Source organism: Punica granatum, chromosome 8, assembly GCF_007655135.1.
Source record: "Punica granatum isolate Tunisia-2019 chromosome 8, ASM765513v2, whole genome shotgun sequence".
NCBI classification, from domain to species: Eukaryota; Viridiplantae; Streptophyta; class Magnoliopsida; order Myrtales; family Lythraceae; genus Punica; species Punica granatum.
The window spans coordinates 12,118,551-12,190,639 of record NC_045134.1 but is presented as its reverse complement, the minus strand read 5'-3'; the positions used below and the strand labels follow the sequence as shown (position 1 = coordinate 12,190,639).

The 72,089-nt window shown below is 38.2% G+C and overlaps 4 protein-coding genes and 1 long non-coding RNA gene across 11 annotated transcripts; 1 reads left to right on the top strand and 4 right to left on the bottom strand.

The window, feature by feature from the left end:
• Nucleotides 1-13,653: 13,653 nt before the first annotated feature.
• LOC116189183 (bidirectional sugar transporter SWEET1-like) lies at nt 13,654-16,709 on the bottom strand. The gene is made up of 6 exons (XM_031518734.1): nt 16,601-16,709; nt 16,436-16,472; nt 16,149-16,244; nt 15,645-15,924; nt 14,485-14,604; nt 13,654-14,005 (listed from the first exon to the last, which is right to left on the bottom strand). The coding sequence occupies exons 1-6, from the start codon at nt 16,632-16,634 to the stop codon at nt 13,841-13,843; spliced, it is 732 nt and encodes a 243-aa protein (XP_031374594.1). The 5' UTR covers nt 16,635-16,709; the 3' UTR covers nt 13,654-13,840.
• A 23,080-nt stretch (nt 16,710-39,789) lies between these two features.
• LOC116187609 lies at nt 39,790-47,441 on the bottom strand. 6 transcript variants are annotated; one of them, XM_031516439.1, is made up of 6 exons: nt 47,122-47,441; nt 46,347-46,732; nt 45,853-45,995; nt 43,833-45,382; nt 41,770-42,209; nt 39,790-41,610 (listed from the first exon to the last, which is right to left on the bottom strand). In XM_031516439.1, the coding sequence occupies exons 4-6, from the start codon at nt 45,249-45,251 to the stop codon at nt 40,116-40,118; spliced, it is 3,354 nt and encodes a 1,117-aa protein (XP_031372299.1). In that variant the 5' UTR covers nt 45,252-45,382; nt 45,853-45,995; nt 46,347-46,732; nt 47,122-47,441; the 3' UTR covers nt 39,790-40,115. The 6 variants fall into 6 exon arrangements, with proteins under 6 accessions (XP_031372299.1, XP_031372298.1, XP_031372300.1 ...); XM_031516438.1 differs by lacking the exon at nt 45,853-45,995; XM_031516440.1 differs by lacking the exon at nt 45,853-45,995 and having other exon boundaries at nt 46,347-46,727.
• A 2,559-nt stretch (nt 47,442-50,000) lies between these two features.
• Nucleotides 50,001-52,420, top strand: LOC116187197. Its single transcript, XR_004152005.1, has 2 exons — nt 50,001-51,066; nt 51,866-52,420. It is a non-coding gene; the product is annotated as an uncharacterized LOC116187197 (long non-coding RNA).
• A 681-nt stretch (nt 52,421-53,101) lies between these two features.
• LOC116189276 (probable glucuronosyltransferase GUT1) lies at nt 53,102-56,843 on the bottom strand. Its single transcript, XM_031518868.1, has 8 exons — nt 56,415-56,843; nt 55,884-56,030; nt 55,727-55,791; nt 55,250-55,319; nt 54,794-55,012; nt 54,159-54,302; nt 53,931-54,066; nt 53,102-53,683 (listed from the first exon to the last, which is right to left on the bottom strand). The coding sequence occupies exons 1-8, from the start codon at nt 56,772-56,774 to the stop codon at nt 53,454-53,456; spliced, it is 1,371 nt and encodes a 456-aa protein (XP_031374728.1). The 5' UTR covers nt 56,775-56,843; the 3' UTR covers nt 53,102-53,453.
• A 6,125-nt stretch (nt 56,844-62,968) lies between these two features.
• Nucleotides 62,969-64,885, bottom strand: LOC116187173 (peroxidase 43-like). Of its 2 annotated transcripts, XM_031515782.1 has the most exons (4): nt 64,449-64,883; nt 64,007-64,189; nt 63,755-63,917; nt 62,969-63,594 (listed from the first exon to the last, which is right to left on the bottom strand). In XM_031515782.1, the coding sequence occupies exons 1-4, from the start codon at nt 64,686-64,688 to the stop codon at nt 63,173-63,175; spliced, it is 1,008 nt and encodes a 335-aa protein (XP_031371642.1). In that variant the 5' UTR covers nt 64,689-64,883; the 3' UTR covers nt 62,969-63,172. The 2 variants fall into 2 exon arrangements, with proteins under 2 accessions (XP_031371642.1, XP_031371644.1); XM_031515784.1 differs by lacking the exon at nt 64,007-64,189 and having other exon boundaries at nt 64,449-64,885.
• Between the last annotated feature and the right edge of the window lie 7,204 nt (nt 64,886-72,089).

The following is a 72,089-nucleotide window of genomic DNA, read 5'->3' as shown; positions in this document are numbered from 1 at the left end:
TTTGTCCAACTTGTTTTCTCATGTTTTGATTATGCCGGGTTCGAAGTTAGTCAGTTTTTGTATTTTACTTGATATAAGCACAAACTTAGAAGGTGGGGACGCGAAACACCACGAGGGTGCCAAGATCTCTACTCATATCTTATGAAAGGCCAAACAATCTTTCATGGGTTGTCTCTATTCCATGTTCCTAAGTGTCTAAATCTATGCTAGGACAACAGAAACACTCCAGTAGAGTAAAGAAGGCTATGCAGATAAGACCTGCACCTGCACGGGCTACCAGTTTTTACTCGTGGCTCGAAGTGTTTCGGCCGCTCTAATCCTAGGGTTGTTGGTAAGTCATGAATGGATAATCGTGTCCTTAAGTCAAAAAATATATATTTGTCTGATGATAAATCGAGAATGCGCGATACGAACCGTCGAGGTTGGCAGCCAGTATCAACCAATCCTTAGGATCTTCCAAGGTCATGTGGACCTTGGGGAGTCGAGAGATCGGTCGCTCCGCCCGAAAGTAGTATGGGGAAGACTCTCGCGTGTCGACTCGAGCCACCTAAAATCAAGCCCAGACTTGAGTCAAAACGCGCGAGTCCTACTTAGATATCCATGATACGCATGTCACCGTCTCGGTGCTTTGATAAAATGTGGGTTTTGAAAAGGGCACGAATATCGGTTCATAATTTATCGACTCGGTTACAAATTATTAGCCGATTCGTGCTATTTATTAAAAGGTCAAGTAAATTAATTAATCGAGTAAGTCGTCCCGATTTACTACTCGTGTGTGGTTGATTAAATTAAGTGATTTATCGAATGCTTTTGGATTTGTGGGTTTCGAATCATCAGATCGATCATGGGTTGATCGCCTGAATGGACCCTAATTCCCGATCGTTTTATTTATCGAAGAGCGATTTGTGACACGAGGATTAGGGCAATTCCTCGAAGGCCAAGATGGCCCGGTCAATGATGACCGAAACTCTCTTGAACCCCGTGGGCTCGCAACTGTCCTTGATACCCGAATCCATATAAATTGCTTTTATACTAGTGTGTTTAATGTACGGCTAATAGTCGAATTAGTGTTGGTACGGGAAACGAAATTATGTAAAATCCGGGAAATAGGACCTAATTGGGAAGGGGAAGCCACGCATTACCCAAGATAGGCCATGAGGCTCTCGGCCACACCTCCAAGGGGGTATGGCTGAGAGGCCCCTTGGCCCAACTAGGGTCAAGAACAGTCTCATCGTCCCAATTCAAACCACTTCCCGCATCCATCAATCACCTAGCATGGTATCAAACAAACATGCATAAAGCCAGTATTGCCATGATAACGAGGCACGCAACACAAAATTGAAAGGAAATCGATAAAAAGGGTATCGACACGGAAAACAAGATAACGTGAAAACTGAAAAACGACGTTGAACCGAAGAAAGGAGGCTGCCACGCGACTTGTAAGAGGCCAAGGGGCTCTCGACCACACCCTCAAGGGTATGGCCAAGAGGCCTTTTGGCCCTTTATGGGTCAAGTTCGGCCTCCTCGCTTCGGCTTAGATCATTTCCTACATGCATAGTCTATTATACACGATATTAAACAAATATACATTAAGTCGGGATTGGCACGCAAAATGAGAAATAGTAAAGACATGAAATAAAGTCGGATCGATCACCTTATGCCCTACAAGTGCACGAAAGTAAAAATCTTAACTCCTCTAAGTGTAAAGGATGTATACCTACGCTCGGAAAAGCCTCGAGGAGGTCGTGGATACTCATAAATGGGGAGAGCCATGAGGAAGGAGGAAGGCACAGGTGTGTTCAGGAGTCGAAACCTACAAAACAAAGGAAAAGGGAAGAGGGGCGCTACTACGATGTCTCGAGTGGGAGGACCCAAGAGGAATGAGCACCATCGGGAAAGATCGGGCTCTCGACCGTGACCCTCCTAGCCACGGGGAAAGTGGGAACCACGGGTGTGGGAACGACTCACCAAGAGTCGAGAGGAGGAAAACTCGTCGAAAAAAGAGGACAAACGAAGGGGGCCGAGGCTGGAGGTGGCTAGTACGAGCTGCTAAGGACTTCAAATGGCGAAAATAACTGCACCAATGTACTTGGAAGGTTGAAAACTTATGAGATATGTAGTTTGTTTCGAATTTGGGTCGGGAGGCGGTTACCCAAAAAATGGGGTGGTTTTCCAACAAAATGAGGTGGTTTTGGCCTTGGGAATAGGCTGGCCGAATTCTTAGAGAATGAGGGAGTTAGAGAAAGTTGAGAGAGTTATGAGAGAGTTGAGAGAGAGAAGTTGATAGTTGAAGATTTGATGAAAAGAGAGAAATGATGAGTTGATGAGTTTGGTGATGGGTTGATGAGAGAGCAGTTGAAAATGGTGATGAGTTGATGATGGTGATGAGTTGATGAGTTTGGTGATGGGTTGACGAGAGAGCAATTGAAGATAGTGATGAGTTGATGAGTTTGGTGATGGGTTGATGAGAGAGAAGTTGATAGTGGAAGAAGTGAATAGTTGAATGGTAGATAGTGAGTACATTAGAGAAGATGATGCATAGAAGATGGTGAGCTGTTGGATGGGGATTGGAGGAGAGGAGATTGTATATGGATGGGAAGATAAAATGTATATGTATGTAAAGGTGTATGAGAGTGGATATAAAAAGAATATGAGTGGATGAGAGATGTGTATGTGTATGTATGTATGGGGGTGGGTAAAAGGACGATAAGGTGAATGGTGATTTAGAAGAGGATTTTGATGAGTTCTGATTAGATGAGAATGGATTGGAAAATGATAGGATGTTGGGGATGGATGGATGGTAAGAGTACATGTATATGTGATGGATGTATATGTTAGTTTCACGGGGTCTACAGAAAGGTAAAAGAATGAGAAATTCAAAATTTCCTACCTGTGAAACTAGATTCCAAGATCTACTAGTAGAATGAAAGCAGATAAAGTGTACCTAGTTAATATCGATTCGTCGACTGAGCATCCCACACGTGACTCCTCTACCGGTATCCACACAGACTTCATCGACGGATCTTCGAGGTTGGCGATGCGAACGGCCAACGCTCAAAGGAAACACCGGTGCAACACTCGGAATTTATTAGACTAATGGACCAAACTAAATTGGATTCGCAATCCAATTCTTCATACACATATTCGTTTATGCATACAACAAACACACATTATCTTGAGCTCTATATATCTATATATGTAAGCTTGGGAAGCCTTTTTCATGGCCGTAGCCGATGTGGGATTGCCCAAATTTGGGCTCCCAAACTGCCATGTGGCAAGCTACATGGCTCCATGCATGTGGCTTTGGGTGTCCATGCATTCGGCCTCTTACGTGGCCGACCATGCAAAGGCCAAATGGCACTACTTCATGCCCTAGTGTGTCTCTATTTCGTGTGTAAATCGGGTCTAATTAATCAGTAAATTTAATCTCATTAAATATCCAATTAATCGGTTGCACCTTAACTCGTATAATCTCCATTAGATAGTTTCGGTGTTTTAAAATCATCTCATCGATTTGGTCGTAGTGTGTGACTTTGTAGGTTCTCTATTATGTTGACAGTAATATCGAAATCTTTATTTCAATATTACAAATAGTAATCGGCATCTAACAATGCAACACTACTACTCAAGTAATCAGAAAGTCAATTTCTCGGTGAACCTTGTGACCTATCTTACCGTGTAGTATAATCTATTTGTTCTCTATATCTTTATTGAGCCCAAGACATGGTCACTGTCATCATTGTATGGTTCAATCTCTCTTTCTTGATTTACCGAGTAAGTCTATCAGAACAAATGAGCTCGATATCTCTATATCAACTCATTTGGGTATGCAAACACTTTTAGACTCTACCCACCAAGTGACCTTGAGATATCGCTCCCGTTACGTAGGAGAGACAAATCATATCTTTGTCACTCACATTCCTTTCCATGCTCTGTGGCATACCCAATAAATGTCTTTTATAACCAGCATGTTACAGTGACATTTGACAGTATCAAAATATATAACATTACATGTCGGAATCCATGGTGAGCACAAGTCAAACGACCACTACACCATAGTCACTATGAGACCTGCTAATAACAGTCACGTAACGACCCATGTAACAGTTTCATGGCGGGTCAGTCCAGTACACATTACTCCTAATGTATACCTGCTGTATGACTCGATGTCTCCACATCCATGACCTATGAGACTTTGTCATCAATCAACACCCGCACTAGTCTAACTGCATTATCGTTGTCCTAATTAACGATAATACTTTGACTAGGGACATTTAGGAATAGTGTTCATCATTGATAAGATCTCATAATCAAGTCACACTCGATGCCTATCGAACCTAGCAATCCATGGACGTTATTGTGTAAAATTAATATTTAGCGCAACCCAACAATAACAAAATGCCTCATATTAAAATAAAATACATGTCATATTACATAATCGATGACCGATTGCCTCAAGAGCATACACCAATTCCCAATAGTATATAGGTGTATAAGAGTGGATCGAAGAAAAGAGAAGAAAGGGTGTGATGGATGGATGGGAGATATGTGTAGGACCCATTGAATGGAAGAAAGGGAGTCGAGATGTTCGGGTCTCTATCGAGGACACGTTCAGAATTCGTGACCCAAATGGATGACATATTGTCGATCATGGCGGGGAGAAGATTCCAACGAGCCCAATATTGACATGTTCCGCTTAGGCCGATGACCTGAGTGACGCGAGGCTCGGGAGTCGATTTTGCGATATGGGTGATCTGAGCAAAGTTGATTGTTTCTGTCGACTGTCTGCGTGTCTGCATTCTGTGCCAGTAGTTATGGTATGCTCTATCGTTAGGGCGGAACAATTGACTCTGCAGCCTTCGCCACAAACAGGGAACCGGAGACGTTCCGAGAATCTGTAGTCGGACTTTTCTAATTGTTTCCTGAGTGGCTTGAGTTGGCCAGAAACCATTGTGTTCTCCGTTTATCGAAAACGGATCCCGAGGGTTTGCCGAGCAGCGTTTGAGACCCTTATGGAACTAATCGGGAAGCCTAAGTGGTTTGTACAGTCCGATCCGAAATGACCTCCCTGGCCCTTGGGGTCCTTGGGATTGGTCGAGCCAAACCTCCAATGTTAACATTTCGCCGAAGAAGTTCCCGATTCGAGATTCTCGTTGACAGGGACCTATTTTTCCGACTCGGTAGACCTGAATGACCTGTGCAGTTCAGTCTGACATGACCACCCTACTCCTTGGGTTCATGGAATTGGCCTGGCCTTATCTCGGAAGTCAACATTTTGCCAAAAGGTCTCCGGTTTGAGATTCCTATTGAAATGGGCCCTTTCTTCTACTGGGGAGTCACTTGGGAGACCTGAATGACTTTCGAAATGTAATCTGAAGTGAGCCCCATGATCTTGAGAACCCTTGGCCTGACTGGACTTGACCTCGGGCACCTCTAATTCGCCTAACGAGTCAGTGTACTGGGGAGCCTCGTAGGAAACCGTCTGTGATTACTCGAGAGGCCCCCAACTTAAGCATATTATTTTCGAAATGTGATCGGGGGTGGTTTTCATCAGTTTGGCATCATGAGGGATATTTAGAACTCAATATTGGATACCTTTTGATGGCTTGGTAAGCTGGTTGTGAATAGTACTATAGGTGCCGGTTTCTGTCGACCCGAGATCAGGCGTTGTTTGAACTCTCTAGTTGCTCCTTGTGATCTGTAAGGAACCTTGAGGTCTTCTTTGGTGTCATGCCTTGGGGTTGTCTGGCTGACCCTGTTAATTCAACTCTGAATTATGACCTGGCAGTTTGTTAGGTCAGCTTTTGTTAAAGTCCCTGGATTTGTAGTTATAAGCGCTATTGACATTCTCTCCTAGAGCCGTGGACTAAAAGGGGGTGCTGATAGGATGAAATTGAATCAACGTAAGGACCAACTAGTATTTCTCCCTTTGGTTTTTCAGGAAAATAACAAAGAAGGCCATGAAACAATGAACATAAGCATGACCCAACATGAAGCTACTAATTGGAGGATAGCATAGAAGACGAGATTTAGGTTGTGTTTGTTTGGACTTAATTTTAATTGCTGAAAATTAAATGTTAAAAGTGTAAGATTTAAATAGAATAAGTGCTTAATTGATTAAGTGAAAAGTGTTTGGTTGGATAAAGGTTATAATGGCTGAAATTATATTTAGATAAATGCTCAATACTTTGATTTCTTTTCACTTTTGCCAACATTCTATTTTAACTTTTAAAATTTAGAAACTTAAAAAATTGAAAATTGCTAAAAGAAAGGATCTAGGGTTTTCGATCGGAGAGAAAGGGTCGCCAACGATCTCGTTTGGGCAGTGGTGACCGAAATCTGGAGCCACCACCGCTTAGGATCAAGCTTTCTCTCTCTTCGATCGAAGACAGAGCTACCTTGATCCCCGCGGTAGTGGCCCCCGATTAGGGTACCAGTGGCCAAGATCGGGGGACCACCACTGCCCTCCTTACCCATCTGGCCGTTGCGCCACCCCCCCTCACCTTCTTTACTTCATACTTTAGTGGATTGATCTGCAAATAATGTAAAAGTTGAGGGACTTCGCTGCAAATATGGTATGCCCCTAGTTGAGGGAGTCAGTGAAAAGCAAAAGTAGGTCCCCACTTATTTACTCATTGAGCATTTTTTGATTAAATCATTAAGTTAAGTCAATTTTTCTTTCGTATTATTAAATATGTTAAGTTCAAATAAGTGTTGAAAACTTAATTTTAACATTTAATTTGAGTTATCGAATACATGCTTAGAAATATATGTATCCCCTTCATTTGTTTGTTCTTCATTGTACAATGGGTGATGCCCGACCACATTATGGGGATGGGTATCTGCACCTTTTCATATGTCTATTCTCTTTTTCGATTGAAAAATATTTTGAAAAATATTACTCTCGCAATATTGAAAAATTAGTCATTAGAAATTATTCCTTTTTTAACAGTGTATTTTCATACTCGAATGTGTATTTTTCTTCTAACGGGAATTGAACATACTTACCACTCAATTATATTTGTTATTTTATTTTTATTTTTTGCTTTTCTTTTCTCAAAAGAAAATCAGTGAAAGCAAGTTCAGGTTGTGATATGGCCCTATAACTTTTTCCTTTATTGGTAAAAAGAAAAGAGGTTCAATTGCCAAAAAAATAAGAAAATGCATGTTCTTCCTAAGGGAAAAACAATTCAGAAGAAAGTACAAGACAAGATGTTCCATTTAATAAGGTTCTTTATGCTCCACTTCCCAGGTTGGTAGGGTCAGCACAAGCACTTTTTCATGCAGATACCAGGTATTATTCCCCATATCATAAGGAACCGACCATTTGTAAAAAATCGTTTCAGGATTGTGTCGTAGCACTCTACATTCTCCTCAGTCATGAAATTCTATATTCGATTTTCATTCTCGTATTACTTTTCTTATTTTCTAGTCGATCTTTCGTACGGTCACCATCTTTCGTACTTTATATATAGCCCTTCTTGTATTAAGAGGGATAATAACCATCCAATGGCCGTTGGGGCGTTGCCTCTAAGTGGGAATCCTACTCACCATACCTCAGCCGCCAGTTCACGCCAAGGCTGCTTCAACCACCAAACTAGTAAGGGTTGCAGTGTTGCCCCTCGCATCTCATTGACGTGTTTAAACGAGTCATGTCTAAATGGATTCAAATGAAAAATCTAATATATATAATTATTAGTTGCATTTGATTCTTCAGATACGTGCACATGCTCGTTATAGTAAAATTAACACAGATAAGGCACGACTAGCCATTTTATTTAGTGAGTCTACATAAGTTTGCAATTGCACACCAACACTACATGACACAATGTACTAAAATAACTATATCAGTAAATGATACTTATTATTATTATTATAAGATTTTAAAAGGAAAAAAGAAAAAAAAGCGACCCTTTAAAGCAACTAATATCATGTATATAGCCTCTTTTTTTTCGCTGAGCATATCATGTAACTATTTTAAGGGCATCTAATTCAGTACTCTATAAATTGAATATCTATCGATATATTCTTATAAAGGAAGAAAAGGATTTGGTTTCACTTTTTGCTTTTTATATTGTCCATAGCAGATATGCCTCAATTCTTAACGACCATTAATTTGGAGTTAGGATGCTAAAACTATTCGTAAAAAACACTAACCAATCTTTCCACTTTGACCTACTTTCTCCTCTCGCTAGTCTCCTATCTAATTTAATTGGTTGTCACTTTCTTCATAGAAAAAAAATCTAAATCTACTTTTTTTTAATTTAATAATGATTTTACTATTTTGATTATGCCCTAATTAACATTATTTATTATTATTAGATAAGATCACATAGCCTTATATTATATTATTGAATTGAAAGTTACATATTGATTTTGTCTATTATTCCGCAGGCTGTGCGGGCATATCTCTAGTAAAGAATTTATAGAGAACACAATCACATGACCCCACTAACTCAGAACCTAATAAAAGTGATTTTATTTGGTCCTTTTGTTGATCAAACTGGTTAACATTGCTGAAGTGTCAAATAATTTCGTGACACATGTAGGTTTTTGCGTAAAGGCAATTTTAGAATATATTCATATTTAATTTCAAATAAATAAGAAAGAATATAAAAAAAATTAAAAATAAAACCACCACAAGGGAATAGGAGGTGGCGGTGGTTGGTTGCCGGTCAATAATTCATACATTTCACTGTAAATAATATTAAAATGTATAAATAATATACATTTCATTATAAAATTTATCTTGCCCTTTCCCTGAAATGGTGTTTATGACATATTTTCAAATTTCATTTTTTATTTTATTATTAACTTAAGTTCATAGCACCGTTTCATAATTTTTTTTTCCTTTTATAGTATCATAGTTCTTGTGAAAACCCTATATCTGATCAATTAATTTTTTTTACAGTTTTTCTATCATTTATGTTGTATATGATCGTTTTAATCTTTTTTATAATAATTATTATGATTTTCGAACAACATATTTTCTTCTAACGACAATAAAATAATTCCAATAATTAATTTCAAGTTTCATATAATATCAATGAATAAAATTAGACTAATTTTGAATAGTTCAATAAATATTTTACAACTAACGTCTCAATAAGTGCTTGTTATTTATTTATTTGGTCATTCATACATTTGACATATTTTTAGATATTCACACAAACTTTATTAATTTTTTACAAATATAAAGTTATATGATATCCTTATTTATGATATTGAGTTTTTTTCATATTACCGTAAATTCATGCATTATAATGATTAATCTTAAGATAATAAATTATGTCAACATCTAATTAAATTCTTATATTTGTTAGTATAGTTAATTTTCTTAATTGAATAAGAAAATAATCGGTTTTCATAAAAATAATAATTTATGTTACAATGGAAAGTGCTTCAACGCAATTAATACATATATTAGTTAGTATACCTATTTTTTGTAATTGGACTTTCATAAATGGGTTTCACATGATTAAATCAAATCTTTTAATTTTTTTAAATAATTTTAATAGATTATTTATTACTATAGGAGCCAATTTTACTTATATACAACTTTCTATCCCATGTGCTGCACGGGTTGTTTCAAATAATAGTTAAAATGAGATATTATCAAAATCAATTATTAAATGTTATCAAATTAAAGGATAGTGATAAGATTCTCAAATTTTCATAGTTTATACAATCATATATCTTTATAAGTAGCATTATTTTCTTTGAAATTAAAAAATACATATAGTAATTTTTCTAAAACTTGAGTAATTGAAGGACCTCTATTTCGTTTTTTGTGGTTCATATTTTACTTTAGAATTTTCAATTCCCATGCAATCCATTATAGATCTGATTTTCTTTATAGTTAATTTTCAAGTATATTCCATAACTTGTTTTTGAAAATTATATTTTTATTCATGAGTTTAAAACATTTATATATCTTTTTTATAACAATTATTTTGAATTTTAGAAAAAAATATTAGTTACTGAATAAAATAAAATAATAATAATTGATTTTACAGTTTCATACGGATAATAAAATTAGATTAATTTGCATGATTCAATGTATATTTTACAATAAACAGTTCTAACTAGTAAGTATCATATTATATATTTATTGACACCCTTATGATAAGTACATATATATTTACTTCGTTACCCTTTTTTTAGATATGTAAATTTTCTGATGTTTAATTTGTTATATTATCATAAGTTTATAAATAATAATGATAATTTTAATCTTCTAATAATAATTACATTAATATCCAATTAAATAAAGGAAAAATTGCACCATATATTCTAATGTTTACATGTTGTCTTAGTTTTATCCCAACGTTGATTTTTTTTAGGTATCCTGACGTTAATGGTTTGGTTTCAAATTTTTCCAGCCATAAAAGTTCCGTTTATTTTTTATGAAAATGCCAATGTGGCGTGTTAATTGCTTAACGAAACTGACGTGGAGAGTGCGTGGATCCCCATATAAGGGAATGCATCCCAACCTTTTTGTTGTTTCTCAATTTTATCCTAACCTTTTGATGCTTTCTCAATTTTATCCCAACATTTTGATACTTTCTCAGTTTTATCCCAATCGTTTACTATTTTCTCAGTATTATCCCAACAGGTTGGGATAAATTTGAGGAATTATGAAAAGATTGGGATAAAGTTGAGAAAAAATAAAAAGGTTGGGATAAAATTGAGAAAATATTAAAAGGTTATGATACATAGTGTTATTTTGTTTCTTGTATTGGGACCCACACACTCTCCACGTCAGTGCCGTTAAGCAATTAACATGTCATGTCTATATTTTCGTAAAAAAAAAATGGTTGGAATGTTTATGGCGGGATAGATTTGACACCAAACCATTAATGTTAGGATACCTCATAAAAAAATCGACGTTATGATAAAACTAAGATAACACGTAAAGATTTGGATAGATGACGTTATTTTATAATTAAATAAATGAAATTCACATGACTAAATCAACTCCCTATTTTTTAAATTGTGTTCACTAATGAGAGATCATTTATTCATATAGGAGCTATATGATTATAAGTTCGTAAAATTAGTGATTTATTATTTGTTTGGAAACTTTTCTATGATAAACTAATAATTTTCATATCGCTTTTAAAGAATCATAAAAATATCAAAATACACTTTAAAATCCCACACATTAATCTCTAAATAATAACTTTCGATGAAATTGGACTAATTATCTTATTCAACATTTTTTTTGAAGTTCTCTTATGAATTTGATTTACATTTTCAATTTCATAAATTTTAATTTTTTTCACATGAAAATAGTTTATGGTTTAGTCCTATGTATGATCAATTAATTGCTTTTCAATATCATTAAATTATATAGTTCATTGTTATATAATTATGAATTGACGATTTCCATCATACTAACTATGACCCTATTTAACGCAAAGTGGAGTCAATTTTACTATGTATATGGATGGATATACTAGATATGACCCGCGCATATTGGCGCTTATAATACAAAATTAATTTATAAAAAACCATCGTCATATTAGATTTTGCAAAAACAATCTCATAAAAAAAAATTTCTCTGAACTTTAATTAAAGATCCATAACTCTCCCTCAAAAAAGAATAAAAAAAAAGAATTTATCAAATGGAAAAGTTAATTAAAAAAATATAAAATTAACAAAAATGCTGATGTTTTTTTAGCCACAAAAAAGATCATTTTACACCATTGCTCTTTTGAGAGAGAAAGAAAGAGAAAAAGAGGGAGAAAGGGAGAAAAAGATGGATTTTTCCCTCTACCCGATGGTGATTACAGAATAAATATATTGCTATATATGGATTAAATTGGAAATGAAAAATGAGACAAACTACCTCCTTCTCCATTTATAATATTAGAGATATTGAAAGTATTTTTATTTTTTGGTGTGCATTTTGGAATCTAGAAGCTTAGTAAACTTGAAATTAGTCTTTAATATTATATATTTTTAAATTGCATTAATTGAAACACGTTTGTTGTTATTGGAAGTCGATCTATATAAATATAATGACCCTTTGGAGCTTAGTGAAGCCACTGACTTGATCCGAATCAATAATAATTGAATTTGATCATCACTAATGAATTTAGTTGTGCCTTCTTTATCTCTTTTTTTCTATTCATACTTTAGGGCCCAATATATTTAAAAAAAGATCTTGTCATTTATAATAATAATATCATCACCAGTTCGGTACATATGTTCCGTGTCCAAGTTTCCATGGGATTATTAACAATGGGTATGGAGATTTTTAAGGAGTAAGTGTGAACCCACACCACCTCGTAAACCGGCCCCAATATCATGTTAAGTTTTTGGTGACCATTTAAGGAGTTGTTTGATCATAAGTTTAAAATTATTAGATAAACATTCCTCTTATAAAACCCATGAAATTTTTCTTAAACTTCTATGTGAAAATTGTAAACTCCCATCTCCGTGCACATCATGAAAAGGCAAAATTAAAGTATAAGTTATTTATAACGTGATTGATTTGTCAGCGTTTGAGGTAAGAGAGCCCATTAATTAGATACTAATATATAAAGTTGGGGATGAGGCATTCCGTCCCACTTTTATCTTCCTCATTTTACCCTTAATATATAATTTCTATTTATTAATGACCCTTAGATTGGGTTCGTGACAGTAAATTCACATCATAAAAAGCTACTACTCTTCACCTTTTTCTCTCTCCCTCCCTTCTTCCACTCTCTCTCTCTCTCCCACCCGTGCCTTTCCTCTCTCCCATGTCTCCCTCTCTCTCTCACATACACATCCTCACATATACATACAAAAAACCATGCATAAAATCGTAAATAAATATTACTCAAAAAAATCGCAGATAGATATCTGTGTAGGTACAAATAATTTATGTTACAATTATTTTTTTAATTGATCTTTTTTAGTGACATTACGTAAAACCAATTTTTTTGCAGTAATGGAGAGTGGCACCTTAGCGGCCGCAACTCTCCCGTGATTTAGTCCTGGAGATACATTTCTATCCGCGGGGTAATTTGAGGCGAGTTGACCACCCTGAGCCCAGTTCAACTTCCGCAGGATAACAGTGACAAGTGATGAAAAATGGGCCCAGCCCGATAGCCTAACATGGCCCAATAAGAGGGCACTTCCATTCTTTTTCTCACTATCCCAATTTGAGGGGATTTGGTTGGACGTTCTCTCTTTTTGTATAATAAGGGTGTTCGAGTTTTGTGGGACTAGTTCCACTGTCCATGTGAATACCTTACAAACTCATAGGACAAGTTAATTCGGTCATCAGCGTGCAGGTGACACGATAGGGTCACCTCAGTTTAATAAATTTCAATATTTTATTACAATTATCTATCAATATCCGGACGAGCTTGCTTACATAATTTTGTACATCTCTTTCTTGGTCTGTTCTCCACATGCTCCCATATCAAAATTAGTTCTCCTTATATATATATATATATATTGTAATAAAATGATGCAAAATTTGCTTCAATTAACGCACACAAATACATATATAATTAGTATAACAAAGTAGACATCATATTTTGTAATTCATGCAAAAAGATTTGAAATTACAATAAAAGATTTTAGGGTTTTAGGATTTTTTTTTAAGGTTTCAGGATTTTAGAGTTCTAGGGTTTACCCATTAATTAATTAAGAACTATACAAAATGATAAATCACATGGAAATATAAAATAGACAACAGCAATTGTTATACTCGCACAATAAAAATGATGCTGCATATTGAAATACTTCTAGAAAAACTAACATCTATGATGGAAAATTAGTTATGAAAAGCTTAATTCGAAAGCCAGTTTGGTAGAGCCCAACTGCATTTTCCTAGCTAATATTAAGTTGAGTCCTGTTGCTTCTTCTGGTTGGGATTTTCAGGGTCGATGTCCATAGATGAACCTGCATCTTCTACGGTCTTCTTGGACTTCATATCTTTCTCGCGGTAAATGGCGTACAAGACCAGTTGCATCATCCCCAGCACGCTCCCTAGCCCATTAGGCACCTGCAACGTTTAAATAGAATACATCAATCCTTTCTGATGAAAAACAGCATTATATGTTGATTTCTTAAAATCAACATTATTCATGTAAAATTAAATCTTAACCATTGTATAATTTATTGCCATCCATCAACTGACAACCTCGGTAGCAAGGCTTCCTATATGTATACACCACATTTGTAATGGATCATCCACGTAAAGCAATCTATATGTGCCACCAGACTAACAAGATAATGTTTAAGATATCTTTCCGTGATCTGACTACTTGAACTTATTCGAATTTTTATAATTTAATTTGCCACAAGATGACCTCATGTTTTAGTTCTCGCCGTACTTTTCGAAATCATATTTCATGATATAAAGAATCTCGTACACTGCCTCTATTTCATGATGCTACTGCATTACATACATTCATCGTCGCTTATATTATAATCTGCACCCGTTCGAAGTTTGGCGATGTTGGGAAGAGAGTTTCGACTTACGAAAACAAAAGGGTCAGCTCCCAGCAAGCCATAGATGAACCACGAAGTACCGGACAGGAATACGAATAGCGATAGGCAAAACGGCATGTATTCCACGCTCTTCGTCTTTATGACCAGTCTCTGCACAACATTGTCATCGAATTAATTAAGGAACCCATTTCATCCCCACTGATCATTTTCATGCATGCCACTCTGATAAATTGTACGAAAAGAAAGTACGAGTATGCATATAATTAATAGAAAGAACCAGTTTGTTAATTAGTAATGGTGATGCCACGGCACTCTTCCACTCAGTTCTGATCTCCAATAAATTAGCACTAGACTTTCGTATGCACTCTTAGCTCAGGTACGGGTTCACTTTTCTGGACCAAATCCCTGATAGATCTTGATTAGGGGCTCCGAGGCATCAACAGCTCTTCGCCCATCCAAGAGACTACGCATTCCAAAATCACGTTTTGGTTAATCTGATTGGTTGAATATTTTCTCCAATAGGTTAGTATGTATTTGTGAAAACTATTTCTCCTTATTCTTTATATTAAGAGCATTGACCTTGATTTTATCAGTTTCAAATCATTATCTCTCGAATATTTTTAATTTTTTAAACTCAGAACTTATTTTTCAGGTATTATATTTTCAAAAATTTTACATCAAAAACAACACTCTTGGACTAGGCCAAGTCCTGTTGAACTCATTTTTATTATAAAATAATAATAATAACAAAGCAGTGTAATTGAATTTATTTTTTAGTTCTTTCTGATAAAAAAGAAAAGAAAATTTGAGAGATATTCTCCTTACAATTTTCAGAACTTTTTCTTTTAAACTTTCTTTGTGATCATATGTCTCAAAGTCGTAAGTGGTCCACGTGGACATGCTTCCTCCTTTGTGAGCCCTCTTTTGGTCAGTTAAATGACATCAAAGATCATAAAAAAGTTCATCGGTGCTTTTGTTGATTCTGCTAGTTGTTCTTATGGCCTCGGCATATGCAGTCCACCTTGTACGATGAGGGAGTCAAAGACAAACCATGCTTGGCATGCATCATGACTCACCTTTCTTTAGCTATGGCTTCATACGGTTATATGCATTAATATGTATACGTACGTATTTATGTAATTATGTGTGTATGTAGCAAAAAGAAGAGAGTATCAATATGAGAGGCTTACCATGACAGATAAAGGTGAAGCATACATGACAATGCAGAATATGGCAGCAACAAGACCGCATAGGAGCTTCCTGCATTTCACAGGCACGCCAAACATGGACACCAGGGCAACGGATGTGATCACAGATAGCACGAACACGAGGACGCCCAAAATCCTTGCCTTCTCCTTCTTGGGTGCATATATGATGAAGACCAACACATATATAAACTCGAGCATCGCGCCCGTCCCATTGACGGTGCTTATCAGAAGATTATTCTGTGTTACAAATGGGAGCCCGTACCTGCATGCAGGAAAGTATAATACACCAATGAGATTGAGTTTATTACAAGTGACTAAGAAGGCCGACTTTTTGCTCGTGCATTTGAGTTTATTAATCAATGCAGTTTTAGACGACCACAAAAAAATTTCGAGCATTGATCAGACGTTGTAGTATTATAAAGGGCAACATTAATTTCTGTAAGTTGGTAAAGGTATGCCAGGGAGATCGTCATTGTCGACGATTACCAAGTGTAGAGGAGGCAGTTCAGCACGGTCATTGCGTATGGCATACATGAGAACTGCTCCACGCTCTTGCTCTTGATGATCCTCTTGACTGTGAACCTACAAAAATATTATAATATCCATGCATGTCGATGGAACGTACTCCATAATTAGATCGTCATATAGAGGAAAATGCGGTTAAAGAGTCATTAAGGACTTTGAATTTTATCAATGGAGGTATCTGAAAACAAGATTTTTTTACTTATAAGTTTACCACATAAGTAACTAAAAACACTGAAGATCAAACTTACGATGGAGCCAAGAACAAGAACATAGACGTAAGGTTCCCTGAGATCAAATGCGAAGGAAATGTTAAGACCGTTATAGAGCTGATATATAATCAGAACAACATAAGACATACGTTGAACGGAGATATATATGGCCAAGGAAGATCATTATAAGGATAGAGGTCACACCAAAAACGCCCATCAAGAGACGCAGAGTAACCATTTTGTCCACGAGGATCAATCTTCGATCAAGTTAATCACTCGAAGAAGAAATGCCGGAGCTTTATATATATATATATATAGGTAGCAATAAGAGAGCTGAGAAGAGCTAGGCTATGGGCAACGAGCTTATATAGGATAGCTGAAAGTGAGAAAGAGCAGACATACGGTGCCCAGATCTTTCAAAAGACGATTCCCATTTTAATTAATTACTATTGCTTACACAGAGGAAGTTTCTCGAATCAGCAAGGGCGGCCAATCATGGCATAAATTATATCCCAAGTAGGTAAAAATTAGACCCTTTATAGTAAATATGTCTATGCTACTACTAGATGTGATATGAGAAAGACAAAGATAATTATGTAACTCGTTCGTGACCTAAAACGAAGAAATTTTGTGTTTGATTGGTGTTACTTGTGATTTTCATACTCTTGACTTCTCTTATTCTATTTCTTACTAAACTAATGGGCCTCCCTTATATTGGAACGAAAAATAAAAATGTAATGATGGAGGCGGTAGTATTTAAAAGTTCTCATGTGCTATCGGGTCTATCACTCGAGAAAGTGAATTATGCATCCACAGGCATAATGCTAATGAGTAATATATCTATTCATTCTAGGATACAAGAGGAGGTCTATGAACTTAGTCGGTTGACATGAAAATAGAACCTAAAACCTCTTGATTGAGATATAACTAATAAAAGTGCACGAGATAATCCCACTAAATATTAAACCCGTAACCTCTTGGTTATTAGTCAAAACATTTGTCGCTGTACTACACTCCCTTTTGATACTCTCAATTAATCTTTAATAAATATCTTTCTCTCATCTTCATTGATTACACCACTATTGCCTTGTTAATTTCCTAAATTCCATTATTTCATCTCGATTAACCCAACTTGTTTCTCAGTCACTCATAATACTTCAATACTTTTTTCTTTTTTGCTTGAATATAATACTTCAATACTCTCCCGATCAACTGACAACAAATCATAATTCTTTTGGTTAATTGAATAGTCATGTAAAGCTAGTTAATAAAAAACTAATAAAATCTAATCTAAGATTATATAGCCAGTTTGATTTTACAATTCTTTTTTAACTCTACTTTACTTAACTCCACTTATCTTCAATTCAACAACACAATTATTGTTTTTTCTCATTTTTTTCAATTTTTTTAACCATTTAATTCAAGTTTTAATACTAAATTCTCTCAACTATTCATTACTTTTTTCATTTTTTTTCAATTTTTTTAACCATTTAATTCAAGTTTTAATACTAAATTATCTCAACTATTCATTACTTTTTTCACAATTCAACAACATAATCATTACTTTCTCTCAAATATTTATTACTTTTTTCATAATTCAACAATACAATCATTACTTTTTCTTAACTATTCATTATTTTTTCATACTTTTTCTCATAATTCAAAAACACAATCATTACAAACCAATTAAAACCAAAACTCAACTCAACTTACTCTAAAACTAAACATTACAGTAGTGTCTCAAAATAGATTGAATGAATTAACTTTATTATTGATTATTTACACCTCAAAAAAAAAAAAAAAAAAGATATTTTCTGTTGGGCCGTCCCTGCCTCTTTCCCATCGCCTCTACTTGGCAATCAAGGTTCCGGCCTGACTCAATGAGTTCTTTAAGACTCTGCTACGAGCTCAAAGCTCTTTAAATTTTAGAGATCCAAAGAGCAGCTTGAAGCTCGAAGCTCCAGTGAAGCTTGAGTGCCAATGATGGAAGAGACGTCATAAGCCGGAGCATCGGCGAAGGGAGAGATGTGGAGGTGGAGATGAGCATGAGGGAAGTTGGGTGAAAGGTCCCGTTTGGTAGACGAGAATGGATTAAATGGAATGAAATGCTCATTTCTCCATTGCACTTCATTATATATATATCGTCACTTCACTTATATTAGTTGGAAAGGGCATTCTCTTATTATTGCATTTTTCCTTCATTTTGATGAAATGAACATTCCCTTAAAAAGAAAGGGAATGGTCATTCCCTTACTTCATGCTATTTGTTCTAAAGTATCATTCTTTTAATTTATATCTCTAAAAATTATATATAACATGACATATTGATAAATAAGTTTAATATTATAATTATATTCATTCATTTTATAATGGTTATTAAAGAAAATCATAAATTTTTATTTAATATCATTACATTTCCATACATAAAATCCATTCCCTTTCATTCCATGTACCAGCAAAGAGGAGAAAGCGTGGATTGGGATCAATTTCTAAGGGATGAAAACTATGGGTTCTTCTGAAATATTATGTGGGTCCACTTTCACGCGTGTTAGTCGTGTAGTGGCTTGGTTCATAGATGATATCGTTAACTAAAGTCACGCAATAATTTGTCAATTGAGAAATCTATAGCTAGACGTAGGTAATTTCCTCGTGAGTTAAGTCTTTGACACGGCATTCACCAGCCTATATATGTATGTACCGCAGTCCCTTTCCATCTTGGGTGCTTTTCTACTCTATATGAACTAGTAGGAGACCATTATACGGTTAATATTTTCAAGCATATATTTTTTTAGATGCTTGAATCCAAATGATTCCCTTTCACGTTATATTCTTGTTAGAGGGCAGTATGAATGTTCTATCTTGTCTTAGTTAGTAATGACTAAATAAAGTACCAATTTTTAATGGACAGCTAGCGATCAATATCTTTTAGGTTCAGTCCGTTGGATTCGACCTCAACCAGACTCCAAATGATTTTGCATTCGGTATTCATCAACTAGATTTCCTATACTCTTTTTCTCTTCCTATACCTTTTTTTCTCACCAAATGCATATCTACTATCCCAGACAATCGTTGAACTTATGTTAAGCAATAATGGAATGAATTCGAGAATCTCTTGGAACTGATCATAATGTTTATATATATTCACGAACGCCATGGAGATTATTAGGGCAAAGTAATTCAAGCACTTCTCGTATTAAAATGCAATAAGATGAATGCTATTGAGAAATTGTTCCCAAAAGATCCTAGATGTATTATATGTTTGGGTTCACCATCTTATCAGCTCAAGCATTTAGTATGAACATGAGCTACCCTACTCTTTTTCTTTTTTTTTTGGCTGGAAAGCCCACTCACCTATAGCCTAGTGAATATTTAACATGGTATCATAGATGGAGCTATACGTTCATATGGACTCACCACATAAGCTTTAGTTTCTATTTGTCTAGGGCAACCAATAAGTGCGCATGTCTACAGCTTCAAGAGCGAAGAATAAGTCTGCCTCATAGTTGATTATCCCGTCGCCTGAATATGAAAGAGGAAGCCCACCTCTTTAATATAAGTCCAACCACGGAGGTGGAGTCAAGAGTTGCCCCGCATCAAAAAAAAAAAAAAGTTGCCGAATATATAAGATGCTTGTATTTACCATCCTACCAACGCATTTTGAATGAGTGCAATCTCAGTCACTTATATACCGGACGAAAATTCAACAAAAAGCCCTGAAAGAATTTACCATCACTTAAAAGTTCTAATTTCAGTTGCCTAATAATTTCAATCGTGGGATTAATTTCTTTTGAAAGAGAATGAATTCAATTCCTTCCGTTTACTTTTAACTTTCTAACCAATCAAACCACCGAGGTGATAATCCAATTGGTAACGGACTTCGTCTTTCAAAGGGGAGGTCAATGGGTCGAAACTAGAATTAAATACGAAAGCGTCTACATTAGTAGATTCATGTCCTCTACCCTATAGGAATTGTTCTGGTTCACTGTGCGATTTGGTGGGGTCATGGTGACCTAAGTGGGTTATTTCTAACCGAGCCATTTCCCCATTCGGGCAAATTGAACATTTCATGGCGGTTGTGGAACCCCTCTGGTCTCCAGAGGGGGTTGCTACGCTGGTCTCCCCCTCCCAATCTTTTTACTCAGCAAAATAAACTTTCTAACCAATCAATATTTTTGTGAGAACATGTTCCAGCAAGTGTTGGAGACTCAGTGAGCCAACTACAGTTTGAACTCGCTAAACTTTAAAACCATGACATCTTCAATGTAAAATCCATATAAAAGGTGTTGATTCTTGATTATTATAATACTAGATAACATCGCGCCTTGTTGGGGTAAAAATATTTTCTTCATACAGAAAAATTATAAGTATATAAATTGATTTATATAAGTTCAAATTCTTTTGTAAAATTAATTTTCGAAAAAATAATGAAATAGGTTGTTCGCCTTCATATAAATATATTAGATATGAGCCAATTTTGTTCTCACAAATCTATATATTATATTATATTATATTATATTATAGGTCCAATCTATTAAATAATAATATTGAATTGTACGCTACCCGCATTAATCATTCCTTTTTATGTAGGGTTATATTCCAATACATCTAATTATGTCTAGAATAGAAAAGTTGCTCTCTATTTCTGTTTTGTACGCAATATATAATTTCCAGGTGATATATATATATATATAACTTATATCATACTTCATATCATTCAAACTGAATACATAAAAGTTGTCTTGATATAGAATATTAGGTGTATATTTACTAATTTGAAATGTTGGCAAAAAATTAACATATTAATATAATAAATTAGAATGAATATAACATAATAGCGCTACTGAGAACACAAATAAATTAAAAATATCTATATATTCTTCTCTCATTTATAAGAGAGATAGGACATAATTTATTTATTTTTGGATAAAAAGGACATAGTATTTCTTTTAGAGAAAGTTGGTGTTCTTGAAATTGTTAGGACATAATGAAGAATAAGGAGAAGGAAGAAATAAAGAGTATAATTGAAATAACGATTGATTATAAAACCTAGGAATGAAGAAAGATAAAAAACTCTAGCAAAATTTCAGAATGAAGAGGAAATGAAGAAAACTAAGAAACAATCGCAAAAAGGTTAAAACTTGGAACATCCTTGGGCACACAGATCAAATTTCATGTTCGTGGTAATTTAACTAATCTATAGAAATTTAATTAATTTATCTGATAAAACTAATTAAAACATTTCGCGTGGATAAGCAAAAGGAAAAATACAAAGAAAAGAAATAGAAAAACAGCAATGAAGAGTTGACACGTGGCTAATGATGTGCAAGAGTAGAAGTAGTTTTAAATTATATCTAATATATCTGCATTAAAGAGTCAGTTAATGCCACATCGGTGAATCTTCAACCACTAAAGAGTTCAGTTATTACCAACACAACTTTTAACAAAGAAAATGACAGACTAAAAAGGAATAACCCAGTGCGGTCGTATTTGCTACCGGGTAATCGGTTTTGAGTACTCTGTATTTTTCACGATACCCGGATCCTATCATGTAAGGGACATGTTCCAAGATTTTAGAACCGAACCATACCCTGTTGAATCATGGAACCATAACTTGTATTATACTCCGGGTATCTTGTTGAAACCTATAAATTTTTTCTCTGGCTAAATAAAATCGAAAATATCACGTACATAATCAATAATTACGCCAAATAGAATATCAACAAAGATTTAGATTAATCCACAGCAACAAAAAATTAATATGTCTCATCAATCCATTGACAAAATTAAATATTCATAGTACGATTCCACACAATAAAGTGTCTCTGTTCTGATTCATTAAAAGAGATATTAATTTTACTCTTTTCACTTTTTTCTTTTTTCTTAATAAATAACTGGTTCCGAATACTCTGTAAGCAGGAATCGGAACCGGAACCAATTTTCACCAGTTCCTGATTTTAATATCCGGAACCTATCTTATTTTCAATACGAGTTACCCAAACCCTACCCTAATGAGTAGGTTTCGACCGGTTCCGAGTATACCCGGTGCCCGTGCACACTCCTAGTATTTGCTCTCAACTCAAAATTAAACACATAAGTTCGCCCGTAGTGCCATATATATGAAAATTAACAGAATATAATTATTTGGCACTTATAGAAATATCATTTAATTTTTAGGAATAGTTTGTATATGTTTATAAAACTTTTAATATCTATTCGCAAATTAAAATAGCTTTTTAACAATATTCACAATTTTCAACATGACAATTCATAATTTTACTAAAATTTGAAAATAATTTAAAAATCAAAAGAATTTACGTCCCTTCGTGGAACAATTAACTGACTGATGAATGATATTATAATTCCATAATTGTCAGCACCCCATTTCGGTCCATTGGTTCCAGGGGGGCAAAATAGTCATTTTTCCAATTTATTACCTTTTCTAAAAAAATGATTAATTAATTTAAATTAAATTAAATTATATATATATGTATATAAAAAAAAATAGAGATTCGGGCAGGCCGGGCAGCGCTCGCCGGCTGCCCGCAATCCCCGCCAGCCCAGAAAGCCCCAAATCGCGATTTTCGCGATTTCCGCCAAATCGGCCGAAATCTTAACGGAAAGGGGATGAAATTGCAATTAAATGGAACAAAAATGCGATTCAGGGGGGACAAACATGACCCAGCAAGAATAAACGAAAAATTGGCCCTCGTTCCGGAGAATTTTGAGATCGGAGATTTCGGAAACCCTCGCCGGAAAACGCGACTTTTCCCCTCGATTCCGGCCCTGTCGACTCCCGTGACGTCGATCCCGAGCACGGTGTAGTCCAGGCGGTGTTTGCTGCCGTCTCTTGAGTCCTCTTGCGCCGTCGCCACGACACCCAGAAGCGGGAGCCGCCGTCCAAGGCGACCGAAATCCTCCCCTCCGCCCATCTTCATCTTCTCCGTTCATCCCCTCTCTCACGAGCTCGGCCCATTTTCCTTCGGTTTGCGCAGGTCCAGCCCGTTCGGCCCAGTTCAAGTCCATCTGAGATGACCCGACCCAGTTTGTCGCCTGACCCGTTCGATCTCACTCGGAAATCGGCCTGGAACAGCGGATCCAGACGCACGGCCCAGTCGTTCTCTTTCGCGGCCCAACGCTCCATTCCGCGGCCCAGTCCCCGCGCATTCGGCCCAGCTCTCCGGCGCCTGGCCCAGCTTGCCGGCCCAATGCCCTTCTAGCTGGTCTGAACTGTGCAGACCGCCTCCTGCCGGTTCGACCGCCATATTTCCGGTTTGAACTGGGACTAGGTAAATTCCCGACTTAGTGGCATGATTAGGGCTCCCTTCCTGAATAAGATGAGTGTTCTTGGGTCGCGTGGGTGATCGGATTTGTCCCGAACTCGATTTTATGAACTCGATTTCAGTCCAGAGGATGCATTTTATTTTTTTCAGATCTGCCCCGAACCCTCAAAATTATTTTCAATCAAGTCCCGATCATTTTACTATTTTCCAATCGGTCCTTGGATTTTTCATAATTTTTCAAGCATCCCAAAGAACTTTCCAAGTTGTTTCAGTTTAGTCCCGGGGCCATTTTTCACCTTTTTCAGATCTCCCCCGAATTTCAAAATCTCTTTTCAATCAAGTGCCAGTCATTTTACTATTTTCCAATCAGTCCTGGAATTCCTAGAATTTTTCAAACATCCCAAGGAACTTTCCAAGCTGTTTCAGTTTAGTTCTGGGGCCATTTGTTTTCGTTTCCAGATTAGTCCAGATTTCCAATTTCGTTCCAAACAAGTCCTGGGACATTTTCAGTAATTTTACATAGTCCCCAATTTTTTCAGAATTTTCAAATCGGTCCCCGGAATTTCATCCGAATTTTCAAATCAGTCCCTGCTCTTTTAAAATCGTTCAATTCAGTCCCCTGGACATTTCCTAAAAATAACCGACCCTTTTCTACTCGGATCACCCACCGACAATGTATGTGCCCCATTTAAATATTTCATTTTTGTAATTATATATAATGTGACCATGTCGGAAATTAGAGTTTATCGGGCGGTCAACTAATGGCTATCTCGACGGCTTGAAATCCGCAGACTAAAGCATTCGGCAAGATTATAATTAATCTAAAATTCTACATACGGGATAATCCGGACGTTAAATTTGGCTAAATTAAATCACTTAATTTCTTAAAATGGATTGCACGAATTGATTAATAATTTGTAATCACGTCGACAGTTCAAAAAACCTGTTAGTCATGCCCTTTTCAAAATTCATAATTTCAAAAGCACCGAGATACGTACAACGTAATCTTGATTTTCATGCACACACATATTTACCGATTCAAGGGCATGATTACCGGCTCTTGTCCTGCCGTGATCCTAGCGTAGGTTTGTGCATAGAATTGGTCAAAACATGGGAAAACAAATTAATCACAAACTCGGCTTAAATCAAACATGGGCAATAGTCAATTAGAGGGTTAGGTTTTTTGGGTTTTTAGGTGAAAATACTTTTAATCTGTAAAAGCCATATTGTCGCGATACAGAATAATCTAAAAATAACCCACTCATTCGAGACTTGACTATGGACATCATGTCTGTCGGGTCCGTTAAATGATGCCGAATGCTACATACCCTATCCATCATCCTATTTGTTTGTTTTAGGGTAGGATTTGTATGCCAAGATACCCCGGATAATAATTGATTAACTCACGTAAATTCGACAATAACAAAATCTCATTGTTTGTTTATTTGCGCTTACTTGTTACATTTTTACACTTATTTGTTATGCGGGTCGAGCCCAATCCTTTAGGATACGATTCACTGGGTCCAATGCCCATAACCTTCGATCGCGGGGTCCAATGCCCCCATATACCGAGTACGCATTTAATTTAATTTTCGGTCTTTTCCAAAATCATACGATGAGCATGAGTGAAATAACGGCCGAACGCGAACCGACCGGGATTCAGTCATTGTAATTTATCTTTTATTTGAGAGAACAATGTAAGGGTTTTATGATGCATATTTATTCATGTAATAATCCCGGTCGGAGAGTGGACGGTTCAAGTGTCTATTCGAATTTACGGTGTCAAAACGCGTAAGATGAGCGGAACTTAATTAAGCGGTAATTAAATAAAAAATGGCAAGCCTAGACAAGCTAGAGTACTGATAGGGCATGCGAGATATAGGCTCGCATGTAACAGAACCCCCGAATTCGGAACCACGGGTTTCGCAGACCATATGCCTTAGCAATTAGGTGTACCCTGTACCCTTAGACCCGGGCAACTCACCGGCCCTCGACCTTCGGGTCATAAACAGGTAGTGGCGACTCCTTCTCACGTGTGTTCGTCGCGCGCCCCCGAGAAGGTGGACACTCCCAAGCCGCGTTGCATTTAGGCGCGCCCATACGTGCCCCGACGAGACGAAATTCGGGTGCGCACAGCTTGGCGACTCCACTGGGGACACTTAGAGGGTTCGGGCTAGTTCCCGCTTGCTTTGTTTGCTTGTTTATTTATCGCTTTCGCAATTTCCCGTTTATCTACTTTACGCACTTTTATTTCTCGCACACACATTGCATATCATACTAGCTTCAAGTACCTACGGGTCGCGTCCCACGATCGATTTTAGGAAACACAGGTTAGATAGGGGTTCCGAGTAAGGGTACGTCGCACGGTTGGACCGTCGATTAGGCCCCCAAAGATCCCCGCTCGATTTCTAAGAATTGATACCCTTGAGTTTGGAGCCCCCATCCTTACGTAGCACGGTCCCTGTAGTACTAAAACCATGCATTCTGCAGGAGCTCCACGCCATTCTCCAACCCGACTCCAACAACAGTCCTTGAGTCGGCCTGCGCGCCAATTTGAATTTTTTCTGTTCTTGAGAGAGATGTGCGATGTATACTATTCATTAAGCCGTAGGCATTTTTATTTTCTACATGCATGCATCATCCAATTCAAAATTATGGTGTCATTTGTATTGACTAGTCTTAAGTCGATTTTCCTTTCATCTTGGTAAGGGATGTCATGCCCGGTCTCCTGCCCGCGCCTCGACAGAGTCACACCACCGCTTGAGGAGATTACCCTTATATGGGGAGCATTACGCCCAGTCGACCGCCGTTACATCTCTGCGTTCATAGGGGATATCCCTTTGCTGGCTACTCGGCAAGTTGATCGGAATTTCATTGAAGCCGCCATCGCATTCTGGAACCCAAGTCGTGCCGTCTTCGACATACAGGGTACCGAGCTCACGCTAACCATTGAGGAGTACCGGACACTCATCGGTCGAACCGCAGTTGTCCACGGCATTGTAGAACCCAACTTCCAAACCGCCCGACCAACCCTAGTCTCACGCCTACTCGGGGTTCCCACGACTCGTTTGAATGCTGAACTCGCATACTCCGACAGCACGGAGATTGCAATCGAGAAACTCCTATTTTTTATTGAGTCACGAGCGCATAGGGTCCAGGGGGATTTTCTTCGAAAGGATTTATGTCATGCTGTTCTATTGCTAATCTTTGGGACCCTCTTATTCCCTCGCTCGCATAGTCTCATCGATGCTGCCTTGGCCAGCGTTGTCCTCCAAGTGGTCGGAGGGCGTGGTTATGAGGTAGCCCTCGTGGCTGAGACCATCCGGTCCCTCGACCGCGTCTTGAGAACATGCGACCGAAGGATAAGAGGATCCCCTATGCTTTTACAAATTTGGCTCCAAATTCACGCAAACCTTCTGCGTCTGATGCGCTCGATTATGTATTTTAATGGTCCAGAGTCAATTATTTCTCGATTGCTACCCCTCCTGCATGTGGAAGAACGCAAGGTCTCTGAGTGGATGAAAATTTTTCGTGAAATAGCACCTAGGGGCTTCAAGTGGCGTGCCGCGTGGATGCCACCCAGACCCATGGCCCTTAGGTGTTCTGATTTTTATGGAGTCCCACTCATGAGTCATGCGGGGTCCACCACTTATTTTCCAGCGCGAGTAGTGAGGCAGCTCGGTGGCTTACAGACTGTCCCCGAGGATACGGCGCGAACTAGATTTGAACATACTTAGCGGGAGGATCAACACCCGCAGATCGCCAAAGTAACGTCGAACAGATCCTGGATGCGTGGCGAACTGTGATTACCAAGCTTCCATACTTCCCCGAGCATCCGACCTTTGATGAGCGGGATTTCCAGGCTATAGAAGAATACATCCTTCGCTTCTACCGATGGGGTCCAGCAACACACGAGGATCTCGTCAACTCTCCGCGAGTCGGAGATGGCGGGTCACCCGACGCAACTCCCACTCCGAATATGGCCATCCAAGCCGAGCTCACTCATCTCAGAGCCGAAAGAGACCGTCTTCGTCGAGAAGTCGCAGAGAGGGACGAGCAGCTTGTTTATCAGCGCCAACTACAGAGAGAGCTCGCCCAAACCCGTGTCGAGCTACAGAGCGCGATCAGGAATTGGCACGAGCAAACGCCGCTTTGGAGAGGTCTAGGAAAAGGGCCCGCGGGGGTCCATATACACACTAGGATAGACACCCCTGCCAGACCCTCGAACTAGGACTTTCCATGGTGATGGTTGCTTGCTCCCCGAGCGCAGTGGAAAATCGACTTAGGACTTCAATTTCAAAACTTGCATTGTACTTTGAACCGTCCTAGTCAATATGAATGACCGCATTAGTATTTTTAAAACTCATGCATCGCATGTATTCTGTTTATTTATTATTTTGCAACTACCACGCATTCCCACATGACAGATGAGTCGTGCCAAATTTCGCTGGTAGACAACTTACAGTCTTCACCATTCCTCTACGCCTCCACATGTTCCAACACGTTTCTTGGCCTGTCCTGTGCACCTCCCTCAATGCAACAGAGCGCGTCACTAGGCGTCGTGCGAGCACATCTATCCCTGCCCGTGCCGAATCTCAGCATACGTCCCTCGATGCGCTCGCACGACGCCCACCAGCCCAGTTCGTTTCCCTACACTCTTGCATTGAAATCCTGAACAGTTTATGCTCTTTCATTGTTTTCTCTTCCATTGCAGGAAATTTCCAACAAGAAGACAGCCTGAATACTGAGCGACCACAATTGAGACAACAAACGTCTCCCATCCAGCTCATTGGGATTTCAACATTAAGTCCCCATCCTTGCTCCACAAAGCAAGACCGCAAGAAAAATCAGAGCTCATCTGAAATCCAAAATTGACTTGGATTCAAATTCATCCGAGCGATAACTCCGAGGAGCAAGTCTAATCATTTCGCTGCAAAGACCGGAAGTGACAGCTCCACAAACAGAGCATGACCCAACTCTCGATCACAGGAGATACCAGCACGATCAGGCCTCCGATCAAAGAATGGATCTCATCCACCTCTGTTGTGGTCGCCGATTAAATACAGGGGCAACATGCGCAATCTTTTTTAAACTCTCTTTTGCTTTAATTTAAATGCATTCCCACAAATGGGCTCTCGACATGAACAAATCCTTCAATGGAGCATTAGGACAGTCTTTGCAACGCCCTATTAGTTCTGTTGGACCTGTTCGACTCGCTTGTCCTCATGGGACCTAACTCCTCGAGCCTTCCCTAGGACGACTGCGCATGCTTACTCGCAACTAGGGAAAATATGCTTATGTGACTTTAGTCACGGTCTAACCATTCCAGAGTAGTGATGACTAGATTCCCAAAAACAAATGCCATCTACACGTGGCACCCCATGGGTCGCGCGCGGGACAAAAAGGGATTTTCCTATGGGACCACCTCATATTTCTTACCACATATTCCCCGCATAATCGCCTAATGCATTGTCTTCTTTGTCATCCTTCACAGGGGTACATTGACTACAGGCGAAGAGCGATGCACGAGTTCACGCTTCCTTGAGAACTTGTCTTGGACCCTTTTCTTATACTTTGATGAGGGAGGTGTCCGACGATGAGGTACCCCCCTATGAAGTCGAAAACAATGACAATCGAACGAATCACTCAGTATTGATGCAACCATCTTCCTCGAACATCCAGTGGCTTCAACAGCGTGCACCCTCCAAGAGGCACGCGCTGTAAAGAACAACAAGAGATGATCGAAGACATCACATCAGGCGCTTACCACGGGCCACTTCAACAAATGAAGACCGAGGCATCCCCGTTCAACATTCGCGCCGAGACAACCTCGGTTCCCTATTCCACATGGGGCAATTTGACATTTTCTTTTCCTAGACAACAGGGGAAATTCACATGTAATGCTTGCAAGGGCAAATGACACGAAATTCGACTTCCGAGTCCGTGAGAGTCAAACTTCCAATAAAGTCGATCCTCACAAAATAGGGCGAGTAACACACAACAAGTCTCCACGAGGCGAAGCACACCAAAGCTGCCTCGGCGATGCAAAATCATGGAGTTTCAAACAAAGACATGGGGTACAAAACAAACCCCAGCTGCAAGGAAAAAAAAACAGAGCAAACAAAGCGGGAAAAACCCGCCAATGAACAAAACAAGGCACCCCCAAGATTTAAAACTCCGGCACCGCTAATTTGAAGAAGAAATCAACAAACCCCGACAAAAGGGGAGCAGCAGATGCAACTCCTCGATGGAGACAGAACGCAACGCACTCGGAGGTCGAATCCTTCGAACCCTTCACCATTGCAAACTCGAGAGACAAAAGAATCGAGCCCACTAGGTCGAAAACCCCTAGGGGCGACCTAGGCAAAAGTTAGGGCAAGAGAGAGGCACGACTGAAAATCCCGAGGCGGGCAGTCGTGGCAGAAGGAGAGCTAATCCCCTTTAGGTTGAGAGGTACGGCCCCGAGGTGGGTAACCGTAGCAAAAGGAGAGTAAAACGAGATATAAACAAAACAGTCACCCTAGGCTCTCGCACACTGCGCGGACCAGGGATCCCCAAGGAAAATGACCAGATTATCTACTCCAACATGATCCTCGATCAGCCCTCCAACACAACTCAACCGTCCAGCGTGGATTCCTCCTCAAGCATAGTGGGCAAACCGAGCATGTTATCCAAGCAGTTTGATACAGCCTACACAACAGAAGAACATAGGAAAAAGGGTACATCTCGCTACAGGCATGAACTCGTGTATCCTTTTAGCCTCGGGCAACGCGTTCCCCCAAGCTTTCTCTTTTCTGTTTGTCTTTGCATAACTCCAGAATGGGTCACAGCCACCCTTCAACAGGCTACCACAAAGCCGAAATCCCAGACATTTCTTTCTGAGGTCTAGTCATAGTATTCTGGAAATGGTCAGACCGAGTCTGATAAAATCTGGGCAAAAAAAAATCCCCGTACGGGTTACAAACGCAGTCGCCCTATGGCACCCTAACGAGAAGGGTCCTAAGCCAATGGGCGCGTCGAATAATCGACAGAGCCGCTAGAGCATCATTGAAAATGTCTCGATATGCTCGTGCATGGCCAACAGGAGCCTTGGAGGCCTCGCATTGAGGCCTTCGAAAATGGGATCTCATTCGCATCGCCAAAGCAAAGACTCTCCACGGGTCGCCTCGGCGACCCGAAACTGAAGAACATGCGTCGCGAACACATCCTTTTACCTGTACTTATGCATTGTTAGTAACCCCATGACTTACTGATAATGCCAGGATCACAGGTACAGCAAACGCAAGAACTACGGCAGACTCTGATCCCCGGTCCAAGAGGGTATGTAGGCGCTCTCAGAGCTCGAGTCCCGCATCGCAAGACGTCGATCCCTAGCAAATGAACAACAGCCCAACTGGCAACGAGCAACCGCCTCGTAAGCAAAAGTCCCAGTGGCGAGACCGGGGCATTCCCAGCATGCAATCGCTTCAGCGGCAAGACCAGCTGCCAGCAAGAGTAACAAACAATCGATCCAACAGCAGGGTCGGCTCCCAACGGATCAAACACACAACCGCCCCAGGGGCAAAGCATCGACGAAGAAACTTCATTGTGGCAGCAACGTCAATCGACAGCAGATCAACACCTTTGGGACAGCATCAGCCCTGTACACTCAGCGCGCACCACTGTCCACATGACTAACGAAGAGTTATGCTCTTCTCTACAGCACCGCCTCTCGACGATAATATTCACAAGCTACTGGGGCATCCTCAGTGAAAACAGCGACCGGACCATTCTCACCGAGGACAAATTGCAATTTCAGTGGTCTCACGCGACTGACATCCACCGTTAGCTATTGTTCTCTCCTACGTGCAGATGCGCATGGAACCTCAAGCGAAAGGCCCTCAAGGAGGCACCTGGCACCATCATCTGACAAATCCGTCAGCATCAACGAGCCCAAGTCAACTCTATCGCGTTCTCGGGCCATCCTCGATGACCGAATCCTTTTACTGCTTTGGGTTTAGACACCCACCTTTTATTGCTTTGGGTTTGGACACCCATCTTTTACTGCTTTGGGTTTGGACACCCACATTTACTGCTTTGGGTTTGGACACTCACCTTTATTGTTTTGGGTTTGAACACCCACCTTTTACTGTTTTGGGTTTGGACACCCACCATTTATTGCTTTGGGTTTGGATACCCACCATTTATTGTTTTGGGGTTTGGACACCCACTTTTTTACTTTCTTTGGGCCCATAAACCCATCTTTACTGCTTTTCGGACTTCGCGTCCGGGACTTCGTGTCCATCTTTACTGCTTTTCGGATTTCGTGTCCAGAACCCCGTGTCCATCTTTATTGCATTTTGGACTTCGTGTCCGCACTTATTGCATTTTGGACTTCGTGTCCGCATTTACTTTTTCAGGACTTTGTGTCCGTACCCACTGCATTTCGGACTTCGTGTCCTCATTTACTACTTTCCGGACTTCGTATCCACATTCACTGCATTTCGGACTTCGCGTCTGCATCTACTGCATTTTGGACTTCGTGTCCACATTCATTGCATTCCGGACTTCGTGTCCGTGTCTACTGCATTCCGGACTTCGTATCCTCATTTACTGCTTTCCGGACTTCGTGTCCGCATTCATTGCATTTTGGACTTCACGTCCTCATCTATTGCATTTTGGACTTCGTGTCCACATTCATTGCATTCCAGACTTCGTGTCCGTATCTACTGCATTCCGGACTTCGTGTCCTCATTTACTGCTTTCCGGACTTCGTGTCCGCATTCACTGCATGCCGGACTTCGCGTCCGCATCTATTGCATTTTGGACTTCGTGTCCACATTCATTGCATCCCGGACTCCGTGTCCGTGTCTAGTGCATTCCGGACTTCATGTCCTCATTTACTGCTTTTTGGACTTCGTGTCCGCATTCATTGTATTTTGGACTACGCGTCCGCATCTATTGCATTTTGGATTTCGTGTCCACATTTATTGCATTCCGGACTTCGTGTCCGTGTCTACTGCATTCCGGACTTCTTGTCCTCATTTACTGCTTTCCGGACTTCGTGTCCGCATTCACTGCATTTTGGACTTCGCGTCCGCATCTACTGCATTTTGGACTTCGTGTCCACATTCATTACATTCCGGACTTCTTGTCCGTGTCTACTGCATTCCGGATTTCGTGTCCTCATTTACTGCTTTCCGACTTCATGTCTTCACTTAATGTCTTTCAAGTATGCGTCCACATTTACTAATTTATGATTTTTTACTATTTTGCAATAGGCCCACATATTAGCACAAACGAGGAGAATGGCCAGACGATCGTCAGGACCAAATGAGGTGCTTCTCATAGTCTTTGGCTGCATCCTCTATCCGAGCACACAACCAAAGAGGGGCAAGCTGTTAGCACCCCATTTCGGTCCATTAGCTCCAGGGGGGCAAAATAGTCATTTTTCCAATTTATTACCTTTTCTAAAAAAATGATTAATTAATTTAAATTAATTAAATATATATATATATGTATATTTTTAAAAAAAAGCAGAGATTCGGGCAGACCGGGCAGCGCTTGCCGGCTGCCCGCGATCCCCGCCGGCCCAGAAAGCCCCAAATCGCGATTTTCGCGATTTCCGCCAAATCGGCCGAAATCTTAACGGAAAGGGGATGGAATTGCAATTAAATGGAATAGAAATGCGATTCAGGGGGGACAAACACGACCCAGCAAGAATAAACGAAAAATTGGCCCTCGTTCCGGAGAATTTTGAGATCGGAGATTTCGGAAACCCTCGCCGGAAAACACGACTTTTCCCCTCGATTTTGGCCGTGTCGACTCCCGTGACGCCGATCCCGAGCACGGCGTAGCCCAGGCGGTGTTTGCTGCCGTCTCCCGCGTCCTCTTGCGCCGTCGCCACGACACCCAGAAGCGGGAGCCGCCGTCCGCGGCGGCCGGAATCCTCCCCTCCGCCCATCTTCATCTTCTCCGTTCATCCTCTCTCTCACGGGCTCGGCCCATTTTCCTTCGGTTTGCGCAGGTCCAGCCCGTTTGGCCCAGTTCAAGTCCATCTGAGACGACCCGACCCAGTTTGTCGCCTGACCCGTTCGGTCTCACCCGGAAATCGGCCCGGAACAGCAGATCCAGACGCACGGCCCAATCGTTCTCTTTCGCGGCCCAACGCTCCCTTCCGCGGCCCAGTCCCCGCGCATTCGGTCGAGCTCTCCGGCGCCTGGCCCAGCTTGCCGGCCCAATGCCCTTCCAGCCGGTCTGAACTGTGCAGACCGCCTCCTGCCGGTTCGACCGCCATATTTCCGGTTTGAACCGGGACTAGGTAAATTCCCGACTTAGTGGCATGATTGGGCTCCTTTCCTGAATAAGATGAGTGTTCTTGGGTCGCGTGGGTGATCGGATTTGTCCCGAACTCGATTTTACGAACTTTCTGTTTTGTCACATTTCAATCTAGAGGATGCATTTTATTTTTTTCAGATCTGCCCCGAACCCTCAAAATTATTTTCAATCAAGTCCCGATCATTTTACTATTTTTCAATCAGTACTTGGATTTTTCATAATTTTTCAAGCATCCCAAAGAACTTTCCAAGTTGTTTCAGTTTAGTCCCAGGGCCATTTTTCACCTTTTTCAAATCTCCCCCGAATTTCAAAATCTCTTTTCAATCAAGTCCCAGTCATTTTACTATTTTCCAATCAGTCCTGGAATTCCCAAAATTTTTCAAGCATCCCAAGGAACTTTCCAAGCTGTTTCATTTTAGTCCTGGGGCCATTTTTTTTCGTTTCCAGATTAGTCCAGATTTTCAATTTCGTTCCAAACAAGTCCTGGGACATTTTCAGTAATTTTACATAGTCCCCAATTTTTTCAGAATTTTCAAATCGGTCCCCGGAATTTCATCCGAATTTTCAAATCAGTCCCTGCTCTTTTAAAATAGTTCAATTCAGTCCCCTGGACATTTCCTAAAAATATCCGACCCTTTTCTACTTGGATCACCCACCGACAATGTATGTGCCCCATTTAAATATTTCATTTTTGTAATTATAGACAATGTGACCATGTCGGAAATTAGAGTTTATCGGGCGGTCAACTAATGGCTATCTCGACGGCTTGAAATCCGCAGACTAAAGCATTCGGCAAGTTTATAATTAATCTAAAATTCTACATACGGGATAATCGGGACGTTAAATTTGGCTAAATTAAATCACTTAATTTCTTTAAATGGATTGCACGAATTGATTAATAATTTGTAATCACGTCGACAGTTCAAAAAAACTGTTAGTCATGCCCTTTTCAAAATTCACAATTTCAAAAGCACCGAGATACGTACAACGTAATCTTGATTTTCATGCACACACATATTTACCGATTCAAGGGCATGATTACCGGTTCTTGTCCTGCCGTGATCCTAGCGTAGGTTTGTGCATAGAATTGGTCAAAACATGGGAAAACAAATTAATCATAAACTCGGCTTAAATCAAACATGGGCAATAGTCAATTAGAGGGTTAGGTTTTTTGGGTTTTTAGGTGAAAATACTTTTAATCTGTAAAAGCCATATTGTCGCGATACATAATAATATAAAATTAACTCACTCATTCGAGACTTGACTATGGACATCATGTCTGTCGGGTCCGTTAAATGATGTCGAATGCTACATACCCTGTCCATCATCCTATTTGTTTGTTTTAGGGTAAGGATTTGTATGCCAAGATACCCCGGATAATAATTGATTAACTCACGTAAATTCGGCAATAACAAAATCTCATTATTTGTTTATTTGCGCTTACTTGTTACATTTTTACACTTATTTGTTATGCGGGTCGAGCCCGATCCTTTAGGATACGATTCACTGGGTCCAATGCCGATAACCTTCGATCGCGGGGTCCAATGCCCCCATACACCGAGTACGCATTTAATTTAATTTCCGGTCTTTTCCAAAATCATACGGTGAGCATGAGTGAAACAACGGCCGAACGCGAACCGACCGGGATTCAATCATTGTAATTTATCTTTTATTTGAGAGAACAATGTAAGGGTTTTATGATGCGTATTTATTCATGTAATAATTCCGATCGGAGAGTGGACGGTTCAAGTGTCTATTCGAATTTACGGTATCAAAACGCGTAAGATGAGCGGAATTTAATTAAGCGGTAATTAAATAAAAAATGGCAAGCCTAGACAAGTTAGAGTACCGATAGGGCATGCGAGATATAGGCTCGCATGTAACAGAACCCCCGAATTCGGAACCTCGGGTTTCGCAGACCATATGCCTTAGCAATTAGGTGTACCCCGTACCCCTAGACCCGGACAACTCACCGGCCCTCGACCTTCGAGTCGTAAACAAGTAGTGGCGACTCATTCTCACGTGCGTCCGTCGCGCGTCCCCGGGAAGGTGGACACTCCCAAGCTGCGTTGCATTTAGGCGCGCGCATGCGTGTCCCAACGAGACGAAATTCGGATGCGCACAATGATACTTCTGAGTTCGGTCCCCTTCGTGGAACATTCAGTCCGCCCATTGGTTTTCTAGCACTATATATATTCCATACTAAGATATTATCATCAGGAGCCTCCCTTATAGAAATTCTTCTTTGTTTAAAACAATGATTGACTGATGATTCTCATCTCATGATGATATCAAAATTATTCGGGGATCGAAATTGTTCTTTGTTTAATATAACAAAGGGATGATGCCGAACAGATACTTGGGGAGAACCATGAATTGGAATTGTCAGGAACCTAACCTATTTCGTTGTAATTAACAATTACTGCCTAAAAACACAAGTATATAATATCCCTTTTTTTAATAATATCCCTTTTTTATTTTTTATGAATAAAGGAGTCGAATGCGATCAGCATAACAACTGTACAAGATAAAATCATATAGACTCGAACCCCACAATGAAATGTCTGATTTTCTTTTTTTTCTTTTTTTAATATGCGGGGAAATGTCCGATTTAACTACTAAATTTGATATTGTGGCCATAATGCAGTTTCAAAGAAATACTATCTATCTGCAAGCATATAGTTAAAGTATTATTATTACAAATGGATTTGTAAGCAAATAAGAAGACCTTCTCTCTTATTTATTTTCATGATTTTAAAGAGATTTGAGCTTTGATTTAGTGCTAGGACATGCACGTGACAGATAGAAGTACTAAATTCTTATGTTGCAATAAAGTTTTTGGGTCGCACAACTGCTTTCGATGGCATTTTCCCTGCATCGGACAGAAAGTATAAAGAAATCGGGGTAAAAAAAAAGAAAAAAAATGGAATTGAGAATTTCATGTCGTACCGTGATCTCTCCAGAATGTCCATTGCATGGTTTCAATACGAAGGGGTAAATAGATTCAGTAAAAAGAAGGGGTAAATAGTACATTGTACATAAGACCCGACCCTACCCTACACTATATTATACAATATGGTCGCGAATTTTCTCAATCCATCATACTTGATGATCCAAAATTTTATTTAAGAAAAAAAAAATGTGCCAAATCACCTAAAATAACTCACATTGATTATATATATAACTTACACCCATGCCAACAAAGGGATGGACCCATTTCTTTGAAAAGCTTAAGTTAATAGAATGTTAGATATATTTATTTGTTCAATTAGGAAAAATCTGTTGGGCAAACTCACTTAGCCTGTTTTGACATTATTTTAATTTACCACAATTCTAATTTTTAACCTGATCCATTTGAAAGTTTAAATTGTAATCTGGTGGAACACCATATATTTAACTTCTTCGTTCTTACAATAGTGTTTGTTCGAGTACGTGGATCATCCAATTAGAAGGCCATCCACGTTTGCGACTGTCCCCAAAGTCGAATAATTACATATTAAGAATCATTAAGCTAAGAATTAGCCTTTAATTCAAATGCTAAAAGAATCAAAGATATTGCATGAGGTGTCAATTTATCTTATAGTCAAATATATAAGCATAAAAAAACTTGATACTCATACTAAGGTGGCCAAAAATATGGGACCGGACCATTTGGATTTATTGAACTAATATATATAATTTAAAAAGAAAAATTATGAGCTAGGTGACCTCACCATATCAATTAAGATTAATTCCCCTCGAAACCAATTATCTCTATCCACGAAGGACGTCCTACTAATTTTGAACCTTATACTGTAGGTAAATCTGCATGTAACGGTACGAAGAAGTTATAGGTAGATTATGATCCGAGGGCAAGAGGCATGGCCAAACCAAGAGGCATTGCTCCATTATGGGGGTAGCTGGAGGCCATCTATATTATAAATTAGAGAAGAAAAGTTAGGAGAAATTTTCTATTTTCAATATTATTTTTAGTCAAATTCTTTCAAAAACTAACTATAACTAAAACTAATGGTAACATTATAATTTTTTCTGTCATAAAAGAGGCCCATAAATCTATTATAAAAATAGAAAATAAAATAAATTAAAGAGACACATAAATACCACTAGTGAAAATTGAACCTGAAATCCAAATCGATGTCTTGTGCCAGCATGAAAACCTTCGTAGTGATTTTATAATTTTAACTCTCGATGTTTTTACTTAGCCCACTTTTTCTCCTATAATTTCTCTCTTCTCTCTCTCTACAACATATATTCCATCTCTAATCTTTTACTTCAATTTCAATTTAATTTTAATTAGTCCCATTTAAACTTATAGAGTCCTCAAACATTTCATTCTCAACATTTTAATTTCCCAATATTTTCACAGACTTACGTAACTATGAACAGATATATGTGTTAAAATTCCCTGCCCATGTTGCATCAATTTCAACTTTCCAATTTCCAATATTATATACTCAAGATAATCAATTATATTATGATATATGAAAACTAAATAAGTAAACTCTAATTTGATAACCTGAGTAACCCTCGGTTCTCAAAATTCTTTTATTTTGATTATTTTAACTTTAGCAAAATTACGAACCCAAAAAAATGTATAGATAATCATGAACAAAATTAAAAATTGTATTTCATCGATGTGAAAGATTAAATATTTTCCCACAAAATAAAATAGCTTCAAACTTCTTTTCATTTTTGCATAGGAATTCAAGGAATTGAATAATGAAAACACTTACCTGCAAAATATAGTGTTGACCATCTGAAGGACAACACGTGGCCGGGGAATCAGTTTTGATATCATTGGCAGTTACCACTTACTTTGCAGTTCTTGATATATTTCGTGGATAAATTCTATCATGATTTCGAATTATGATAACATACTTAGTACATCAGTTCAAGTATTTAATATTTTTACTATTTGTGATGAATTATACCAAACATTTGAACTAAAATATCAACAAGTAAAAAAAAACACTTATACTAATTACGAATGCTAAAAGTACCAAAAACTTGAATTAAAATACTAAACACTTGAACTGAAAGTACTAATATGTGTTATCGTGACTTAAAGTTACACTAGAATGACCCATATCTCTGCGTGTGTGTTTTTTTTCTTTATAAATATGCACTTGTCTGTGTTGGTTTGTTATATTTTTTCAGTTATCAGGAAGGCTCATGAACTTAAATACAGTGGAATAGATATCCTAATAGCTAATAAACGAGCATTGATAGCCCCACTGAGTATTGCATATGAAACTTCTTACTTAACAGACAAGGGCGTGTATTATTGCACTATACAATCTTTTGATTGTTTGTTCTACTTTTGGTTTAGATGTTTGAGGTCTTTACTAATAATGCTTTTGTTTTTCTTTTTTCTTAATGCTTAAGTGCAAAATATAAATTGGCATTGTCATCCACATGAGAGTAAGAACTTCCGGGTTCGACTCACCTTTTTCACTTTTTTTTTATTTTTCTCTATCTATTCCATTCTAATCTGATAGGCATACTTTAGTAACCAAAAGAAAATGGAAGTTTGCACACTATATACATGATATTAACCAAGGGAAAAAAGTGTCATCACTAAGATGTGGGTTCGAAAGTTGAATTGATAGATTATATTATAGTTGAATCATAAAAATTGAACAAAATACTTTAAAAATATAATTATTGAAACTAAGGATATTGAGTGAAATGTTAGTACATTTTATACAGCCAAAATATTAGGATGACTGATATATTATTAGTCCATGTTATTTTTGTTTAAACTTTAAATGGCATCCGAACTTCTTGGAACAATTGGAACTGAACCAACGAATAGTTTATCAAGGGCAAAATTACTGTTGAAGTCCTGAAACTAATGCAAAAAATTAAGCTCTAGTCCTAAAAGAATCACATTAGCTCAAGTCGTCCTAATCGTTTAATTCATGAGGCCTTAGAGGCTGCAATATACGCACCCAACACAGATTACTTTGAGTAACATAGAAAACGTACCCTTTCTTATTCACAAGACCCTTAGAATAAGAATCTACAACACAATGATGATTGATACACAGCATCGCCGCAATTTCTGAGACAGTAGTTGATGGAAGATCCTTCCCCAATCCACATAGTGGATAAACTTTTGTCTAATGTGCCAGGTATAGAGCTTCCAAATAATCATCTATATAAGCCAGGCATGGCCAGTGATCAGTTCTGATTCGTACTAAAGTTGAGACATCGCCTACTTCCATTTGTAAAAGGAGATGGAACCTCGGAGGAAGAAAAATCAGAATATGGATGCAGCCCATTCTCGTTCTCATGTCACCGGCAAAATCCCCCTTGATCTCATCTCCCTCATCGATGTACTTAAGAGCAAGAGGACTGGTACCAATACCAGTAATTAAACTAGTAGAATCAACAGGAAGATCCAACTCCACATCCTTCCACACAACATCCCTAATGATTCCCCCATCCCTTATCAGATCTACAAGCGGCTCACCAATTACGCTGACAACGAATGGGGCAAGTTGGCGCTCTATCGACTGGATGAGAGAGGATGCAGGCACTTCAAGCAGCTTCACTGATTGGGTCCCGCTGATCACAGCTGCCCCTTTTCCTCCTTGAAGAGGGAATATTTCACGGCCAAAGTTGGACGAACTGCCAAATGCTTCCCAGAGAGATGTGAACAGATCCGAGTTATAAGCAGGAGTGGCTTCTTCAAGGACATCAGATGGGATAATAGCCTTGAGGAACATATCTTCTATGCCAACAGTGATGCCGTGAAGCTGTCCACGAATTATTTGGCCGTTCTCCGCATTTGATTCTAGAAAGACATCAACCAGTCCTGGTGTTGGTTCCCGGGGCTCCAACTCAATCATTACAAGCGCTCTAGAGCTATCATCATTCTCATGTGAACCATTATCATAAGGAACAATTTCTGATGAAACTTTCTTATCAGAAGAAGTGCTCTCTTCAGTAGGCTCACCAATAAGAAAAGGTACGCGACATGATGGGATAGAGCCATAGGGGGCAGAGGAAGAAAAGTTAAGTACAGTGGCATACATAGCTGGAAGATCTTCTAGTTCATCCATATTGCCATCTGGAGCATTACGTCCCCATATGCGACTGAAAGGCTCAGACTCGAAACTCAAATAACATGGAATTCTAACCTTAATCCCCAGCATGTGTCTGAAATCAGGGATGCATGAGAAATGCCTCCTTAGAGTTTCCAATAACTGGGAAATCTTAGCATCCATAACACGCAATGGCTCCTGCGGAAGGTGAGCTCTTTCACTTTCTGAATTTATTTGCCCGCCAGAACTGCTCTCGATGCCTCCATCATCAGATTTGGGCTCATTATCCTTAACACCTAGTAGATAGTCGGGCTTCCCCTCCCCAAAACACAAAGTAGACACAGATAGAGACCAAGATTGCCTTACAAGTAGAGGAATCACTCGCTGAAGGTGTACATAAGCAGAGACATTTCTAGATCTCTTTGGATCATGAGGTCGTCGAGGAGACTGGACATTGAAAAAAGAGCCTGATTGTGCAGAGGGCGCAACCCCAATCAAATTCTCTCCCAGGTTGAGCAGCTCCCTCAGCTTCTTCCCTGGTATACAGACCAGCATCCTCAGATAGATCCTAAAAAATTGCCAAAAGGAGCATCAGTTAGTAGGACAGGACCATTGTTTGGTAAATGATGTGAAATGAACTTCTATTGTATAGACCATTACTGCTTTCCCTGTAGATAACAAATCTTCAAAAGGACAATAAGAATGAAAGAGATCTCCATAAATGCACCTAGCATTGTCACGAACTTCCAAGTCAGGGAAATATAGGCAAGTGAATGCAAGGAGGCGTGATAGTCTGACAAACAGTCGAGAACTTTGGTGGTGCATCATCATAGTTCGACAAATACAAAGGACTTTGCTTCCTTGAGACCACGCTCTCAATCCAGCATCTGGCTCATGTTTCTTGACAATGAAAACCATTAAATCTGTGAGCAGTTCTAACAATCTACGAGGAGGAATTGTGTCGCTCTCAGCAATTTTATCAAATAAAGGGAAGTAGGCAACGAGCTTGTGATCCACTATAACTTTTGGGAGTAAATTCTCATCCAGTGTCTGAAGTAATCCCTCCCCCAGGCAACGATGCTTCTGACAGCCCAAGAATCGATTAGTAAATGCAACAACCACTGGAACTAGTCTTGGAAACTCCAGAGTCAGATCCACTAGCATCTCCTAATAACAAGACAAATTGTTAGTCCAATTGAATATAGACGTAACTGTTAAGCCTTAATACCTTGTTCAACCTAAAGCACGCGCTCAACAAGTTCAGGGAGAAAAAATGCAGCCGTAAGGAGTCTAATCTGATAGGCCAGAACACAGAAAGTCATATCAAAGGAATAAATAGTATATCATACTCAGCAGCAGTTCATCACATTTAAAATACCTGATTATAGGGTAATGGCTGTTACTTGCATCGAACCAATGTTAACTCATACAAGTGAAATCTTCTAATTGATAATAAGGCCAAAGAAAGAACTTTCAGTACTAAGTATATATTAGTTATTTGTACGTTTATCCAAAACTTCACTATAGTTTTCTCTGTACTTGAAATGATATTGCCAGGAACAGGAAACACAAATTCTAGGTAATCAAAAAAATTCAAAAATTGGATCCATGCCCAAAGGATCACATCTACTAAGAGAGTATATATTCTTTAGTTTGACCTATAGTGACAAGAAAAATTGGGCGGTGAACTCCCTGCAGTTTGATTAAAGATACTGCGACCCCCTATTTTAAATTAGAAGCGCTGACACCCCTTTTTTGGAATGGCACACCACCCCCTATTCCAAAGATATCGATATCCCTCATATAAGTTTTTGAAGGACTCTAGATCCCCTCATGGAGTATAATGCCTTCTGCAAATTGAAGGGTTACCTAAAAGGGATGACACTGTACATGGGGTTTCTATTATTTCGTTCATTTATTTTAGTGAAACTGTTGAGGTATGTCAGATTGAAATAACCCCAATATGAAATAGGATGAACTTTCGCAAGATCCGATATAAAACAGAGCAAGCGTTGAGCCACTGAATTTTATATGTTCAATGGATGAGTCTCAACAGATCAGCATATCTGAATAATACCTAAGCTATTGACAGAAATTGGGTTCTACATGTTTTGTAACTACTGTCGAAAACCAGAATACACATGCTTAAGGCTTCTTAAACAACTTCCTTTCCTATCCTTATCTTCTAAATAAACCCATCTTCCAACCAGACTAAACCCCTTCTGGTGAAAAATGAAGAAAAGGAAAAGAGAACATAAAGACCAGTCCACAGCTATTCTGATGCTCTATATTATATTAAACCTCCTCCCTCTAACTAGTCAGTTGCTCTAAGTAGTTGTAAACCACACTGAGAAGCGACATGCATGAAGTGAATGGAACACTAAATATTGTTGGCATTCCCCTGCAGATTAATAATTTAACTGTGATCGAAGTAGTTTTGATTATACATATATGAACGACAGTTTGTACAGCTTTACACTAAATGTTCTGTTGGACAGAAAGCATCCCCTGAATGTTCTGTTGTTCCAACCATATGTAGCATAGAATCACCTGATTCTGTTGCGACTGGCCACCAAGCCCAACTACCCCCTCCTTTACCCTAACACTAACATGTCCCCTTAAATTTTGCATTGGCAAATATTAGACTTAGCTTTACTGAGGCACAACTTCTTTATAGAACCATATTGGATTTCTAGAAACATCAGCTGAAGTGCTTCTAAGTTCTAACAGTCCAAAAAGCCCCCTATATTTGCCTATCAGCTGCAATAAAAGTAGTGAGATGGGATGTACCTGTAACGAATGGAAAATTGCCGACTCCGTAAGCATCCTTTTACTAGTGGAGTCAGCATCGGAATGGGATGATGCATCTATCAAGAACTTATGGAATGTCCGAAATGCTACAGCAGTTTCTGTGCTCCATGGAGGCATCCACTTGAAGGCAGAGACAGAGACAAGACCTTTTTCAAACACATTACGCATGGACAGACGATTTTCTCCCTCTCGTTGAGAGCTTTCAAGACAGATTGAGAACAGGGCCAGAAGATCAAGCTTCAATGCTTTCAGTGCCAGTGGGTCGAAGACATTTGGATAGAAGCTCAAGGCCATTCCGAGTATCAACTTCCTTTTAGAATCATCATCACTTGTCAACAGTCCATTGAAGATTCCCAACAGCCAATGAAGGGCAAGCAAGCGAAACACCAACGGACTCTGAGCTTCGTTTGAAGCAGAGACAAGCAGGCGTGCAATTTCCCCCTCTTGTCCATCAAAAGCATCAAGGAAATGCAAGTAGAGCCTCAACACAACATGACACAATAGGGGATCGTACGAATGTATCATACCAAAGAACTGAACCTTCAACATTGAAGGCTGCAACTCCAAGGCCACGGCTACAGGCATGACCATGCCCATAAACTCCATCATTCCGAAAGGGGTAAACACGTGGGGCCATTCGAGCAGAAACGACATCGCCCTCCTTAGTTCCTTACAGTTTGAGACCTCCCTGCTCAAGCCCAAACCCAGAACCCATTGTGGGACATTGAAGGGAATCAAAGGAATGGATGTGTTCAAGATAGAGGTGCTCACTCGATGAATTGCAATATTGTGGACTACCTGAGTGAAAAGCAGAATGTAGCTCTGGGAAGCATGGGTCCGCTCACTCTGGCACAAGCTCCATAGGTGGCCAGCTAGGTCGGAAAGTAAGCAAGGGTAAGCCCTCTCCAGCTCCCTCAAGCACTCGCAAGCGATGCCTCTAGTTTGGCGGTCGGGGCCATGGTTGGGCCGATTAATGATGACCAAGAGCAATTCTACCAGACCCTCCAAAGATGGGAGGAGTTGAGAGCTCGGATCATCGACAATGGTAATGAAGATGGAGGTGGTAGAGACCATCATCTGCTCCTTGAGGGTGTAGGAGTAGTGTGGGGGGTCGAGAGGGGCCTGGACTATGGACCGTAGGGTATCCATAAGTTGGCTCAAGCTAGAGAGCTGGAAGATGAGAGCGGAGAATTCCTCCATGAAGAGGATGAGGGAGTGCTTGAGAGAGAGAGGGGAGTCCCTCTTAAGGAGGTAGGAGAGAGCCTGCTCGAGGATGGAAGGGATAGAATACTGAGAGGTCCACGATGCATCCCGTCCATGCTGGAAGTCGTCAATGAGGAGTTCCCACTCCTGCGGAGAAAGGGGCTTCAACGGTGGCTTCGCCGCTGTTGAGGACATGGGATCTTTCTTCTCCTTTCTCCCGTTATCCTTTTCCCATTTCCTCGTCAAAATCAAATCTTCACTTGCTTAAGGAACCGCATCATCAGTAAAAGACAGCAGATTATTCCCTTCTCTGTTACCAATATGCTCTGTAAAAGACCAAGGACAAAATATCGTTAAAATTTGAAATGAAAATGTGCAGTATTTACATGAGAAGTGCATCAAAACAACAGCTTCTAACTTGTACACATAGTGGGACAATCTAATGGGAACATTACTCATAGCTTATGACTTGTTACACAAAAGTTGAATTACTAGTGTAAAGCAAACTGAAAGTCAGTAAGGATGGATTATCACACAGTTAACCCTTTAAACAATGGAAAAATCAAGTTACTGTAAATGCAACATTGAGGCATGCATAAAGGTCAGAGAACATCATACTTGCACTTTATACATAACGAAGTTATCCTATCTTTGTTCACAATGATTGTGCTTTTCTTTTTTTTTTCCTGGGGAAGAACATCTAAAGTGCAATTATTTTCCTAACTACTTTCTTGTGTTTTGGTTGCGCAGAAAAAATTACTTTCTCATGGTTACATTTGTTTTAAGCAAAACAGACCATTAAGGATGCAGCCGCCCCTCAGATTCATCTATGGTGCCAGCCGCCATCACTCCCCCTCACTGATATGGCAAATTCAGAAGCCTATCGCACACAAAGCAACACCCTTTTTGTTTTTTTTCTTTCCAAAACATTAAATGGAGCTGCCAATTCATCAAAATGTGCAGTAATCAACAGAACAGAAATAACATCCTCATTGAAAAAATAAATAAATAAATTTGGAAAACAATAGTAATAAAAACTGCCCTAGAACTCCGAAAATACAATGTAACGAGTAAAAAATCCCTTGCATTCATTGGTAATAATTTTGTGCATACAGTCTTTTTATTGCTTTATCTTATATTGTTTGCTCATATCTACAAATTTTTATCATTCTTCACAATGAGGTAGACTATAAGATCGACAGATTCAATTGAATATTTTTCCTGCATTACATACCATTAATGAATTGACTTATATTCATACAAATATAATTTCCATAATGAATTTCAAACCTATTCAACAAGTAAATCAGAGCCTGGCCAATCTCTCTTAGGGATGGCAACGGGGGACCCAGAGTCGGTATGTGGATATCTGGACCAGCCCCGCACTCTTGACTTGTACTCAGCTACGGATTCAGCCAAAGAGGGCCATGCCTGCCCTGCATGGTACCAGTCAGAATCAAACCAGTCCTGACCAACCATTGCAACTGATGAACGAGGTAGCTTCGCCTTCTCTTGCCATGGCCAAATTTTTCAGTTTTCACATTCATAACTATCTCTTGTACCGGAACAATTACATGCAATTACCAACCCAGAGTCGGTATCTGGATATCTGGACCAGCCCCGCACTCTTGACCCATACCCAGCTACGGATTCAGCCAAAGAGGGCCATGCCTGCCCTGCACGGTACGGGTCAGAGTCAAACCAGTCCTGACCGACCATTGCAACTGATGAACGAGCTAGCTTCGCCTTCTATTGCAATGGCCAAATTTTTCAGTTTTCACATTCTTAACTATCTCTTGTACCGAAACGATTACACGTAATACATACATACACGATATCCAAAATTCAAACGGAAATGCAATTAAGGGCAGAATACTCAGTGCATCTAATCACCATCGGCCTGAAATCAGTGCAAGAAACTCACGAATAGAACCTTCAAAGTAGGTTTTCGCGATTTTGATTGAAATTAATGGTTCTTAATGTCTATATATTTGAGGAAATGGGTGACCGCAATGTTGATCGGATGACCCAGATCAGACCAGCAACAGTTGAGAGAGTGGCTTACCCGACTGTGAAGCTTCAGGGCCCGCCGGTTGTCGACAAGGTGATGAAGTGAGAGAGAGAGTGAAAGAGAGGTACTGAGCTGGAGCTCGGATGTCGCTTGGTCTGTGAGGTTGTTGAAGAGCCGAGTGACGGGGTGGTGACCTGATCGCCAGCGCCCTGCTGGGCGAGGTGAGGAGAAGAGAGAGTCTGAGGGCCGGTGCTCGCAGCAGTCGGGGTAGAGACGGCGATCTGAGGTGACAGGCAAGCAAGTGCCGGTGATGGCGACCGGAGGGAGTCGGGGGAGGTCTGAGTGACAGGGAGGGGAAACCGCATCCCCACCCCACTGTACAAGAAGACGAAATTTACTATTTCTTCCCTCAAAAATTTTTCACTCATAGAATAAGTCCCTGTAAAATTTTAACTAAACAAATTGGTCTCGATACTTTCAAATAACAACCATGTTAATCCCCAAAATATTTTTATTTTTAAGTAAAACACTAAAACCATGTTTCCCGACGCGAATAGTGAGCTGCTGTGAGGGTGACTTCTTGTTGCTTCCATTCCCAGGCGTCAACATAATCAGCGTGTCTCTTTCGAATAGTGGTTGCAGCCTCCAAGGGATCAAGCAAACGTTGTTGTTCTACGTTGGTATTTCTAAGCTGCCAGATGTAGTCCAGAGTTATTACCACAACCTGAAGAGTTAAACTATGCTGCAAGTGATTGGGTATGTGCAATGTGTCATCTATATGCAAAGATCATTCGAATCAGATCATGCATGGAGATGCCAAATGACGCAGCAAGGTAGAGAGGCCATGTCAAGTGAGACCAGACTATGATAGAGAAAGGGCAACGAAGAAAGATGTGGTCAGCTGATTCTATCTTACAAAAACAGAGGTTGCACTGAGAATTGTTGATGGGAAATCTGCTTGAGAAGATAGAAGAGGTGGGTGGGGACTATGTCCCAAGCAAGTTTTCATGTATTTTTGCCCTCCAAAGAGATTTCCAATGCGTAAAATGAGAGGTGGGAGCAACAAGAAGTGAATCCCGAGAGAGAAGATATGCTGTCTTGGTGGGGTGTTGGTCGTTGGAGCTATGCGATCAACATGAGCTTGTCATCAGAGGAGTTTGGATGGAGAGAATATTAGACACAATGGAAGGGTCAAAAGAGGAGATGGAGAAGAGATGAGTTTCGAGGGAAAATCGGGGTTGAGGAGTTGGACAACCCAATGGAGGTGGGGGAAGTCATCTGGACTTCCATAAATCATGTTACCAAGGGATTACCGAGGAAAATAAATATCAGGCATTTACCGAGGGAACAATCCCTTGGTAATCCCTCCTCCATAAATCATGTTACCAAGGAATTACCGAGAGATTTCATTCCTTGAAAAATATTTTTTTTATTTACCGAAAAAAAAATTCATCGGTAATCCTTGGGAATCCCTCATAGGGATTACCCGGTGATTTTTAATAGTGAGTGATTGGCTAAGAAAAACTATTACCTCTACTTTGGATTGCAATAGAGAAATCTCATCCATATACGTGTTTGTATAGCATAGCAAGTTTGTACCCAAAGTTTGAACTTTTATATTCTCGCCCATGCGATATTCCGACGGTAATTAATAAGTTAAATTAACAATTCGTGTTTTTTTTTGCCATGACATATTAATTAGTATAATCATCTAAAAAATTTGGAACATTTACTAATAGTTAGAGTTCATTTTTTTTTATATATAAGTGATTTTATCATTAGTTTCATTTATACCCTCTATTAGTTATCACATAAACTAATACTAATACACTTTTTCTTTTTTATATTATATATTTTAATATATTTTCTTTTTGAAAAAGTTCTAAATTCTGATATGAACTACTCTACTTTAATTGATCAACGATTCAAGTATGCTCCTTTCATTTACATCCTTAGAGATGTCTTAATATTTCCCGTGAAATGTAAGGGTACATCGGTGAGACATAAGGGTACAGTAATACTCTATGACTTCATAATAATTCTCACTTAGACAGTCATTTGGCCATGACTATAAGATGTTTTTTTACGAATTTGGAACCCTACACTATAAAGTAAAGTTCTTTGCTTCAAATTAATGAGGTTACTTAAAGCCTATTATATTGCGATCGTTAATTATAAATAATGAAAAACTCAAATTAAAATTAGAAAGTAAAATATTTGTTTAATATTATGACATTCTAATTAGTATAATTTTCTATAATATACTTGGTCCCATGGAAGCAGGGAGTGAGTAGGGTGGATTTTGGTACCCATCTCTGTCATTCCTTTTTCGAAGATAAAAAATTAATAATTTTTATATTTATTAACCTTGACAAAACTTTTGACTGAGTTGAGGGGGGTTTGTGAGGAATCTCCTCAGTTTCTTCAAATTCCCTGTGTCAGCACCCCATTTTGGTCCACCGGATTCAGAGAGGTAAAATCGTCATTTTGCCGCCAATATAAGGGAAGTATTTTCGGTTAATTGCTCTAACACTCACGACTTCTAGAAATAGGATATTTTCTCAATTTAATGCCAATTTGCCATTTTTCGAAAAATACTCCACGGGCATCAACGTTAATTTTCAAATTCGGGACGAAAATTAAGGCTGGAAAATATTTTATTGCATAACGTCAATTCACGAATTTTTTCTGAACACAATGCCGATCCCAAATCATCTCTTTGACATCCAATTGCAAAGACGAGAATAGTAATTTTTACGCACATTAAATTTAAATTTTTGATAAAAAAAAAAGTCAGGTCGGTCAGAGCTAGTCTGACCGACATGACGGATGGGTCAGGGTCGATCAGACCTTGTCTGACCAACTGCTGACCCCTTTAAAAAAAAAAGGGTCGGAGGCAACTGACTGTTGCCTCTTCCTCCTTCTCCCCCTTTTTTGTTTTTTTCTGCCTTCCTCTTCTTCTCTCTCCTTCTTCCTTCCTTCCTTCTTTCTTCTTCTTGAACGAAAAAACCGAAAATGAAAGACAAATCTCGGCTCCGATCTTGCCTCTTCTTAGCTGATTCCCAGCAATTTCCAACTGGCCCCTCCCTCACATTCGAAAAAAACTTAGCCGCGCTCCTCTTCCTCTTTATGTTTTTTTCTTTCTCGGTTAAAAAATGAAATGAATAAAGAAAAATGGCAAGAAGAGAACATAAAAGGAAAAACCGAATGGCTGGCTCTCTCTCTCGGGATTCTCGAATCGGACACACAACAAAACCCTAGCCTCGACTCCCTCACGAACAAAAAAAACAGGAGATCGGCGGCCGCCCTCACTTAGCCTCTTCCTCTTCTCTCTCAGCTCACCATTTTTTTTCCCGAGGCCCCCCCTCAGAGCTGGTTCAAAAAAAAAGGGACCATAGCTCACACACTCTCTCGGACAGCACATTCTCTCGGCTCACGGATTCTCCCGAAGAAAACCTTCAGGTCGAACGGCGGAACCCACTCTCAGCTCGGAAGCCCATTTCGCCCTCAGCCCCGACATTTTCTATCGAAAAAAATCACAGCCCTCAGCTCCGACTCTCTCGATCCTCACGCACGCTCGGCTTCTTACCTCGATTCCTCCCTCATGCGGGCAGGCTCGAGCTCCCCGTCATGCGGCTGATCGACACAGCCACCCGGACCACCCCTCTCTTTCTCTCTATTTTCATTTTTTTTCTTCTAACCAGAGATTCGTGCTTTCCGGGTTGAATAGGCACGCCGCCCAGTAGCCCAGCTCGCGCTCATTGGCCCAGCCCAGCCTTGCGGCCCAGTTCGGCCCCGGTCCAGCAGCCCAGTGCAGCCTAGTCCAGATCTCTGCGGGCCAACAGCTAGTTCGTGCTGGCCTAGTCCGCCCCCCATCGGCCCAGTCCAGCAGCTAACGCCCCAGTCGCCCCCACAAGATCTCGACCCAGTTCGGCCCAGCAATCCAACTCGCCCAGAACCATTTTATTTACAAAACTGCCCCCACTCTTCTCAAACAAGGTAAATTCCCGACTTAGTGGCATGTTTAGGACTCCACTTTTGAATATTGATGTTTGTTTGGATGGTTATGACGTGAAATGAGCGTTTGCAATTTGTGTTGATGATCGGATTTGTTTCGAACTCGATTTTATGAACTTTCTATTTTGTCTCATTTCAGTCCTGAGGACGCCTTTTCATTTTTTGAAAATCAGCCCTTAACTTTCTGATACATTTCAGTCAAGCCCCAGCCATTTTTACCATTTTCCAATCAGTCCTTGAATTTTCTAGAATTTTCCAACCATGCTAAGGAACTTTTCAAGTCGTTTCAGTTTAGTCCCGGGGTTGTTTTCCGCCATTTTCAGATCTGCCCCGAATTTCAAAATTCGTTTCAGTCGAGTCCTGACCTTTTTTACCATTTTCCAATCAGTCCCTGAATTTTTCAAAATTTCTAAACCAGTTCCGGGAATTTTTTATGTTCAGTTCAGTCCCTGGGGCATTTTTTTTTAACTTTTCAGATCAGCCCTGAATTTCCAAATTCGTTTCAAAAAAAGTCCTGGGACATTTCAATAATTTTCACACAGTCCTGAATTTTTCAGAATTTTCAAATCAGGGGCCGGAGGGTAATCCGAAACCATTTGGGTGGCTGGATAACTGGGCATCACCAACAGCCTTACTCGGCTTTAAGGGATGGTTTACGCATGGTTCAAGATTTGGGCATCCAATCTCTCGTTGCAGAGTTGGATGCCAAGCTAGTAGTTGATCTTTCCTTGGGTAAATGCTGTGATAATTCCTTACTGATGCCCATTATTTTGGATTGCAGGACACTAGCAAGTTCCTTTACTGGATTGAGGATTAAACATGCATTTTGAGAAGCGAGCGCAGTTGCGGACTTCCTTGGTAGGACAGCAATTGCCGCCGTCTACTTTGATTCCCCTCCTGTTGGGGCATTAGAATTTATATTATTAGATTAGATGAGTGCTTATACTGCCCGTACTATTTGTACTAATCGAAATGTCTGGGTGGATCCTGAATAGTTGAAATTCGTTAATAATATTCCTTTTCTACCAAAAAAAAAAAAAACAGGGAGAGAGTGAGATCCCATTTCATGATCTCAATGTCAGTGAAGTTTCCAAGGTGGCAGTTCATGAGCAGCCACCATCCCCGGCTGATGGCGGATGGCAATTTCTGGGACCTCATTTTCGGAGGTAATGGCAGCCGGCGAGGCCACCAGTCTAGAGATTGAGATCTCATTTCGGAATCCCCTAATTTGCCATCACATTGAGATTTGTCAATTTGTTGTACGGGAGAAAGGGAGAAAAAAATCTCAGCAATGTTAAGCCGAAGTCCGGCCACTGCCAGACTAAGTTTGTGACAACGTCGTGCCCCTACTAGCTTTCGCTACTACTGCTATTGTGTGTGTTTTCCTTTTTTAGTTTTTGATATTATTTAATTTTCACTTTTAAGAATCATTGAAAAAACTAATCAAAAAATGGATGAAAAATAAATGAACGACAATATTTAACGGAAAAATAAAAAAACTTATCAGAATTTAAAAGTACGCGTTTCAATTTCCTTTATTTTTTAGCATACAATATTTACGAAAGAGTGAAGTATAGATTTCTATTTTAAAATCTAAATCAATCCTATATAAAATTATTTCCTAATTTTTCAAAATTTAATATCTTTTTTTGGTCAATACATGACACTCCTATGTGACGATTGTTCATTATATAATTATATATCTTTTTTTGTCCAAATATAATTTTCGATCATACTTAAGAATCTTGTTCCGGCAATAACTCCGTTTCGGTAGAGAAACGGTTCAGTGGCAGTCCATTTCGATTTTTTGCATCCGGTAATAGCAAATGATCACTGGTAGGAGATACAGTTTTCTTGCAAAGACAACTTCATCGACAAAAGCTAAACCAACAGAACAAAAACAAGAGAGTTTTGGACTGACGGATACGAGTACGCAACATTTATAGATATTATCATGGATGCGACTCGGCTGGCAATGGATCGACTGAAAATACCTTTTCTACAACTCAAACAATCACAACCCTCGAATCTCAAAAGTAATAGCCACGTAATAGGGCAATAAAGGATCCAGATACAATTGCAATGGTAAACCTAATCAGGTTAAACTGCCTAAGGAAGGCAAAAAGAATCAATCAATACAAATCAGCTATACGATTAACGAGAAAGTGCCCAAGGCCATAGTCTGTAAGATACAGAAGCTAGCTCAGAGATAACAAACTCTGCATATTCTACAGGCCACTCAAGCCATTCTAAAATGAGGAATTCTCAATAAATCTCGGGGCCACAACATTTGATAAGGACCCGGACTTTGTCCCAGCCAATGGAAACATAATTCACAAATTATAGGCTTCTCATGCGATGAGCGTAAACTAAGGTAAAGGCATGGGAGGCGTCCATTGGGAGAACTCAACCAAGTTACGATTAACAACAGATCCATTGTGCAGCCAAAATGTCTCAGTTGACTGGTGAAAGTACCTCGTTTTCCTCTGAAGCTCCCACAGGATTCCACTCATAGCCGAGCAGCTCCTTGACTCGGAAGTGTAGACCCACAAACACCTTATTCTCCGCCCATGATCTATCATCCTCTCTATAACATCATCTGCGAAAATAGAGGAAAACGCTTACCAAAAAAGCTCGAAAGAGATTTATTTTCTCGTGTCTGGGAGTATGACAGAATGATTTTTGCGCATTTGAAAGAATTACAGTAACAATAAGACAATTTTCTTCCCTGGTTTACGACAACCGACGAAATGCCGGAGAATATACTAGTTTTCAGTGAGTATTCCCTTTATAGACTTTCTAAGAGGAAATTCTATTACTTAATAAATGGGCGTTCAAACTCTCACCTGGAATTGACTCCAGGTATCCCAATAGTTCTGGACCTATTCGAGTAGATGGCCACTTGATGGATACTTGTTTGTAGTCAATAACATTCTGAAAGGGTAACTCTACTTGATCTGACAGAAGTACGGGGACGCATTCCTGCTCAGAAAATGGAGTTGGATTACATATGATATATTTATATTCATTATATGCTAGCTTCAAATTTTAAGGTCAGAAAGTGAGAGACCGACCACAAAGAACGACTCGTAGAAGCGAAGGGTCCAGGATGATTCTCCCCGAGGAGCAAGACAGAACTTGGCATTTCGCAAGTGCTCAAAATATTCTTTCTTCCCCAGTTTTTCAGGGCCGCTGAACTTCAGTTCTGGAGATTCCAACTGTTTTCAATGTCATTTGCATATTTACCAAGAAAAGAAACATTCAAAATATGAGGGGCTTTTGTACAATTATTTATTGAAAAACAACATCAACAGCTGGAATGAGGCAACTGCGGCTGGAGATGTCAGCTGGAGGCAGAAATTATGGTAGAGGAGGAATGGCTTGTTGGAAATTACACTAAAGTTATCAACCCAAAACATGTTTACACAAATTTCTCTTCTAGAACAGTTTATTACTTATATTTGGCAAACAATTCATTAGAGAAACTACCCAGTTGCTTCTTTTTACTTCATTTTCAAACAGCACCTAAAATTTTCCATGTATCTTTTGTCCAACAACAGGAAAAAAAGACAAATCCAAGGGAATATATGCACAGAGGGAAAGAACCACATTTATGAGTGTTTAACATCACACAAAATAGAACCAACAATAACTTGGCGAACCAAATTTCAGAAATCCTTCCAGCAGGACCAAGAAACGGGAATCATACCTTATCAGGAAATTGCTTTGCGAGCTCGATCAGATGAAGACGGCCAACCTTGTTCTGGGCACGGCCTAAGAAGTTAGCCAAATATCTTCTCTTTGATAGAGGCAAGGGCTGGACCAATGAAAACCCATCTCTGGTCATTGCATCATCAACATTGCCAGGAATGATGATATCCTTCCAAGTATTGAAAGCACTAGCATCTCGCTTGTCTGTTCGATCCCCCTGCATTAATACATAAAGAAGCATTCTTTGAATAAAAGTGAAGAATCCATCAAGAAGTAGAGAATCTTCCTCTAGGGGCCTCCTTAAGTTTATTTCTTTTTTTGTTAAAAGGAAGGATTGAACTATCTATAAAGAGAAAGGTTACAGATGTCAGATGATCACAGATTAAGTTTCACAAAGAAAGGTGAAATTTGGTTTTCCTCAAAAATAAAAAGACTTGAGGGACAAAGAGGTCACCTCAGGAGTGAGAATAACGGACCGGTTCAGGTAAGTTGCCCAAGACCTAAACAAGTGAGCTCCCGCACCACTGTATTGGGCAGAAAGAAAGGTGATTCAATTAACAAGCAGATCTACTGCGGAAACTTTCTTTGAACTAATCCACAGACAAAATAAACAACACAATATTTGCATATAACATCTTTATCATTAAGGTAGGCGACACTTAAATCAAAGCAAAAGTCAAAGTCATTCATGGAAAATTTTAAAATTATGCATGTAAAGAAAGCTGCTATACCATGGGAACTGTCACAACATGCAATAGGAAACATAAAAATCCATAATGATAGTAGCCAAATGAAGCAATCCATATTTATGGTAAAGAGAAATAATTCATAGCTATGGCAAAGAGAGAAAAACATTCTATAAGCTAGCATCCTAATTGACTTCTTGCATTATCAGTACGATACATGGAATGAGAGGAATATTGAAAAATACCTTGGAAAGACAAATATGTGGTTGCGGCCACCTGAAAGCCTAAAATAAGGCATCTGACTTAAAATCTTCATTCAGGAGTCAGAATGTCATGCGACAGAAAAGAGAGCGTAAGAGTGCGAACACTTAACAAGTGACAGGAAACAATGGAAAATACTACCTTCACGTAGGTCTGATTGATCTCTTTATCATTTAGGCCTCCCATCATCCGAACACACTTCACATAAGATGGGACAAAGAAGAAATCTGCCTCCTCTTTCCTCCATGTCCGAAATCTCGATTTCAGTAACATCCTATGTATTTTAACCTACAGTTCATTCTCCCCAACAAAAACGTTAATGAACAATCGACTAGGATGTTTTCACCAAATGTGCTACTAAGCTAGAAGCAATCATGATAAACAATCACATGGTCATCAACGCATATCATGATAGAGCATAAGAACCCAATACTGAGTGCTAAACCATTGAATTGAACATCAAACTTCATTTCGGATGTCGACTACAATGCATATAGACTACAAACAGCCCCACCGTGCTAGATTTACAATTGAGCTGAACCGAAGCATCACAATCGGAAGATCTTCAAGAACTAGCTTGATCGCACCCATCAGCAAGATTATAAGCTCAAGCTTCAACAATGCACAACAAGAAGCAGAGAAGAACACATTTTGAAGATAAAAAACGATTACCTGAGTGCCCCACTGGCCCTTGACGCAGGCATCGGCGGTGATCTTGCCCTCCCTGCCGCGCATCAGCTCCCTCAGGCCGTCGATCTCGTCCTCCTCGTAGACGTAGACTTTAAGGGACAGCTGGGCCCCGTACCCCGAGGAGGGCCAGAAGAGGGATCCGCCGTCGGTGAGACGGACAAGGTGACCGGGTGGTCCGGTCTGGTCGGCGATTGGGCAGGAAGCGAGGAAGCCGTCGAGGAGACGGGTGAGGAAGTAGGTGCCGGCGACGAGGAGGAGGGCGCCGACCTGGTGGGCGCGGGTGCAGGGAGCTTGGTGGTGCAGCATCGTCCTCGGCTTGTTCTTCGGGCTTCCCATTTCCATCTGCCTCGCCCTCCCTCAGTTTCAGTGAGCTCGCCGAGAGCAGGGAGCGAGACCGGGGACGAAGAAGAACGGCGAATTAAACGACAGCGTTTGTGCTTGGCTAAGATCAGAAGCCCCTGGGCCTGGAGTGGACCGGACCTCCATCTTCGGCCTGTAGTTGGGCCGGTGTCCAAACTTGCCACGTATTGCTTCGATGAAGCTTTCGCAATACGCGGTTGATCGACTCTTCGAATCCCTTGTAGGCTTGTACATAGCTCAACCTATTAATAATATCTACATGAAATTTTGTTTAAAAAATCAATAATTCAAATATAGAGACGCACAAAAAAGAATTAATAAATCGATGTCCACTTACCTTTTTGCCTTTTTGCTTTTCGGCCCAATCCCAACAAGCCCCCGTGACAAGGCAAAAATTTTCATTGGCTTTTCCAGTACTTCACTCTAATTATCACCAACATGGTGGTCTAGTGATTAAGTATCAAGCGCTTCACTTGAATATCACGAATTCGAATCTCCCTGGGGACGTAGAGCTCGCTACTATGCGGAAGTATTGTGAGATGGTAGTTGCCGATCCATAATACTTGATCCAGTGGGCCTTGGACTTAATTCAATAGTGTATTGGTGGGACTGTGGTGACCAAGTTGGGCTAAAGTATCAGCGAGCTATGGCGAAATGAACATTCCGTGGCGATTAGGTTCCCTTAATTGGAGCAGTCACAGCGAGTTAATAATTCGACCTAACCTTTAATTCAGCGAAAAAAAAGTACTTTGCTCTAATTCTATTTACGCTAGAGAAAAATTAAAAGATTTTGGATTACGATGGTGAAAAGAAATATAGGAGCGAAGAATGTCCGGGCTTCATCTCGTGGAGGGTTTCAAATGATGTAGCATGGTATATTAGCGACCACTTTGGGTAAATCAGACTTATGCTTCTTATGAGAGGAATTGTGTAGGAAAGGATTCGATATATATACATATTAATCTAAATTCTTTCAACTTTCGCTCAAGTGATCAGGAATTTCTATGTAGGTGTTTTGAGTAAATCCTTAACTCGTGGTTAATCGTGTCTTCATGTTTCATGTATTAATTAATTCATATTGTCTATTTTTATTTATTCTCTTGCTTTTTGCCTAACAAAATCTATATCTATATCTATACTATATATGAAAGTATAACAAATTTCTTCAATTTTTAATATTTAAAAAATGCACGTATACTCTCGTGACTTTTCCTTGCATATTTTTTGCTCGTGATTTTGGTCGCACATTTTCACCATATATATAAGTCGACCCTTTCTATTCATTACTTGTTTTCGACGATTTATTCCCTTGCATCTTTCTTAACTAAATTAACCCTTCATCACAGGTATGTTTATTTTATTACTATTTTATAACAATTTATAGTTTCAAATTTTCGTTATACCATATATTCGTTTTCAACGTCTGTTGTCCTAACATGTTCATACATTCTTCGTTTCATCTTTATGAATCACGTGATTATTTTTAAAATTTCATGTTTTTCCAATTTTTGTTCTAAAACATACCCGTATCCTTCGTAAATTTCTACCTTTCTTTCCATACATTTTATTACCACACTTTTGATGTGCTTTATTAGTATGATTTTTTCTCACACACTTACAATTATCTATTCATCGCTCATTCTCAACATTCGTTGACCCATATGTTCTATCATATATTGCATCAACCGAGTTAAACTTTATACATCTCTTCTAAAATACGACACTTCACAAAGTGTTTCTCCAACTTTTTTCCTTTTTGGCCTTGGTAATTAATAATAATACTATTTTACCATATACTCAAATAATATGAATTCTACTAAACATTGTATATTTTTAATATAGCATGGCATTATTTCAATCGTTTTAATAGAAAAATCAACTTTTACGTATTTTTTCTCATAACCTTTCGATTTCATGGCACCTTTTCATACTTCTTCAATATAAAAACTATCTAACATGTTCTTTCTCAAAATTAGTCGCTCTGAAAAACACATCAAACATGAAATAACTTTTTCATTTAATGCTCGCGGTTTCTTTTCCCTTTCCTAGATACATTTGTATCTTTTCTATTTTCTCTTTCGGTTTTTAATTACTCCTCCTTTTAATTATTCTTATTCTTTGACTTTGCTAATTGTTGGAAAACAAAATTCTCATATTCTCTTTCTTCGACCACAATCTTTTTTTTTTTTCAAGTTTCAAAAACCAACTTATATTTATTCTTTCTCATGTATTTTCAATTTCAAGGCACCCTTTCATACTCTTTTACTACAAGAACTACCTAGCATGTTCTTTTTCATAATTATTCACTCTGACAATCTATCAAACATGAAATAAATTCTCCATTCAACGCTCATGGATCCTCTTTACCGTTTCCTATTTACATTTATATCAATGGATTTTCAAAATTTATATTAAGAATTTTTAAAAATTATTTTATAGTTGGATATTTTCTAATGAGTTACTGATGTATATCATGTGATTAAAACATTTATATTTTTTAACTAATTTTTCAAAATTTATAGTAATTTATTTAAAAAATTATTCAAGACATTATACCATCAGTAATTTGTTTTCAAAGTCTCAATCAAAAATTTTATGGAATTCTATTAATACAAAAGCACGCATTTTGGAGAGTAAAAAAGAAAGAATAAGAAGAAGAGTTTCAAAGAAAAGATATACATCATTAATTTTTTTATTTAATTTTGTTTTCTCTTATCTCAGCTTTCTTCTTCTCTCCCGATTCTTATTCTCTTCTTTTTCTTTTGTCCACAAACATCAGCTACCGTTTATCCATTGCCACTGTAGTGTCTGCCACCAACACCTCCTAACAATGTTGCACAAGCTTAAAGACCTCATGCTATCAATTTCCCCCTTCACAAGCTTAAAGACCTCACGCTATTAATTTTTTTATTTAATTTTGTTTTCTCTTATCTCAGCTTTCTTCTTCTCTCCCAATTCTTATTCTCTTCTTTTTCTTTTGTCCACAAACATCGGCTACCGTTTATCCATTGCCACTATAGTGTCTGCCACCAACACCTCCTAACAATGTTGCACGAGCTTAAAGACCTCATGCTATCTATTTCCCCCTTCACAAGCTCTATGTACATTTTTATTCTTACTCCTCAAGCGTATGTGTGTAAAATGGGAGAGTTAACTTGCTTTCAATGTAAATCTAATATCAATTATCAATACAAGTTATCGGTTTTCAACTAAACTTAATTTTACTCTTGTGCCTTAGGTAGGATCTAAAGTGCATTGTTTTCTTTCTATATTTGTTAAAGTATAAATTATAATATACAATATGAATTACTAAAATAAATTCATATATACATAAAATTAAATCTGGTCCAATCAACTTCCTTTCAATTTTCTTTCTTTAAAACTTAAACCCGACCCTTAAGGTCTTTAATTTTTGAAATTTTTCGATTGATTTGGGTCGGATTTTTCTGAATTTTCGAATTATGGGTGTCATTGCAAGACTATTCGTGAAAATAATATTTCTATTAGTTATTTTGTAAAGTTTTATTAAAAATTTAAATTCATTTCTCTATTCTTTTAGAATATTCTATTGAAATGAAAGATCAAGTCATAAAAATGAATGAACTGGAAAATTTTTCTTGAAATTAATTATTTCTAAATTGCATTGATTTCACTTTTTTTAAAATCATTTCCAATATTTTAATCGTAGTTATCAAATTTTTTATTATTTATACACTAGATTTTGCATCAGCGCTACTCGCAATGTGAAAAAAATAGTTTAAAACGTTGCATATGTATTTTAATCAGTATATACCATTTGTAATTCTAAATAGTTGTGTTATTATTAAAAACATGAAAAAATTGTGATGAAAATTGAAAAAAATAATTTTTTAGTGAAAAAAAGAAAAATAACTAAGGTTGAAATAGAGATAGAGTGAAGGTAAAAGAGAAATAAGTAAAAAGTAGAGTGAAAGATGACCACATGTGAATTGATGGAGAAGCGATATAAGATATATGAGTTTAAAAATTGAGCAGTTTTATAGTTTTATTCTTGCCTTCAGTTTTACTTTTCTTCAATATAGTAAAAAATGATGAGGATAATTTTGTAAAATTGTACCAAAACTTATACATATATTTAGATATAGTGATTTTTCATCAATATGTTAATTTTGTATATACTTTTTCATGTTACACATATGTAAATACTATTATTAATATATATATATATATATATATACATATATATGTTTCCATTGAATTTAATAATATTTGTTTATTTTATTGTAAAATTAAATGAAATATTTTTTGTGAATATTATTGTTTCCTTTAATAATTTTTGCTTTTAATTTAACATTTAAGTATCCATGGGTCCACTTGGTAGATTTTCATGTGCCATGTCTACAATGTTAGTGTCATATTAGAAAAATCCGTTGAAATTGATAGGAAAGAGATAGCATTCTAGACGTGATAAGAAACTCATATTTGTAAATTTTTCAGTTAAAAAATTCGTGCTAGAAATAATAAAAAGTCCAAATTTTTACTTTTTTGGGTCATCAACCCTCATAGATATTATTAACTATTTTATTTTGTTCATTTATAAATTAAAGTAAGAATAGATTTCTGACTAGAAATAGTCACAAATCCATTCAAAATGACATACTGTTAATTTACTTATAATTTATATATTTCTTTTTTTAAAAGAGTTTTCTTATATATTTGTCTTTCGAGTATTATGTATTTCAGCCTTATCAAATAAGGTTTCACGTGCAACACACGTATAAATTTACTAGTTCTTTTTAAATAGTCCTATGAATTTACCAAGGCCAAAGAAATTATTAAATGTAAGATAAAATAAAGTCCTCAAAATCTGAATTCCTAAAGATGTCTAACAAAAGGCCAAAGAAATTATTATTAAATGTAAAATAGAATATGTTAATTAACAAGGTAATTTAATAACGTAATATAAATGCCCAATCTCTAATTAATTGCTTACTAATATTCTGAGCTTGCTTGAAGCTCTTTGTTTGCTTAAATATCCCTTTAGTTTATATGCTACTAATTCGTTCGAGTCTAAATTCATATTTGGACTTGAGAATTCATTATTCACGCTACGTCGGTTGGTATCACTATAATATTTAATTTATGAATTTTTTTTAGTCATAGTTTGGTTTGCTATTTTTGCTTATATATAGATTTTCAATCACGTGTATTGCACGGGTTTTATTTTACATATGGTAATTATTATTTTTGGTAAAATATGTTAATTATTCACAATCTCAAAAGACTACTTTCTTATGTACCGTAAGAATTCTCAATAATTAATTTCTAATAGTATATTGTGATGTTCTCATTTAAAATACTCAAATTTAGTTGTCTATATTATATAATTTTTATAATTATTCTTCGTTTTTAAATTTTCTTTTTCCACAAGTTTAATTGTAGTTACTAACACATCCTATTGCATTTATTATGCACTCATTTATGCACTCATATATTGTATTGCATTTATTATACACTCACTTATGCATCCAAGTAAATTTTAGTAATATATAGATTAGTGAATAATAATTTGCGTGTCTAGCCAAGATTGGGTTGGCGCTTGTTCCCAGGTCTCAAGTTCGAGTCTTGTGAAAAGAGAAAATCTATGCTAGGAGAGATTTATCCCTTAGTAGGCCGACTCAACTCGACTGGATTAGTCGGGCCTAATTGGGCTTCTGAATATCAAGGTTGATACCTAAAAATATATTTTGCGTGTCCACAGTCACATTAGCAATTGCACTCTCAAACGATCCATTTGAAAATCACGCAGTGGTAGAAAATCAATAGAATTTATGATTACTTAGTACTGAAAAATGTGCCCTCCCTGAAGGACAACCTATACACAACTTGGTCGTGATTGCTAGACTTCCAAAGATGCAAAATACTGGCAAGGTCTCGTTCACTCGGCATTTGTTCATGTGTCCAAGGTTCAACCTGGTGACGATGATATGCTCAATCACGCACTGACTTAATTTGAATACCTTTCTTGGCTATATATAGGATGATGGAGCTCATGAGGTCACATTCCTTCAAGCTTGATTAACTCACTCAGATGTTACGATATCAATGAAGGCCTTACACAATGTCATTGTGGACTTGGAATGCGCTACGCATGGCTCATATTGGGGAGTTACACGATAAATTCCGCCTATACCGGCTTAAGCAATAGGCCTTGTGTGATGAGATAAGCCTCTATTCTTAGCAAAACGAAGCTTACATTGTATCATGGTAGAATAATTGCATACCATTTACGAGATTGTATATGCTTCTCACCCATTATATATGCAGCTCCGTCCTAAACCTTTACCATATATATCTATGATTTTATGGATTAAGTCGACGAATACAACATCCATCGATCATCAGTTGAACGACTTGCAAACATGCCTGATCTCACCTTGCGAGCCCGTCTTGACACCAGTCCGGCCCATCTTCACCATTGCAGACCCGAAATCAGGCCCAAAGGGCGACTTGTTCTTAGATTTGTTATTACGGACATAGAAGTCGATTGCGCTCTTGGTGTTCATGTCATCATGGAGTCTGGCATCAGAAGCTATCACAGCAAAGCCATTCTTTATGTTGCGGAGGATCTGAGCATCGAACTTTAATTCGGTCACCGGATCAAGTGGGAGCCTCACATTGACGTCTCCATTCGCCGCGCATGTTTTTTTGAGTGTCTGCAGGAACCTGGGGTTGATGGCCGGGTCAGACCCGCCATGGGAAGTGAAGTTGTAGAGTCTCTCCTTCACGAAGAAGCATGCAGTCGTACCGATAGTATGTGCCGCTGTGAAATTTAAAATTACTCAAGACTGTGAACTGCCTACCATATATAGCGGAAGAAATGTGATAATTCAAGGATAAGAATATTGTTTAGAACACACGATATGATCGAGATCATCTTGAGCATGGATCAGCCACTTGATATTAGTTGACATCACACGCACCGGAAAGGAGGACTAGATCTTTATCCGAAAGTCCCTTCCGCTTGAATTTCGACTTGAGTAGCTGGATCGAGTCGTGCACATCCGGCATATCTGCTGCCAGGGACATACTAGATACCCGGCCATCTCTCCGGCCCGTCTCCACCTCATAAAATGGCCCATTGCTCTGCTCAAACATATATGGCACAGATTAGCAATGAACTAGGCAATGTCATTCAAGTATGGTAAAACTGGACTTTTTCAATGTGGCTATACCAATACGACAGAATCTCTTGCCGCTAAGGCCACGATATCTGCACAAGAGACCACCCTGGGGCAGGCTTGCTCCAGTCGAGCTTTCGCCTCCTCAATAATTTCAAAACCGTGGACACCTTGGTGACCGAACGCATGCATTTCACTGTTAGGACCATTGTCGACCAGTATCGATGCATCGCATCCCTATCAATGGGCCATCAGATTGAACGATAATTTGCCAGGGCGTCACATCCTTATTAATAATAGGCTAATCAAACTGCCTATAATAAACCGATTAATTTACATATAGACATGGGTTTTATACACACACACACACACATATATATATATCAAAATAAAAAATGTCCAATAAGTTCATCTTATACGTATACAAGTAATTCAAACCTTATATAACAAAAATATATAGGTAACATGACTGAGAGAGAGAGAGAGAGGGAGGGACCTCCACGAAGCAGTCATGGAAGTGGACCCTGAGGAGGACGGCGGCATTTTGGCGATCAGCGGCAACAGCTGCTTTGACAACATTCTGAACAATAGACTCGGCCGCGGGGCAGCTCTTTGAGTAGAACCCAACTCGAAGCTGTCCGCCTGCAGCTCCCACCGCGACGATGATGGTGGCAAATCCCATAACCAGTGCCAATTCACGGCCAAAACGGGCCGCCTTGGCCAAAGAAAGAGCCATGATTCGAGTGACCGTTGCGGGCAGTCGAAGGTCGGAGAAGATACTGAAACGTGAGAGGAGTATAGCAGGCAAGGTGAGAAGAGAAGTCCTCTATAAAATTATATATATATTGAGTACAGAGGTGACTAAGAGATGTGACATTTTTCGATTATAAAAGAGGTTTCACTGGATTACGTGGCCGTTTCTCAAAATCTCGAAGGGAGAGATGAGTAGATGATGGTTGATATAGATGGATGATGAGTGAGTAATTAATCAATGAAGTTCAGCTCCTTCTTCAGGTAGGGCCCGAAATGTGTCCAAAGCTGCCTGACATTTGTTTTCTCGTGCGCAACCTCACTCTCTCTGTCTTAATCGGCCTACGTACGAGGTTGACTTAACATGTGACATGGTTTTGACAATTTCCTGTTGGCGCCTTTTTCCCATACTAACTCGTCCTTCGCGTGAATGTATCACCTTTTTCACGTCCAAGAGAGACAAGAATCATGACTAAATCGTATAAATTAAAATCAGTCCTTTATTATGAGAGATACGAAAAAACGAATCCATGTAGATTAAGCCCAAATCGGATCATATATATTTGGCCGGACCTATTGTCCGTTTTTTTCCTTAGGATGTCTCGCATAATTATCGATTGGTGAGTTATTATCAAATAATTTTCAGCTTACATTAGTAGTACTGCAAATCAATTGCGGTCTTCTTGTTTTGAAAAAAAAGCAATATATAACTATGAGAAGCAATCAGAAAATGTATTAATGGACGCATATGGGATCTATATATCCATGTCTAATTACATCTTCTTCTTCTTTTTTGGGTAGATGTTTGATTACATCTTTTCAATGAATATACACTTGCAAAAATAATGATTAATTTGGCCTAATTGGGCTCCGGATATTAAGGGTCACACCAAAATAAAAGAGGGTGTAGAAAAGAGACTCTCTCTCTCAATAACTAAAGATTTCAAGTTCGATATTCGGTGAGATTATTTGTGTTCCTTTATTAATTATTAGAATTTTTATTTCATTGAACTAGATCATACTTTCGTAACTGAAAAAAAAATTAATCTTCAATTATCAAAAGGAGATGATTATGTGTGAATAAGGTCAACTCGACACCCAAAGTGAGATTAATCTCAGATAATAAACTGAGAATATTTGCATCACGTCACCAATAGAAAGAAAAAAGAATTAGTCGATGACAAATGATCTAGCCGCCCCGATTGCATCAGAAATAATGACACATTTTTTTCTTAATGGAGTCATTGTTGTTCTTAATCTAATGGTTGAAATTAATCTTTTTTTAGGTCTCGGCGTTTGGTCCTAGTCAACGGTGCTACTAATGGGTTTCAAACCCTTATATTGTAGATAGTAAACTCCACCCAATGAAAGTCATATTTACTATTGACTCGTATCATTGTGATTAGTATTAATAGCGATCCACTTCTACATAGGTGTCGATCCGTCGATTGCTTAATTCTCTACAGATACTAGTGTGATAATGATATGAAAGTTGAACGATTAACGAGTTCATGCTATAGTTTCTCTATGGTCGAGGTAATATGTATGGTTCTTTGCCGAATACACTATACCTTATAGGGCTCGAATTTATCCATATAATGTGATCAAGTTTCTATTTCCGATAATATGTTTTTATTCTTCTACGGGTATTGATTTTTTAGGTGTGTACTTTAATATTCGAAAACTTAGTATGCTCCGACTAATTCAATTCAAACTGGATTGCCCCATAAAGAAAGTAAAACCCTTTCGTATAAATTTTTTTCATTCACAAGAAATGAATCCAAAAATTTGGTTAAAAAAGATAAGCATCGAATCACTAATTTAAACCAACTCATACTGGTCGGTGCGTGTGATTTATTGCTGGCAATTGATCATCACATCTTCTTCCTTGGCTAGAGATGCCGTTTTGAAGTTTGTACCCACCCCAGTTAATGACGGCAGACTAGAGATGTATCAGCTGTGCCCTCTCTCTTCTTTTCACCGACCAAATAAAAGGAACCTGCGGGCAAGTCCATATGATCTTACCATGTGCCCTCCGCATTATTATATCGTCGTCACCATCACTTGGACTTATGCACGTAGCACGTCATGCATTTACAGCATCGGAATTCCGCAAAAGCCTTCGTCCTCGAGCGACGTCTCGTAACGGCAAAAATGTTCGTCCATTCAGTTGTCGTATTACAATATTCTTTCTCGAGTCCCCGTGGTCCGGACCTTTCTTCCTTCCATTTTGAAATTTTCTGCAATTTGTTTCTAGATTATGACATGAATTATGAACCAGGCAATGAGTGCATGTCATCACGGATCTACATGACCATAACATTGACCGGTTGTGATGTTTCATAATCACATTTATGTATGTTCTCTAGAGAACTTGTTCAAAAATGTACGTTACAGAAATTACGAATTATAATGCTAGTTTTTGTAGTCACGACGAGATAAGATTTCTTAGGATAAAAGAGGACAAGATAGAGTCCCCCGGGGTTGTAAAATCCATGTCCGTTTGTGAAGAATATTGGGATTACAGGCTGGAATTGGATAGACATTATTACACCGCAGCACTACTCGAAATTGTGAAAATATCTTTGTGCCAAAAGTAAAGTAAGAATTAATCACGAGGTGCTGTTGATAAATTAGGTTTCATATAACTTTTACCTAATATCATTTCTGCTTTGAATAATATATAGCAATAATTTAAGCATAATATTTTTAAAGTGAATATTGTGCAATGAGATAATTTTTATTTACGAATAAAAAAGTATTAAATTTGATTCTGGCTAATGAGACTTCCCACATCCATTAATTTTAATTGATTTTCTTTAATAGGTTCATGGCTCTATATTATTACTATAAAATATCTATTTATATATATATGATACTACAATAAAGAGAACAACCAATAATATTATGAAATTACAGAATTACTAATTTTACAAAATAATCAATCAATAAAAAATCAACTAATTTTAGATATTTTGATAATTTCCTCTTCACACCTCTCTTTCTCCGATCTTTATCTAACTTACAATCGAAATTTCTCCTCTCTTTCACCACTTTAAACACATTTATTTCCTCGTGCATCGTCTCTCTCTCCAATCTCTCTTATTAGATCGTTTTCTTTTTTTTCCCCCTAGCTAATTTGTCACTGATTTGTCAAGAAATTGACAGGCATAAAGCTTTTTTCTAAAGTAAAATTATAACATATAAACATTGTTTAAAACTTCTGTTGTGAATGCAATGGCATATAAAGAGTACTATATCTTTTAAAAAGCATTAAAAAAATCATTTTAGAACCACCTTGTTATTATAGAATTTAATGTTATGAATAACAAAAAGAAAAATGTGGCCAAAAAAAAGCAGAAAATTACAGAATTATTAACGCATTAAGTCATTTGTTTGGATCCGTGCATAGCACAAAGTATGGAATCAGTATACATAATAGGGATAATTTATGATACAGCAGTTGTTGATAATAAGGCTCCTCATGTCACGCCTTTCAGCTTCAAGAAGCAAGCCTTTATGAATCTATATTAGTCGAGGTTGAAGTTCCTGATTTCACTTTAAAAAAAAAATTTATTTTAGGACAAAAGAGATATAGATGATACCATGATAGCCTCGGCAATATCGACCAAACCAAAGCCGGGTTGGGCCCATATATGTTCGATCTTGATCAATATGGTTTCACTAGGCTCGTTTCTTGAAGCATAGGGGCGTGACCCACGTATTATTAACGGCATGATTGCACATTCACTATTCTAAATTAATTATCCACGCTATATATTCAACTTATACTCCTAATCGAAGCAGAGGTAGCGATCGTGATCATAGGTTTTCTGCGGAGCAAGTATAAGGTGCCGCAGTACATTGGTCGGCTTGACACGACAAATTTAGCGCATGCGCTATCAAAAAATAGGTATGAGCTGGACGGACTTCAGCAATTGGCTTCCTAATACAGTCTTGACAGTCCAACTTTAGACGGGGCCACGAAAATGACTGTTTCACCACCTAAACGAACCATTCATAGGAACCTATGGAAAATTTTTGCTTAAGTGAAGGCCACTTTTTCCCTTTTCCACCCTATTCGGCAAAGGGGGTTAAAACAGAAATAAGAAAAGAAAATTGAGAAAAGAAATAATTAAAAAAATGTTAATGGTGTGAAATATAGGAGTTATTCCATTGTAATACGTGCAACTCCTCACTTCATAGGTAAACGTAAATAATTTAATTTTACTGTTTAGGTAATTAAACGTAAATAATTTAATTAGACTATTTAGAAAGCCAGACGCAGTCGAGATGGATGATTAAATACGATCTCAGACGATTTCATGGCTCAGAAGTTTAGCGTTATGAATTCCTCCACAAATTCACGTGCTACTAATCTGAAACAGAGCGGTGGCCCAAAGAGCCTCGGCTTAGTGAGCCCCTTGGTAGACACACACTTCCGCTACGGGTGCCAAGGAGAATAGAAAATTTTGCCTTGGAAGACCAAATTAAGCAAAAGTGATGAAAAACTATGAAGAAATCGGTTTAGCAAAACCGATTGACATGATGGTTTATGAAAAATCGATCGATAACTGAGCTACTCCTAGTGGGAGACAGTAAATTGTGAAGAAAGTACTAGGCATAAAATTGCGATTGAATTTGTGCGGAGCCTTTTCAATAACAAAGAGACGGATATATATAGGCGTTAATATCGAAGATTTCGCCCCACAATAATTGGGACATGACACTAACAAAATAAAAGATCAACTAGCAAGAAAATCCTAAAATCAAAGTCCAATCTAAACATCCCAACCTAACTTGATTTAAACGGTTCGACACTTGTTCCGTTAAATAAGGTCTCGAGTTCGAAAAATCAACGCTGTGAAAGTTTTACCCTTTAAAATTAGTCGAAACTCGTTGACCTTTCGAATAGTAAGGTGACCGGAACACGTTGAATGGCTAAAATCTAAACTGTTAAAACTTTATCCCTTAGAGGCCCGATTCAACTTGATTTGATTAGTCGGAACTCGTTGACTTTATAGATATCATGGTACATACCGAAAAAAAAATCCAATCTAAACATAAAATTTGGAACAATAAAATAGTCATTAATTAAGCTAATGAGCCAATTGATATAGCGTCCTCTCCATAATTCCAATTCATCAGCTTTCTTCATCAATTCTGGGCCAAACTCCACCTCCAATTGGACTTGTCTCCTACGTATAAGTCGAATTGGGCCGAACTCCACAAAAAGATAGAACCACATACCCGTAATTAATTAATTAATTAATTAATTAGGAATCTTGACTTGACGATCCCCACCAAATCCGAGAAATAGGCGTGAATAGAATCAAACCGAACAGTCGAAAGCGATTGGGATTTGGGTTGTGACATGGTATATATCGGTTTCAATTTTAATCCAACTCGCACAATTCAATCACTAGAATGCTGATCCTTCTCTATCTTTTGTTTTTGTTCTTCAGAAAGTGATTTTCCTCCGACACATTTTCCTAGGAAAAATTTGGGACTCTCTCTATCTGATAAATTACCCATGATGTTCCATATAATTATTAAAATGTCATCTGTGAGTTGTCGGCACTGCCAAATTCGATACAAATAGCAATGCTCTTTTTTTTTTTAATAACAAGGGTGTCATAACGAAAACAAAATTACATGGGCCTCGCTTAAGGGGGCTCGATAGACAAAAGTAATGAGACACTATCTAGTGTCGAGAAATACCACGTTTTACACAACTGTAGCTTAACCATATATATATGTCTTGCGTAGTCTCTTTGATTTTGAGTTTACAAAAAATAAAATAAAAATAAAAAATAAAAGCAAGTAAGTCTTTTATGGATTATATCTCATTGCCGTTATGCATTCTCGGTTACAAATGTCATTATACATTTGAATAGCGTTTAATCGCACGTTGACATAAATTATTGATCAAAATTAGTAAAACTAATACTTATAATATCAATATATAATTTCTATGCTTGATTTCATGTACTGTGTCGATGGGTCTCCATTGTAACCGGAAAAAAAAAGAGAAAAATTTATATACTTGATTATATGTCTTATAATTATATTTACACATATTTTAGCATCACTTTCTTTATATATTAGCAATGAAGCGAATATTTTGCACAAAATATTAATAAGCTCGGTACTCTTTTGAGTTTTCTCTAATTTTTTGGACATGTTTTAATTTCTATCTCAACTTATAATTCTCCCAATGTATAATTAACTTGACTTCATTTATAACTAAAAATATAAATAAAACAAAAAAAAAGTTTTGGTCTTAAATATTACAAAGTTTTTTCTTTTTATTTTTGGATAATTACCTTAGTAATATTTTTTAACTATAAATACAATAAAATAGAGAAAAGTTTTGGTCTCAATTATTACACAATTTTTTTTTGTATAATTACTTTAGCAATATTTTTTAAACATATAAAATACTCTTCCAACGTGGTTCACTTGATATAAATATAACATAAACATATATTTATATATTGTATACGCATTTTACCTAGACCACCCATTTTATAATTACAATTGATATACATATACATGCATAAAATAAATCATATAAATTACTAGCATATTGAATATTTTCTGGATCAAGTGCTTGAGTAGTTTTATTTTAAGTTAGTTAGCAAAAATATTTTGTTGTTCTAATAAATTAATTAATCAAAATTATACTTTTGAGGTCATAAATTGTAATGTTTATGATTCATCGATTTAATTATTTAAATATAATTATTGTAAATATTACATGTATTTTTTAGTCAAATACTTTGAACATTGCTAATCTTAATCATATAAGTGACTATATTAACTTTTTTAATTAATCAATTTATAAAGAATATATTGCTAGAGCCACAAATTCCTTTTTTATGCTTTGGATATTCCAAATTTTAATTATATAAGTCACTATATTAACTTTTTAATTAATCAATTTATAAAGAATATATTGTTAGGGTCATAAATTCTTTTTTTTTCGTGATTTATGAAGTGTAGATAGTTAAAATACTATATGCATATTATACACATTTGATATTTTTATTTTTATTTGATTTAATAATAAAATAAAGGTGAATATTAATGCACATTTAATGTGCCAATACTACTTTAGCATACATATTACTTTTGAGTTTTGGGATAAATTGACATTTATTTCCTTATAAAACCCATAGCCATAATTTTAAGGGTCAATAACCAAAAAAAGCACAAGCTTTGCATATTTTAACAATTCTAGCATGAACTTTTTTCCTTAAACTAAAAGGCACAAACTTTTGATTTGATAACAATTCTAGCACAATCTCAAATTTTTCGTTAATTTGGATGAAATCGAGGTCACAGAATGTGCCGACGATCCCAATCGAGAGGACAATGCCGGCGA

Excerpts from the sequence above, each read along its gene's own strand:
- LOC116189183 (XM_031518734.1), bottom strand. The coding sequence starts at position 16,634 with ATGGTTACTCTGCGTCTCTTGATGGGCGTTTTTG. Across the intron at positions 16,473-16,600 it reads TCTCTTGATGGGCGTTTTTG|GGAACCTTACGTCTATGTTC; the intron begins GTGTGACCTCTA and ends ATTTGATCTCAG. Across the intron at positions 14,605-15,644 it reads CTTCACCTTTATCTGTCATG|AGACTGGTCATAAAGACGAA; the intron begins GTAAGCCTCTCA and ends AATGTTGTGCAG.
- LOC116187609 (XM_031516439.1), bottom strand. The coding sequence starts at position 45,251 with ATGTCCTCAACAGCGGCGAAGCCACCGTTGAAGCCCCTTTCTCCGCAG. Across the intron at positions 42,210-43,832 it reads CAATTTTCCATTCGTTACAG|GAGATGCTAGTGGATCTGAC; the intron begins GTACATCCCATC and ends TCTTGTTATTAG. Across the intron at positions 41,611-41,769 it reads GAAGTTCGTGACAATGCTAG|GATCTATCTGAGGATGCTGG; the intron begins GTGCATTTATGG and ends GCAATTTTTTAG.
- LOC116189276 (XM_031518868.1), bottom strand. The coding sequence starts at position 56,774 with ATGGAAATGGGAAGCCCGAAGAACAAGCCGAGGACGATGCTGCACCAC. Across the intron at positions 55,013-55,249 it reads CCGTTATTCTCACTCCTGAG|GGGGATCGAACAGACAAGCG; the intron begins GTGACCTCTTTG and ends GTATTAATGCAG. Across the intron at positions 54,303-54,793 it reads CAAAGCAATTTCCTGATAAG|TTGGAATCTCCAGAACTGAA; the intron begins GTATGATTCCCG and ends CATTGAAAACAG.
- LOC116187173 (XM_031515782.1), bottom strand. The coding sequence starts at position 64,688 with ATGGCTCTTTCTTTGGCCAAGGCGGCCCGTTTTGGCCGTGAATTGGCA. Across the intron at positions 63,918-64,006 it reads CAAGAGATTCTGTCGTATTG|AGCAATGGGCCATTTTATGA; the intron begins GTATAGCCACAT and ends ATGTTTGAGCAG. Across the intron at positions 63,595-63,754 it reads AGATCTAGTCCTCCTTTCCG|CGGCACATACTATCGGTACG; the intron begins GTGCGTGTGATG and ends TAAATTTCACAG.